Consider the following 72,089-nt stretch of genomic DNA (forward strand, 5'->3'; position numbering starts at 1 on the left):
CTTGAGATCGGATATTTATTAGTGACATCTTAATAATTTCATAAATTTTTAAAGTAATGTCATTTTTGCATCACAAAAATCAGCCTCACATTTTATTAGTGAGTTTTTGGGCAAATGGAGATTGTAAATATTAAGAATGATTAAATTTTAAAGTATGTTTCCTTAAAAAAATCTATATAAAATAGAAAAAAAAAACGAAAAACATGATGATATTATATTGACACTTAATTAAAACCTAATTAATCTTTAAAGTCTTGATTTTTATTTTTTTTAATTATAAATTCTAATTCACTAAAGTCTTACTCTCAATTATCCTCTTTCATTCACTCTCCACCACACTTACATTGAAAATGATTGACAACAAAAACATAGAACCTATAGCAAATTTGTCTGAAGATGAAGATAATTTTTTTCATTTCATGAGTTTTGTTAAAAAGAAATGTGAAGAAGATGTCTCTGACATGAGTAAGAGTACAATTAAGGATGACACTGAAAATGTTAGCCACGAATGGATTGATCCTGATGTAGTTGTTTGGAGTGATTTTTAAAATTTTTTGCAGATTGATAAAAAGTTAGAAGATATAGTTGAGTCTGACATGGTAGGTAAGGAGTTCCTTTCAATAGAACAAGCTGAGAAGTTTTATTTTTTATATGCTAAATTAATAGATTTTAGTGTGAGAAAAAAATTGAAAAGGAAAAACAAGAGTGGTGTTGTAAATTGTAGAAGTTGGCTTTGTTCAAGTGAAAGCTTTAAAGATGAAAAATATAAGCATATTGAAAATCGAAAAAAAAGGAAGAACATGATGTGACAAGAGTGGGTTGTAGGGCTACCTTAAAAATACTTTTGAACAAAAAAAAAAAAGCAATACTTGATTTGTTAAATGTCTTAGGGTTCATCATACTCATGCTCTAGCTAAGTCTCGCAAAAAAACCATTTGTTAGATCAAATAGAAAACTAATTAAACCTGTGAGGCAAGTAGCATTGTTGATGAAAAGGGCTGGAATAAAAACTTCTCATATTTGGCAATATCTAGTAGAGATATATGGAGGTTGGGAGAAGGTGGGTTGTATAAAAGTTGATTTGTATAGAGGTTTGAGAAACAACTTTAGAAATTGGGATGATTGTGATACAACCACTGCCATGGGTTATCTTGAATCAAAGAAAGGTCCAGATCCAGGCTTCTTTTATAGCCATGATGTCGATGAAAAAAATAGGTTAACTTACTTATTTTGGGCTGATGGATCAATGAAAGTGGATTATAAATTGTTTGGGGATTGTCTATGTTTTGATGCTACCTACAAAACAAACAGGCATTGTACATATATATTTTTAACAACATTACATTAGTATTTTTAAATTATTTTAGTTTTAATTATTAATAACTCGTTCCAAAAGTGAAAATTTTGTTTTTATGTGGTAACAGACATGAAAAACCATTAGTAATTCTACTTAGGTACAATAACCACAACAGAACATGTGTATTTAGATTCTCTCTTCTTCAAAATGAGAAATGGGAAAATTATAAATGGCTTCTTAAGACATTCTTAGAGTGTATGGAGGGAAAGATGCCAAAAACAGTGTTGACCAATGGATGTCTCTTTATGAAAAAAGCACTGAATAAGGTGATGCCTGAAACAGTTCATCGAATATGCTCATGGCATTTACTAAAAAATACAGTTTTTTATATATATAAAATTGGATTCACCAAAGAATTTAAGAAATTGATCTTCAGGTATGATATATTTTAAATTTTTTTATTTATTGTTTAGCTATGTTATATTTAAAATTATTGTCGATTTAATTTTAACAATATTACTTACTTAATTTCACGTTCATTAAGGTATTATTCAGATAGTGAATGGAAAGATAATTGGAAGAAATAGAAAGATGCTTACAACGTATCCAACAATACTTGGTTTAATGAACAATATGCTACGAGGCATAAGTGGGCAGATACATTTTTGCGGGGTCATTTTTTAGGTGGGGCCAGGGCAACTGGAATATGCGAGTCTATGATTCGTCAAAAAATATTTAGGAAAAAGGCTACGATTGTATGGATGTTCTTGAGGCATTGTGACAATGGCGTAGCTGCCTTACGTTATAATGAAATGGCAGAAAATTACAAGACAAATATGAGTGATCCATGTCCAAAACTGACAAGCATGCCAAACATTGAAGAACAAGCAGCTTCAATCTTTACAAGGAAAGTATTCAACCTAGTCAAAGGTGAGATAAAAATGGAAGATAGGTATTCTTGCTCAAAGTCTGAGATTGTACCTAATTATGATTTATTTCTAATATCAAAGTATATGAGTAATCATCCTAAGTGTAAGGTTTTCATTTCTCATGATGAGGAAGACATCAAATGTGATTGCTATTGGTTTGAGACTAGAGGAATACCATGTAGACACATTTTTGCATCCATGAAGCACTCAAACAAAGGTAATTTTCCACCTTGCCTTATCAATTCTCGTTGGGTGAAAGATGTAAAAGACATTGATCCTAAATCAGTTGGTAAAGAGAGAAGATGTCCACATCCCAATGCAATACAAAATACTAGGTATGGTAGAATCAACACCCAAGCGAGTTTGGTATCATACTATGCTACCAAATCTCAAAGAGCATTCACAAAGGCTATGACTGTGATGTCAACATTGGTAGAAGACCTACAAATTATGACAAACAATGAAGATGATGATGATGGAATGAAGATTTTCGGTTTACAATTCAAATTGACGATCCAAAAGTATAAGCAAATAAGGGTAGGCCAACGAAATTGCAATCCTCCCAAAGATTGTTTGTTGAAAGTGGTAGTAAAATAAAGGAGCTAAGTAAGCCTAGATTATGGAAAACATGCAAATGTACTGGACATAACTCAAGAAGTTGCCCACATAAGCAGGACGATGTAGAAAAAAGCTCAAAGCGACAAAAAAGTTGAAAGAGCTTCTTAAATTTAGACTTGTTCTTAAGTTTTATATGATTATAATCATATTGTTTGAAGTGTTTTTTTTTTTCTTGATATTATAATTTTGACGGATATTATTGTTCAAAATATTTTACCAGGATCTAGATTTACTAACAAGTATGTTTCATTAACATCCTAATATGAATTCTAAAACAATGTAATAAACATATATAAAGTTTAGGAAACCTTACATTGGGTGCAGCGGAATATAATGACTCCTTCCTTCAGATCTCTAGCCCTTGATTCCTTTCTGTAGCAGAGCATCACCAAGATCTGAACCTGGATCTCTTTCTCTCCTTCTTTGATGCTGATTCTCCTTCTTGTTGATTGGATTCTTCACTATCTTTCACACTATGATTGAGATACCACTTGATGTGTGTGGGCACTCACTCAAACACTCAAGGTTCAAAAATTTAAAAGAAGAAAAGAGAAAGGAAGTGGTTCGACCTATAGAGAAAAGAAAAGGAGGCTCAACTTTCCTCTGACAGAGTTCAGTGTGAATGTGAGCCATCACTATCTATTTATAGGTAACCACCTAGATTTAGGTTAGAATTATTTCGCATTAAAATAATAGAAAAATAAATGATAATTGTTTAGTGTGCCCAGCCATAGGATGTTATTGGGCCCCACTATGCAATTTTGCCATTTTGTCATTTTTCCATCCCATTTTCTCAAAAACGTCAATTTTCTAATTTAACCACTTAAATGTCAATTCCAATTATTTAATAACTAAAAATTAATTATTAAATAATATTGTCATTTAATATATTTATTAATTAGATATATAAAGTCTCTTAATTAACAAATAAAACCTAAAATCTCTTTTCTTACAATTTTGCCCTTGCTTAGTGAAAATTCATAAACTAGACATAGTCTAATTTTAGAATTATAATGGATTAATTAAAATCAATTAACTGAGTCTTACAAGCATTATGGTCTCAGCTAGTATAGGGACCATGGGCCTATATAACCGAGCTTCCAATAACCCGAACTGAATTTACCAAGTAAATTCCCTAACTTATTAATTTCTTGTTGAATCCACTCTTAGAACTTGGAATTGCACTCTCAGTTATATAGAACGCTCTATATGTTCCACGATATAGATACACTATTAATTTTCCATTGTTATAATCCTAATTTGATCAATGATCCTCTAATAGATGATCTACATTGAATAGGGACTAAATTACCGTTACACCCTTCAATGTATTTTATCCTTAAAACACTTAGCTCCGTATAAATGATATTTCAGCGAAGTGAAATGAGTACTCAATCATTTATCTCTGTTTAGCGAAGCTCGAAGGATATCATCGCTTCACTTCTATATACCTACAAAAGTTATAGATTCCATATTTATGTTAGCGCTCCCACTAAATTATACTATCATGTTCCCAAAATGTACGTATCACCCTGACCGAAAAGTAGGCTTAACTAACAAATCAAAGAACATGTATAATACTCTTGAGATCGAACCTAATCATATCAGGATTAAGATCATTTGATCTAGGATCAACTAGGTGATATTGAATTGAATAGATATTACGGTAAATTTTAATATATATAATCAAAGTTCAATATCGGTCCCTTCCGATGTATACTCCATACATCCGATACTGGTAAACTTTGCCAATGTCCTGGAAAAGGACATACCACTTATCCAAGGTGTAAGCATATCTATCGTTGATTACCATGCCAGTCTAATTCCAGTGAACTGACAAATCAGGGAATGAAACTTCTGAACATATAATCAAGATTATATTCCACTGTGCTGACAACACTATAATCATTAACAAATGCATATGTTCTGGACTTAATAGAATTTATACATTATATATATAATCATAAAATAAATCATGTGAACCATGCAACATAAAATGTTATTTCTGATCTTTATTAACTAATAAATCTAATTATATTGAAATGGGTTTTATTTAGGGCACAAAACCCAACAATTATATTACATTATAAGATTGATTATTGTTTTAAATATAACAGTATTATTTTCTTTTATTCAAACTAAAAAAAGATTATATTTTTTATAAATTTCAGTATAATTCCAAATTATATTAAAAAAAGTTGGAATCACGATATCAACTCCAAAGTTTTTTTTTTAAAAAAAATAAGGATTGTTTTAATTTATACTAATTAATCAATCCATTTAATTTAAATTCTATAATTAAAAAAAAGTAAACTAAAATCTTATAATTATGAATTAAATCAATTATAATAGTGTAACTAGTAAATTTTCTTAATATTTGATTGTTGTTAGTATTTTTTTTTTAATATATAAATTTTCAAAATAAGTGTATTATTTTGTATTTTCTATTTATTTTATATATAAGTGGCCAACTAAACAAATAATTTTTAAACTTTACAAGAAAAATAAGTTATGGTAAAATTAACTAAAGTTTGTATTCATTTATATTTTTTAAAAAATATTATCCACTTATACAAAAAGACTAAACATCAAAAAATATAAAAGTTGAACTAAAAATATTAACAAGTCGTAACTTTTAAGGTGCATGATCATGAAGTGTCATAAGTTTAGAGCTAAAAATGCAAATTATTTATTTGTTTGTATAGGTAAGTGCTCACATAAAGTAAAAGACAAAGAACTTGGTGGCATGATTTGGTGTGCTTAAGTTCTTATTAATATAACAAAGAAGATGTCGCTCCATTACCATCGCCACATGCAGGGTAGGCCTTGAAATTTTGTGAGCCATAGAAAAAATAATACTTTGGGCCCTTTATTTTGAAAAAAAAAATGTGTTAATTTTTAAAATCAATTAAAAAAAATGTGTAATTTTAAAAGAAAAATAAATTTTTAGGACCCTGGGCTAGGTAACCCATAGGCACAAGTCTAAGCCGCCTATAAATGTTAGTGCATTTTGACTTCTGGTTTAATTTTTTATAACCATTATCTTAGTTCAATCTAATTTATTTTATAATTTTCTTAGTCTGGTTGTAAGGATGGCAATCATACCTGCGGGTACCCGCCCTTAATGGGGCGAGGGCGGGTGTCGACTTTTGGGGGCAGAGGAATATGTATCTGCCCCAAACCCATCCCGATATGATATATGTATATATTTAATTTTTAAAATCATAACTACTATAATAAAAATAACTTCATGTTTTAAGCTTTTAATTGATTATAGTAATGAGACATTTCAGTTTTTATGAAAATGTCTACGGTGATACATATTAACAATCACACTTAACTATTTTAAAAAAATAACACTTAACATTTTACTTTCGATTAATAATTTTGTATTTACTAACTACATTTACTATACACACTATTCTACTCATGTTCATTGTATTAATGAGTTTTTATGATTATTTTTTTAAAATTCTCTTTGAGACATCATTTTTCTGTGGAATATGCCCCTATTTATAGGAATATAGGTTTTTTGTTATTTGTTGGGATCGGTTTAATATGTAACTGTTCATGAAACATGGACAATTCCCACGTTTTATTTAATTGCATGTGGAATAATATTTGATAACTGCTTAACTTTAGCTGCCTTTTCTTCTTATTCTTTTCGTTGGTTGCTGATTTTGATAAGTGTATCTCGCTTAACATAAGTTGTCCACCTTATCCATCTTCATGTAGAAAAAATGCTAAATGTTAGCAAGTGGTTCGTCTCGCTACATCTCTTCATTTGAGTGAATATTGCGAGCTGACTGTCTTGCTATATGTAATCCGAGATTGCAGTATATGATTACATTTATTCTACTTGAACGAATATATATCTTCTTTTTGACTATGTATTCTGAGACAGACATACGTCTCGTCAATATCAGTTCAATAGTTTTTATTCTTATCTCGCTTAAGACTATAAAGTCAACGAGTTTTGAATTTAAAATTTTAATATATTTTTTTTTTACATCTAAATTGATTTTTTACTAATGTTGAATATTTCTCATTTTTATTTTGAGGGTGTACGATTTGATAGTTGTCAAATTTTAAGGGGTAAATTTGTTAATTTAAAAAGACCCATGAGCATTTAAACGAAGTAATGAGAGGAAACCTAACATATACTAACCATAAACCATTTAAATATATTGCAAACCAAATAATATCAAATTATTTAATTTGGTCTAATAGTTGTACCAGTAGTTTATTGTTGACGAGATCCGAGTTCGATAACACCTATGTTACTTTTATTTTTATTTTAGAAAATATGATTTCGAAACTAACTTTAGAATAAAACCAAGGATCTGTGAAATAAGTGAAAACCATTGTACTAATTCTCATTTACTATAATTATTTAAGTATCTAATATAATAAATTATTTTATATACTTAATTTATATTTAATTTATAAATTAAGAATGTGTATAATAGTTACCTTTTAAATAATATATTCTTATATTTGGAATATTTTAATTGGCTATTTAATAATATTTTTATTAATAATAATTATATTTTCGTAATGGAAACATTCCTTTAAAATTAATATATGGTTGCTATACAATTATGATGGCCATATATATTGAATAATAAAAAAATTAAAAAATATTTTATCTCTTATTATTTTAATAGTATAAAGTCTATGAATGATCATGAATAGAGAAATAGCATTGAGCATAAAATTTAAAATTTAGATAAAGAATTGAAGGAAATCAGAGAGTGTCTTACAACAAAAAGGAATGCAGAAATAAATTTACAAGAAAATATTGAAGATAAAAAGATAAAACGGATGAATATTGGTTGGAAGTTTGAGGAAGAATTGTGTGCAATAGCAGAAAATAATTCATCATCAAAAGATAATGTGTCTCCCATAAATACTTTCAAAGGAGATAATGTTTTCTTTGAAGATTTTAAACTACAAAATACACTAAGAAATAAGGACAGAGATATGTTACAGTATATATATTCAAACTCCAATAATACCCAGTAAGTGTTATGATTATTTTGTATTATTAATTAAATTTATTTATTTTCATATATGCCCATTTTTCATGTATAGGCAAGTGATTGTAAGGAATAGTGACATTCATCTTTTATGATTAGATTTTCGATACCTTAGCCCTGGAAAAGAAGTAGAAATAACGGTAATTAATGTAATTATATTATGAATAAGGTGTTTGATGGTTTCATTATTTATATTAATTTTGTTTCATTATATAGTTTCTGACTATGGTCTCTACTTTATTAACCAATGACAAGAGGACCAAAACTTGTGGAAAAGCAAGAAGATGGTATCTTTCAGCTAACATAATTGTGAGTACTAATAGTTATATTGTAACGCCCTAATGCTAAGGCACTCTACAGTGCTTTTTCAATTGTTGTGCAATCTTTGTTAATCAAAGAATTTTCTTGAAAAACGTGTCAAATTAAAAAAATTTCATTAAATATTAAACTTTATAATATAATAAAATATTTACAAGTGCCGAGATCCCGTTTTCAAACTTTGTAAAACTAGTATTCCAAAATACACATTTAGTACAGGTCGCACAGCGACTAACAAAATACAACTCCCAGATGTCTCGAGACCGAACACTCCAGGTCGCGCCGCTTTGACATGTACAATCCCATCTGAGCTCAGATTCACTCCTGTTCAGCCTTCGCCTTTCCTTTACCTACACATGGAAGCAGAACTGTGAGTCGACAGACTCAGTAAGAAATACATATAACATATCATATAATTCCCGACCTGTAAATAGACGCCCATACACCTATTTACAGAGCTTAACAGATGAGCATGAACGTTCTAACTACTTGTGCTATTGACCATGATATCACCCCTATCAGCACTATAATCGTGCTGCAGGACCGGTACTATGTTCATGCCGCTATGATAGCATCAATAGCATCCAAAAGTATAATTGGCCATGATATCACTCTTAACCAGTACGATGCTTGTACTGCTGAACCGACACAATGGTTGTGTCGCTATGATAGTACCAATTCATACTTTCTGGGGTGAATATCACTCTTAACCAGTACGATGCCTGTACTGCTGAACCGACACAATAGTTGTGTCGCTATGATAGTACCCAAACATATACAATGATACACACAGCATGCATATATATCCACATATACATACATTCAGATAATCACATCACACGTTATATTCAGTTCTTACCTGTTTTTCGAATTCAAATGTGCTGGCCGACCTGAACGAAATTCTCGTGCTAGATGGATACCCTAATCACATTTGAAACCGGGTAAGTTACATGATTCAAAACCTATTCCCGGGAAACCCAAAACCAAAACCCTAGGTTCTGCTATATTCCCAATGGGTTATTCTAACTCTGGAAATGGGGAAACACCCAACCGAGGCATCGAAAAGGAAAAAATTGAGAAAATGAAAGGCCCGGGGAACCCTGCCAAAACCGGCTAGCCGGTTTTTGTGGCACTACAAACCGGCTAGCCGGTTTGCACCAGGTTTCCCAAAACCTTTCATTTGTTGCTCAACTCTCCACCAATTTCCATGAAACCTTCCAGAGTACCTAATTAGGGCATAAACAATAATTTTCAGCCAGTAATTCACAGAACAAATCAATAAATCTCAAGTTGCCATTAAAGCCCAAAGCTTTGAACTCAAAGCTCAAAGTTGCATAAAACTTACAATCAATCACCACACCAGCTGCTATGAACCAAAATTAACTCATACTAACCCTAGAATTCGAACTAAACAAACATCCAACCCTAACAGCCCCCCTATTACAAATTCACAAGTTCAAACTAAGCAAAAACTTAAAAACTAGATAAGGGTTTCACTAGGGCTTACCTTAACTTGAATCTCCCAAGATTACTTTGCTGAAAACACCAAAAATCAGCAGCCCTTCCCCTTGTCCTTGCTGGTTTCGGAGAGAGAGAGAGAGAGAGAGAGAGAGAGAGAGAGAGAGAGAGAGAGAGAGAGAGAGAGAGAGAGAGAGAGAGAGAGAGAGAGAGAGAGAGAAGAAAGGAAGCTTTTCCTTTGAATTTTGTATTTTCTTTCTAATTAGCTAAATGGGATAAATCAAATTAGGGAAAATCCATTTCCCTTGGCTGAAAACAAGTGGCCACGTGCCACACTCCTAGGCAGCCACCCAACCCCAAACAAATTACCAATTTGCCCTTTAAGTTAACAACTTAGGTGTTTCAAAAGCTAGGGGTAAAATGGTCAAATTCCATAACCCCGCTCAATCCCGATAATTTATTTTCTCTAAAATGTTTCCCACTAAGAAATAAGGTTCTAAACTTACCCATGTGATCAATCTAGCCATCCATCGCATTTTCCGTTGTCGCCGAGCAAAAATTACAAAATTTGCATATCTCACATATAAGCTAAATAATACCCCTAGAGTTTAATAAAATCTCCGGAATTGAGAAATTATAACTCTAATATTTATTTCTCAATATTGGGGTCCACAATTAAATTAATTTACAAATAATAATAAAATAATAAAAATTAGTGCTAATTGCCTTTACTAATCCAAATTACTAAAGCGGTCATTACAATTATCCCCCCGTTAATAGGATTTTGTCCTCGAAATCTAACCTGAATAGCTCTGGATGTTGAGTCCTCATATCCGACTCCAATTCCCAGGTGGCTTCTTCCACCTTACTGTTCCTCCAGAGCACCTTAACCAGTGCAATAGTCTTATTCCGAAGAACTTTTTCCTTTCTATCCATAATCTGTACAGGTTGTTCTTCATAGGATAAGTCTGTTTGCAGTTCAAGGGCTTCATAACTCAAGATATGAGTTGGCTCTGACACGTATTTCCTCAACATGGAAATATTAAATACGTCATGAACAGCCGACAATGCTGGTGGTAAGGCTAGCCGGTACGCTACCTGCCCGACCTTCTCAAGTATCTGAAATGGCCCAATGAACCTAGGGCCTAACTTACCCTTCTTCCTGAAGCGCCTAATACCCTTCATTGGTGAAACCCACAGAAAAACATGTTCCCCTGCCTGAAACGTAACATCTCTGCGCTTCGGATCAGCATAACTTTTCTGCCTGCTTTGAGCAGTAAGCATCCAAGCCTTGATGTTATCGATAGCCTCATTGGTCCTGCACTAACTCTGGACCCAAGTACTTCCTTTCTCCTGTTTCGTCCCAGTGAATAGGAGAACGACATTTTCTACCATATAACATCTCATAGGGAGCCATCCCTATTGTACTCTGGTAGCTATTGTTGTAGGAGAATTCAATTAAAGGCAAGTACTTACTCCATGAACCTTCAAAGTCCATGACACAGGCTCGCAGTAAGTCTTCCAATATCTGGATTGTTCTTTCTAATTGACCATCAGTCTGAGGGTGAAAGGCTGTGCTAAACTTTAACTTGGTACCCATAGCCTTCTGAAGACTCACCCAAAACTTCGATGTAAACTTTGGATCCCTATCTGACACAATAGATTTAGGGGCTCCATGGAGACGAACTATCTCCTTCACATACAATTCAGCGTATTGATCCACGGAATATGTAACTTTCACTGGTAGAAAGTGGGCTGATTTTGTGAATCTATCCACTATGACCCATACTGAATCATACATTCCCGTAGTTCTAGGCAATCCAGTTACAAAATCCATTGCAATGTCCTCCCACTTCCATTCAGGAAGGATCAAAGGTTGCAGTAACCCTGCCGGCCTCTGATGTTCAACCTTGATTTGCTGACAGGTCAAACATTTGTACACGTAGTCCACCACATCTCTTTTCATCCCATACCACCAGAAGTAGGATTTTAAATCCTGATACGTTTTGGTGGTTCCCGGATGCAATGAATAAGGTGTGGTATGAGCTTCATCAAGTATCTCTTTCTTAAGCTCATCAACATTAGGAACACAAACTCGAGCTTTGAATAACAACATTCCACTGTTTGAGACTGAAAAGTTTCTAGGCCGACCAGCCATTACTTCGTCTCGAACCTCAACTAGCTCGGGATCTTCTAGTTGTGCCTTTCTGATTCTCTCCAACAGATCAGACTGGAGTGTCAAATTGTGCAATTTCCCAACCACGAACTCAATCCCTGCACTAACAATTTCAGAGGCTAGTTGAGGGGCTATCAAAATCGTGGTACAAACCTGCCCAGGTCCTTTTCTGCTTAAAGCATCGGCCACAACATTGGCTTTCCCGGGGTGATACAAAATTTCACAGTCGTAGTCCTTAACCAATTCCAACCACCTCCTCTGCCTCATATTCAAATCTTTCTGGGTTAAAAAGTATTTGAGACTTTTATGATCAGTATAAATCTCGCACTTAACAAACAGATCTGGTGCTCCCCCTCCCCCCGAATCCAAAACAAGGTATGATGTGAAAATATTAAAAAAAAAAAGTCATGAATAATAGATCTGAGTTATATACAGTTGCATTTTGGTTGATTGTTGGTTCTGAATGTGAAATATATTCTTTCATAAACACAATAAGAGGAGCAAATTCGAATTAAGCTACAACCAATTATGTATAAGTCTATTTATTTTTTGTTTTGGTTGCCTTATAATTGCATTATCATTTTATGATAGTTTATATATTATGCAGGAATTTCGTTTGACGGGGACCAAGAGATAGCAATTATACATGGTAAGTTTTATGGAAATAGTTGCATATTAGTTTTATAATTGTTACAAAGAAGATTTGATTCAAACAGAACTGATGAAAAACACAGGGTTCACAATTGGCAACAACTGAATCAAAATAACGAAAAGATAAGGAGCTCCCAATCAATCCTAATCAGGTATAAACAATACAGATAAGGTATATTCAGTTTCATAGTAGTTTTTTTATGATTTCAAAATAGAATCAAGCTACAACCATGTTAATTGGAGTTAAGTTCCAAGTTTTTTCAAATTTATTTATAGTTGCATCATCATTTCATTATGATTTTATTCAATATTGAAGGAATTTATTTTGACAGAGGAAAAAGAGAAAACACTTGGACAAATGGTTAATTTGTTTAATAAATTTAAAATGTTTCGTAATAGTTGCATTTCAGTTTTTCCATAGTTTCATAAATGTATTAAAAACAAAAAACAAAAAATTGAAAAAAAACAGGGTTCAGGATGTGAAATACAAGACTTGAACAGAAGAAAGGAAATAGAAGTAAGTTTCTTCTCTATTTCATAAAGATCATTTTATTTTTTGTTATAAAAATCAATATCCAAAATGTTCGGAACATTATTAACATTAGCAATAACAGAATCAAAACAGTTTCAAAATAGTTGTCTTACACTAATAATAATTTCAAAATCACAAATATACAAGGACAAAGAAACACTTCAAAGTGTGCTTGGTTTCTATGCAATTAGAAACCAACTTCCAATTCAAAGTGAAAAAGTCTTGCGCAAGAACATACAAATTTGTTGCTTGGATCCAAAATGCAAGTGGGCACTAACGGCATCTAGAAACGGACCAACCAAGTCATTCATAATTCAAAAATATGACAGAAAGGTGATTCACACTTGTGATCTAAACATAGATTTGCAGAAAAAAGATAAGCTACACCGAAGTTGATTAAAAACTACATCAAGCCAAGGTTTGCCAACATAAAAACAACTCAAATGCCACAAGACATCAAAGGAGAAATGAAACATAAGTATGGGGTGAGAATAAACTACATGAAAGCATGGAGAAGCAAAGAGCACGCGCAAGAAGAATTACGAGGAAAAATAAACAAATCATACAAGTTGTTGCCTGTTGGGATTTTATAACCTAAATAAAACTCATTTCAATCTAATCTAATTTGTTATCAATAGAAAATTAGAAGTCATTTATGTTTACATGTAGTTTTCATGTTTATGGTTTAACGTATATAATTTCTATAAATCCAGAACATATAGTTATTCACAATTACAGTGATGTCAACACAATAGAAGGTAATTGTGATTATATGCTTCAAAAGTTAATGTCCCTTGATTCATCAGTGCACTGGATTTACACTGATGTGATAATCAGCGATAAAGCTTACTTACACCTTGGATAAGTGTTATGTTCTTTCTATAACATTGGCAAAGTATGCTAGTATCGGATGTATGGAGTATACATTGGACTGGGATCGATATTGATCTTGGTAAAGATATTATAATCTTACCATAGTATCTTTCTAAGTCAATATCACTTCTTGATCTTAGATCAAAAGATCTTAATCCTGACATGGTTAGGTTCGATCTCAAGAGTGTTATTTATGTTCTTTGATTTGTTAGTTAAAGCCTACCATTTGGTTCGGGTTGAACGTACATTTGGGGAACATGATAGTACAATTGAGTAGGAGCACTACACATAGATATAAAATCTATAGCTTCTATTTGGACATAGAAGTGAAATGATGATTTCCTTCGAGCTTGGCTTACTAGAGATAAATAGAAGAGCTCTTATTTCAATGATTATATTAGTTTACTTAAATATCAATTTATAGGAAGCTAAGTGTTTTAAGGATAAATACATTGAGGGGTAAAATGGTAAATTTGTCCCTACTCGGTGTAAATCATCTCTAGAGTATCTTTGATTATTGGGATTAGAAGGATGGTTAAATTTTCATAGCACGTATCTATATCGTGGAACATATAGAGCATTCTATATAATTGAGAGTGCAATTCCAAATGTATAGTGGTGCAAGGAGGAATTAATAAGTTAGAGAATTTACTTGGTAAATTCTAGATCTGCTTATTGGAAGCTCGGTTATATAAGCATATGGTCCCCATACTAGTTGAGACAATACTGCTTGTAAGACTCAGTTAATTGATTTTAATTAATCAATTATAATTCTAAAATTAGACTGTCTTTTTTATGAATTTTCACAAAGCTAGGGCTTAATTGTGAAGAAAAGAGATTCTAGGGTTTATTTGTTAGTTAAGAGACTTTATTAAGTCTAATTAATAAATATGTTAAATGGCAATTTTATTTGATAATTAATTTTAATTATTAAATAGATAGTTTTGGCATTTAAGTGGTTGAACTGGAAAATATGGCATTTGTAAAAAAAAATAAGATAAATAGTTGAAAAATGGCAAAATTACAAAATTACAAGTGGTGGGCCCACATCCTATGGCCGGCCACTATTGCATGATTTTACCATTTATTTATTAATTTTTAATGCCAAATAATTCAAACCTAAACCTAGAAGTATTCCTATAAATAGATAGTGATGGACTCAAATTGAATGACGATGAAAGCTTAAGCATTCACTTGCCTTCAGTCAAAATTTGAGCCTTCACTCTTCTCTCTCTATTTTCGAATCCTTCCTCTCTCTTTATCTCTTCAATTTGAACCCTTATAGTGATAGAATACATGCCTACGCATAGCAAGTTGGTACTCAATCATAGTATGTAAGACTGTGAAGAATCCATTCAACTGAAGAACAATCGGGCTCAGATCTTGGTGATACTCTGCTACAGAAAGGATACAAGGGTTAGAGATCTAAGCGAAAGGAGTCATTTAATTCCGCTACAACCAATGTAAGGTTTCTTGAACTTTATATGTGTTTAAATTCCATTGTTTTAGAAATTCATATTTAGGATGTTAAATAACATACATGGTAGTAAATCTAGATCTTGGTAAAATAATCCCCAACACTGCCAAGTTTTTTGCACATGCTGCAAAAAACTAATCCCGGAACAATTGTATGTTGGGTTTTATGCCCTCAATAAAACTACATTTCAATGTAATCCATATTATTCAACATCAATAAAGAAACAGAAGTATTTTTCACTCATTTGTGTATGTTTTGGTTCACCTTATCAATTATTTGTCTATTTGATTTATAAATTCATCCAAACCCTTTTCACATATTTGATCCTGTTTATTGTGTTGTCAGCACAGTGGAAAGTAAACATGACTATGTGATTAAAGATTCCTAGATTTATCAGAACACTGGGGTTTTACTGATATGACAATCTACAACAGAGTTTACTTACATTTGGAGAAATGCTATGTTCTTTCCAGAGCATTGGTTAAAGTAAAGCTTGGGTTAGATGCATGGAGTATGCATCGGAAGGGACCGATATTGAACTTTGACATAGATTTATTAAACTTACCGTAATATCTATTCAATTCAATATCCCCTAGTTGATCCTAGATCAAATGATCTTAATCCTGATATGATTAGGTTCAATCTCAAGAGTGTTATTCCTGTTCTTTGATTTGTTAGTTAAGCCTACTTTTGGGTCAGGATGATACGTACATTTTGGGAACACGGTAGTGCAATTGAGTGGGAGCGCTAACATAAATATGGAATCTATAGCTTCTATCTGGCAAATAGAAAGTAAAAGATGATTTCCTTCGAGCTTAACCAAACGAAAATGAATGGTGCAGTACTCATTTCACTTAGCTCAAATATCATTTATACGGGGTTAAGTGTTTTAAGGATAAAATACATTGTAGGGTGTTACGGTAATTTAATCCCTTTACAGTGTAGATCATCTATATAGAGGATCATTGATCAAATTAGGATTATAACAATGGATAATTAATGACGTGTCTATATGGTGGAACATATAGAGCGTTCTATATAGCTGAGAGTGCAATTCTAAGTCTATGCGTAGATTCAACGAAGAATTAATAAGTCAGTGAATTTAAGATATAAATTCTTGATCTGCTTATTGGAAGCTCGGATATATAGACCCATGGTCCCCACACTAGTTGAGACAATACTACTTGTAAGACTCATTTAATTGGTTTTGATTAATCAATTATAATTCTCAAATTAGACTATGTCTATTTGTGAATTTTTCACTAAGCAAGGGCGAAACTGTAAAGAAAGAGTTTCTAGGGTATATTTGTTAATTAAGATACTTTGGTTGGTCTAATTAATAAATATAATAAATGACAATATTATTTAATAATTAATTATAGTTATTAAATAGTTGAAATTGACATTTAAATGGTTGGATTTGAAAGGATACAAGGGTTAGAGATCTGAGTGGAAGGAGACATATTATTCCGCTGCACCCAATGTAAGGTTTCTCATACTTTATATGTGTTTATTTATAATCGTTTTAGAAGTTCATATTTAGGATGTTAATCAACATACTTGTGAGTAGATCTAAGATCTTGGTAAAATAATTTCCAACATTGTACACATGCAAACAGAGGAAGACAACAGCTTCAAGTACTTGTTTGTGGCACTAGATGCTTCAGTAAAAGGATGGAAGAAGTGAAAACCCATTATAGTTGTTGATGGAACTTTCCTTTAATCCACATATGGAGGGACATTGCTCTCTGCTTGTACACAAGATGCAAATGGACACATTTTTCCCCTAGCTTTTTCTGTTGTGGATTCAAAAAACAATAACTCATGGCAATGATTTTTCACAAAACTAAGGGAAACATATGGGATCAGAGAAGAACAGTGCTTGATCTCAGACAGACATGAGAGCATAATTAAGGCAGATGCTCATATATTTCCAGAAATAGTGCATGGCTATTGTGTATATGGCCTGTTAAGCAACCTTCAAGAAAAATGCAAGCAAGCTCGTTAAACCATTCTTCGCAGTAGCAAGAGCATACACAAAGAGGAAATTTGAATACCATATGAGCGAGCTTGACAGCTTGGACATTCGTGTTAGACCATATTTACAACAAGTTGGATACCATAAATGGTCAAGATACCACAGCAGACACAACAGGTATTCAACTATGACTTCTAACATTGCTGAATCTCTAAACGCAGCAAACTTAGCAGCTAGAGAACTAAGAGCTTTGATACAACAATGGACATACACAAACAGGAAAAAAGCATCGAAAACCACAACATTTTTTACACCTACAGCAGAGAAAAAGCTAGTAAACAACTTTGTGGACTCATTGACAAAAAATGTAAAATCTCTTTCAATTATAAGTTGCATTATAGTTTCCTTATAGTTTTTTTTTCAGTTTGCTACACAGTTTGACAATTGATTATATTTACCTAATTTGCAGGTAAAGCCAATAAACGAGAGCATGTTCGAAGTGGTAGAACTAACAAGATCATGGGTGATCAATTTAAAGGAGAAAATATGCAGTTGCAACAGATTCCAAATTGACGAATTACCGTGTGCTCATGCGCTTGTTGTGATAAAAGAGATGAACTTAAATGTTTACAACTAATTTTAACATTATTATACGACAAGAATATGGCTTGAAACATACAGCGGATCAACATATCCGGTACACAATCCCACAACATGGGATGTACCAATCAATCCAAATCAGGTATAAACAATACAGATAAGGTATATTCATTTGCATTGTAGTTTTTTTATGATTTCAAAATATAATCAAGCTACAACCATGTTAATTGGAGTTAAGTTCCAAGTTTTTTCAAGTTGATTTATAGTTCCATCATCATTTCATTATGGGTTATTCAATATTACAGGAATTTATTTTGACAGAGAAAAAAGAGAAAATACTTGGACAAATGGTTAGTTTATTTAATAAATTTCAAATGTTTCGTAATAGATGCATTTAAGTTTATTTATAGTTTCATAACAGTATTAAAAACAAAAAAAGGAAAAAAAAAAAAAAAAAAAAAAAAAACAGGGTTCAGAATTGGAAATACAAAATTTGAACAGAACAAAGGCAATAGAAGTAAGTTTCTTTTCTATTTCATAAAGATCATTTTATTTTTTGTTATAAAAATCAGTATCCAAAATGTTCGAAAACATTATTAACATTAGCAATAACAGAATCAAAACAGTTTCAAAATAGTTGTCTTACACTAATAATAATTTCAAAATCACAGGAAAAAGAAGACATTCCATTCCTAGTCTTTTGCAATGGACAATTTGATGATCGAATGAATTATGAAAATTATGAAGCTAGTGGACAATACATCTCAATCAATTTTCTGAAATGAAAATCAACCAAGAACAACAAAGTTGCCCTTAAAAATGACCCTACTTTTTCTATTTAGAAGCCTTGGCTATTGTGTATTTCCAAAAATAACGCATGGCTATTGTGTATTTCCTTTGACCGTACGAGAACAAGAAGGCAGCAAGTCGAGTGTACTTCAATGTTAAAGTCACCGGGGACATCTTTCCCATGGATGAAGAACTTTGCAAATGCAACCACAAATGTTCTGCAATCATTATTTCCAAAAAAAAGGAAAACAAAACAGTTAAACAACTATTATACAACATAAAAAAACTTAAAAACAACAACTCACTTTTTCTGCTGAGATGGAAGACTAGCAATCTCCACAACTCTTAGAGGAGCTTTAGGGTCAGAACCTAAATCAGGAACATGGGACCTATTCTTCCAAAATCCAAGGAGATCAAAAAACAAAGGGAGTAACAATTGTAAGGCCTAAATCAAAAAACAATATTGAATTCAAATAATTGGCAAAATAAAAAGAAATGCAAATAAAAAAAATAAAGAAAATAATCACCTAGGATATTTTAGCAATCCTTTGCCAATCCAAGCATCAAACTTTGCCTCAATTTCAGGAGAGACGGGATCAGAAAATGTATCGTTAAGAGCGTAAAGGCCCTTCACATACGTAACCATCTTAAAATCCCTCTCATCTCCTCCAGATTGAGAACCTAAGGACATTACCTCCATTGGAGTGCTGCTCACATCAGCCGACCCAAAATCAATAAAAGGTGATTTCAATGTCAGGGTACGCTTTCTTTTATCCAAAAGAGGAGTATAAGTAACAGTGTCATCAGCTTCTTCATCCAAAGCAATGGCATCTGCCTTTTCAACAACAACATTTGGATTGGAATCTAGAACCTGAAATAGAAAATTTGAAAATAAAAAAAAAAAAAAAAAAAAAAAAAAAAAGCAAAAGTTACAAAACTAACATAAAACTGTCAAGCAACTAAAAAATACTAACATGCTTACACAACCTAACAAAGCATATAAACTACACAATGGCTATTGATTTTAGTAACAGCCTCTAAACCATCCAACACAACTTGCTCATCATCAATTTCAAGCTGGCTTGAACCATTGAAAAAATCATCTCCCTTTACACCAGACTCTTTGGCCTTAACATTTTCAACATCTTTAGCCCTCTCTTCACTGCCTGCAATAGCCTCAGTTTGAATCACATCAACAGCAGGAACATCACCAACAACTTATCAACTCCAGAAGCATCACCACCATCTTTACCCAACTCATCACCATCATCAGAATCAGTATCAATATTCTCTGGATCAGGTTATCCTTTGTCATCATCCTCATCAGCATTAGCATCATCATCATCAGAATCTTGGGTGACACATTCATCAGATGACTTAACCTGGTTAAAACAATAGTGCAATTGAAATAAAACATGAAAACAACTAACAATAACAGGAGAAAAAATATGAAACAAAAACTGTGAAAATAAATACCTCATGAGAAGGTCGACCATGAATGATATTAACTTTTTCTTGAATATCCTTAATTACAGTCATGACCAACTTGAATTTAAGGTCAATAAAACACCTCAAAGAAATAAAATCTTTGGCCAAGGATTCTTGATTGGAAATGACCAACTCTAACTTAGATTTCAACATTTCTATGTCCTCTGAATCAGACTTTTTAAAAGATGAACCACTTTCGAATGTTTGCTTAGTGGTACCACGATCATCAATAGATTCATCTAAAAATAAGCCTTCCAATTGCAACTTCTGCTTCTCCTCATCAGATGGACGAATGTTCTTAATCTTCAACTGAAAAATAGAAACAAAAAAACAAAACATGACACAAAAAAATTAAAAAAAAAACAAAGATTAATAAACTGGCACAAAACAAATATAAAATAGTAAAGAAACTAAAAAATCACCTTGTTTAACGGCAAATCAAAAATCATGCCTTTCAAGTCTCTAAAAGTTAGTTTTTTGTCCCAACATCATTGGTCCAATTCAGAATTCTTGAAATCCTGGATGCAACTCTTTTGCAAAAGGTGTTTACCATCTCAAGACAACATTCATAAAACCAAACTATGAACACCCAAGGACAGCCCAACGCTCTATACCAACCATCATAGGACTGACCTCCCTTCTCCTCTTTTTTATTTTTCATTTATTACCATGCTCTATTCTGCCTTTAAAAGAATCAATAGTCAACTCAAACGACTCCCTACCCCAACAATACTCATCCCATCGACCGCTGTCAACAACATCTAAATCAAACCTAGAAACTTCCTTATCTGGAGTATTGCTAAGAAGGAAATATTGGATGAAATACAACACAGAGAGTTTCAAACCTATGGATTCATCCTGTCCCCACCTACTATCCAAGAAAGCATCCTCTATAGCCTTATGATCAATGGTTTTTATGCCAGGGAAACAAACCTCAATTAACTGGTTTGATTCTTGGGAAAACAAAAGTTTATTGCAATCCCCAAAGCAATCAAGACAAGTAATCAAGTAATACTCTTCGGCACTGAACCGTATACAACGGTCAGCAACCTTAGCCCAAAATTCTTTGGGATTGGGCTAGTAAACCTCTCTCAAAAGTAGGCCGTGAACAACTTGGGGTGAAAAATAAAGTCAAAAATATCTAAAAAAATTCCCGAATTGGGTGTCTCAGAACATTGTTAACAAATTCACAGACAAAGTATTCTTAATGTTATTAATAACAGAGAAATTAATCATACATACACACTGTTGGGATTTAATGCCCTAAATAAAACCCATTACAATCTAATCTGATTTGTTATCAATAAGAGAATTAGAAGTGATTTATGTTAACATATAGTTTTCATGCTTATGGTTTAATATATGCACAAAATCAGTTAAGTCCAGAACATATATTCATTCACAATTACAGTGATGGCAACAAAGTGGAATGTGATTGTGATTATATGATTCAAAAGACTAAGTCCCTATTTCATCAGTGTTTTGGATTTACACTGATGTGATAATCAGCGATGAAGTATACTTACACTTTGCACAAGTGTTATGTTCTTTCCAGAACATTGGCAAAGTATACTGGTTTCGAATGTATGGAGTATACATTGGACTGGACCGATATTGATCTTAGTTAAGATATTATAATACTTACCGTTGTATCTTTCCAAGTCAATATCACTAGTTGATCTTAGATCAAAAGATCCAGATCCTGATATACTTGGGCTCAATCTCAGGAGTGTTATTCATGTTCTTTGATTTGTTAGTTAAGCCTACTTTTGGGTCAGGGTGATACGTACATTTTGGGAACATGATAGTATGATTGAGTGGGAGCGCTAAACATAAATATGGAATCTATAGCTTCTATAGGTGTTTAGAAGTCAAGTGATGATTTCCTTCAAGCTTAGTTAAATGGAAGTAAATGGAAGAGCTCTTATTTCAGTGATTATATTTTAGTTCACTAAAACATCATTTATAGGTAGCTAAGTGTTTTAAGGGGCAAAATACATTGAGGGGTGAAACGGTACATTTATCCCTACTCGGTGTAAATCATCTATATGGAGGATCTTTGATCAAATTAAGATTATAACGATGGTTAAATGTGATAGTGTATCTATATGGTGGAACATATAGAGCACTTTATATAACTGAGAGTGCAATTCCAAGTTCTAAAAGTGGATTCAACAAGGAATTAATAAGTTAGGGAATTTACTTAATAAAATCGGTTCAGCTTATTGGAAGCTAAGTAATATGGGTCCATGGTCCCCATTCTAGTTGAGACCATACTGCTTGTAAGACTCAGATAATTGATTATTATTAATCAATTATTATTCGAGAATTAGACTATGTCTAGTTTATGAATTTTCACTAAACAAAGGCAAAATTGTGAAAAAAAGAGATTCTAGGATCTACTTATTAATTAAGAGACTCTATATGTCTAATTAATAATTATGTTAAATGACAATATTATTTAATAATTTATTTTAGTTATTAAATAATTAGTTTTGGCATTTAAATGGTTAGAATTGGAAAATCGACGTTTTTGAGAAAATAGAAATTAAAATTGTTAAAATTGCAAAATTCTAAGTTGGGCCCATTAACACCATGGCCGGCCACTTGGATAGTTTTTTTCCAATTAATATTTTCATTATTTTAATGCCAAATAATTACTAACCTAAACCTAGTGGGTACCTATAAATAGATAGTGATGGCTCACCAAATAATAAGAGTTTTTCAGTTTTTCAAGAGATTGTCTTCAGAAAATTGAGCACCTCACTATCCTTCTATAGCCGACCCCTCTCTCTCTCTTTTCTTCTTCTAATTTCGAATACCTTGAGTGATAGAGTAGTGCCCACACACATCGAGTGGTACCTCAATCATAGTCTGGAAGATCGTGAAGAATCCAAATTGAAGAGAAGGACATTCGGACTCAGATGTTGGTGATACTTTGCGACAGAAAGGATACAAGAGTTAGAAATCTGAGTGGAAGGAGACATATTATTCTGCTGCAACCAATGTAAGGTTCCCTAAACTTTATATGTGTTTATTATCGTTTTAGAAGTTCATATTTAGGATGTTAAACAACATACTTGTGAGTAGATCTAAGATCCTGGTCAAATAAATTCCAACACACACTTCGATCTGTAGAAATCATTGGGACTGTATTTGTTAACCCAATCCTGCATTTTACAAAGAAAGCAAATATTATGAAATAGCATAGGCAAGTAGCAAAACTATAATAAAACTACAAAATAACTGTAAACAAACTAACATATAGGAAAAACTCCTTGAACATCAACATTCATGATAAATTTAATTTTTACCCATTGATGATATAGAAATAGACAGAAAACAACTAGAAAAACACATACAGTAAGGCGTTGAAACTATTAAAAAACTATAAAAACAACAATTAAAAAATGAGAAATGATCAAATGAAGTAACTAAAATGAAAAACAATCACATTTGGAAAAACAAAAACAGGAAAAAAAAATAACAATATGAAACAGAAATTAAAACTAAACAAACGAAAAATGAAAAACCCATAAAAATAACACATAAATCAAATTAATAAAATATAAGCCCTAAAAAGCCAAACAAAATAAAAAAAATGCTAAAATAAATAACCTAAAATAATGAAATCGATTAACACAAAACCCACAAAGGTCGAATACGAAAAATTTTCAAAAATGGGGGAAAAAAAAGAAACCGAGAAACAAACCTGAGATCGAAGACCAGCACCATCTTGATCAATTTTTTGAGCATTATCATGAGGAATTTTTTCCTGGGCAGCAACATTTGATTTCTTCTTTTGAGGAACTCGCTCACGTTTCGACAAGGGAGGAGTAAAATCAGAGTCATCTTCCTGAACAACAAGATGTTTGCCCTTGTTCCTATTAGCTAAGATTTCAACCCTATTTTAGAACTATTCTTTTGCACAGGGGAAGGAGTGGATGAAGAACGAGTAATAGTCATATTTATAAATAGATTAAGAGAAAAGAAAAAGAGGAAAAACGGTTATCGGAATCGGTTAATGTGAGTTGAAAATAAAATTGAAGAACATAAAGAAGAGGGAAAACGAGTTGGGATCGTGGAGGGGGAAGAGTTTAGCTATGGAGGTTATGATTTAAAAAAAAAAAAAAAAAAAAAAAAAAAAAAAAAAAACTGAAAATAAATAGAAAATAATAAAGAAAAAGAAAAGAAAATAATGTAATGAAAGATTGATAGAAGACATCAATCAATAACGTGTAAGCTGCATGTATTGTGTGTGCATGTGGTAAAAATATAATAAAGTAAAGATGAAAAGTATAAATGTTGCTTTAACAGTGTAGTGGTATTTTAGTAATAAAATGTGCATTTTGTACTTTTTGTGTAAAAACTTCTAATATCAGGTTACAGGTCATTTTTTATTTATTTTTATTTAATTTCTAAATTAATCACAACCATTTAATAGTTTTCCAATGGCTAAAAAAATGTAAGATAGTTACAATAAAATCTAACCATTGAAACTTCCTTTATATATATAATATTTAAAAACCCTTTATTTCCTATTTATACATATGGGTTTTGAGATTTTAATATGGGCTTCAGCCCTCCCTCAGCTCGGGTTGAGATGCAAAATGGGCCTCAATGTGGTAACTAAGTTAGTAAATGTCCACTTTTTTAAAAAATTAAAAAAATGGCCAAATCTAATAAATTAGATAATAAAAATTATAAAAATAGATTTATCACATATTTTTTTAAAAAAAATATATATAATAACAAAATTAAGTTACATAATTTTTTTTAGTATTGCATATTATGACATTGTAACAAAAATAAATAAATATATTAGATCATTTAAATATATACAGCAGTATTAGATAAATCGTAATACAGATTATTAATATACCGTAGTAATAAAATTATATACCACAAAAAAATTATAACAATACTAAATTAATACTCAAAAAATATATATATCATGCTAACAAAATTATATATACCACCATTAAAATATGAATACATACCAAAAAATTTATATATAATAAAATAGAAACTAAATATCATATTAAATAAATAATATATTATAGACAACAAAAATCATATACCATACAATAAAACGTATATACCTACAATAAAAAATAAAACAAAATAATATAATATTATTAAAAAAATTATATATATCATATATATTAACAAAATTATATATCACCTTTATGTATACTAAAAGAAAAACTAAACATGCATTATCTAAAATAAAATGATATACTATACAATAAAACGTATATACCATATAACATAAAATATATACCTTACAATAAAAATATATATAATAATAACAACAAATAAAAATAAAAATATATAGGATGCTAATAAAATTATATATCATGTCAGCAAAAGTACAATAGAAATAAAACTTAAATATTATTTAAAAAAAATTATATACCGTATAACAAAAAATACATATATCATACACCAAAACATATATACAAATAATAATAATAATAAAAATATAGATTACTAATACATATATATGTATACTATACTAACTAAATTATATATCATAATTAAAATATATATACCATGACTATTGTATATAATAAAATAAAAACAAATTAAATATTATTTAAATAAATAATCATACAATCAAAAAATATAAAAATAATAATTAAATATAGGTAGCATGGCAATAAAATTATATACATACAATAAAATATTTTTATTATGCTAATAAAATTATATACCACTATTATACATATCATAATAAAAAATAAATATCATCTAAGAATAATAATATACCATACAACAAAATAGAAATATATCGTACAACAAAATCTATATACCAACAACCCAAAACAACTCATAAAAAATTAAAAAAATTGACATAACTTTAAAATAAAAAAGATTTTAACAAAACTAATATAGATATACCATAATGTTTAAATAATTTGCTTCTAATTCTAAAAAAAAAATAATAATAATAATTGAAATGAGGACATTTACTAACATAGTCTTATGATTTAGGGTCATTTGCTATATTTTTTTGAAATGAGGACATAAACTAACATACTCCTATGATTTGGGGCTATTTACTATAATTTTCCCCCTCAGCTCCATGTTGGTCTGACAGTGACTGTGGGCGTCTGAATTTATGAAGACCCCAACAAAAGAGGGAGCAAGAAAGCAGAGATTGAAGGAGTGAAAACTTGAGTAGTCTTAGGGGTGTTCATCCAATCCAATTCGCAATATTTTGCTCATAGTACATCCGATCCGCACTAAGTGCAGATTTTATTTTTGGATCCAATCCAATCCGCACTATAACTCAAATCCAATCCAATCCGTAAAAGCGCGAATTGGATCAGTTATGTTGGATTGATTATATTTTAATATTATATTATTTAATATTTATGAAAAAAAAAATTCACATAACTAGCAACAAAATAAAATAAATTATAGTTATTTTATTTCTCCAACAATACATTAAAATAAATAAAATAACAAATTCAAAGGAAGAAAAAAAATTGTATGTATAAAAAAAATTCTAATTTTATTTTAAATTGTATGTAAAAAAAATATATATAAGAATAATAGAATATACATTTGATCTATTAAATTTTATAATATAATTATATTTTATGTATTAGCCTTTTAAATTACTATTTTCTTTATATTAAAATATTATTTGTATATATAATTTTTTTAATTTTTTTATTATAAATATGTGTGGATTGGATTGAATCGGTTACTTTTACATGTCAATTAACATCTAATCCGCACAAGTGCAGATTTTGAATTTTTCAATTTAATCCAATCCGTACAAGTACGAATATCCGCACTTTACAGATTAGATTGGATTGGATCGAATCGTGCAGATTGAATTGGATCGACTATTTTATGAACACTCCTAAATAGTCTCAAGGGTGCCGTCCGAGCTAACTGCTTCACAAAGATTGTCAAATACTAACACACTTTCACAGTAACTAAATCAATCTCACTTTAAGAAAACGTCGGCCCTTGTTGGACAAATTTTCTAGATCGATATTCGAGAATAAAAAGCCTAAATTCAACAAGTTTCTCATTGGGAACAAGTATTGTTGGGAGAATTTTACTAATCATCACCTGTATTTTAAAATATAATATAATCTAAATTGTATAATTACTTGCTCTAATTTTACTTTGAAAGAAGTTTACTACATTCAATAATTACAGTACTTAGTAATACTCATTCTCAGGGGTCACAAAAAAGTAAGAGTATTGAGACATTTCAGTTACATCCAACTACATAATTTTTTTTTTTTTTTTTTTTTTTGATAGATCCAATTACATAATTATTTTGCTATTACATAACCAAACAAACATATTAAACTCAATAATTACACTCCGAAAATATACTCACTTCCAATGTTACTCCAATTTCAATTATAGGGAAACTTTCCAAACACAACACAATCTAAATGAAGTTGTAAATTCATAAATAATGTAACAAGCAAATCCGAAAAACAACGGACCTTTCAGAATGAAATAAAACAACTAACTCACCACCAATATGGCCTTCGTGGTTGTTTTATCAACCGTAAAGTCCGTTATCACACAAGGTGCATTTTGAAGATAACACTTCGCTGCTGAATATAATCAATAAAGATACACTTGTGTACTTTGCAACCTGCATTATGGCAAAGCCCAAGCACCATCCCTGGAGACCCCTCCACAATCGAGGGGCGACCCCAAAAAAAATGTGAAGAAAATATATCCGAAAAGATTTTTGAGATGCCCAATTGGAAGAGGTAAAAAAAAAAGCGCAATTGGGAAGGGGATTATCGGCTCTGTTATTCTTCTCGGAGCCTAGTGAAAAATATAAATCAGCCTATATTATATGAAAATAATAATAATAACGTAAAGAAAAAGGAAAGGATCAAAAAATAAACCACCCAAATAAATGGGTCGCACAAATCTAGTTGGAAGAAAATTTGAATACCCCAACAAAACACTGGGAATGGCGGGACCCCAATTGCCTTCTAAGCTGCAAACAGCAATTGAATAAATGTAATGCATAATGATTTCCATGTAAGCTTCTAGTTCCAACTAAACAATCATGGCTCAACAGTTGGGTAGAGACCTTGCATGGTAGAGTGTCCACCACCGTTAGAATCTGCAACACCATAAAAGGGAGAGTGAAGCTCCCCAGAGTGTGATGATTTTCTAGACTTTGTGTGTTTCGGAGATGCTGTATAAGAATCATTAGAACTGCTAGCAGCAGAAAACATTGATGAGGTGGGCAGTGCACTCCTTGGCAACCCTGTTGTATCACCACCACCCAAGCTGTAACCCTTCTCAACTGTTTCCGCTTCCAAAGGCAACTCATCCAATGTCTGCCCAAAAACGTAAAACGTTAATATCATGCTATGATGGGAATTCAGTGAGACAGAACATCAGTGTACAGACCAAGTCAGAGAATTCTGGCCAAAACAAAAATGCTAGAGAAAAAGAAACAGTTAAAAAAGCTGTAGAAACATTGAAAATAGTTGAGAAAAAAAAATAGACAAAAAAGGTAGATAAAATATGGCATGCCACAGATTGAATATAGAACATTCAAGGTAGCTGTGATCAAAGAGTTGATGATGGATGCAAAGCAGTATATAAATAGATATTGTAATTAAGTTCCTAATACACTGGAACTGTAGATATAATTAGATCAGAAAACTACCCGAAATGCTTGCTGAAGAGCCCGGAGTGTATCCCTAGTGCGCTTTCTCTTCGATGCTACTTCATCAGGTTCTCGCAACATCTCTTCAAACAGATTCTCTCTGTTCAGGATAAAAAACAATTAAAAGTCGAAAACAGCACAAATTAACGTTAAAGACGTGTTAAGAGTAGTTTCTTTAAAATATAGTAAGATTTGAAATATTGCTTTCTTATTTTAAATGTAAAATGGTACCTGTAAAGCTTCCTAATGAAGACATTGTGCAGCTCACGCTTTGTATGGTTTACCTAGAGATATAAAAATCAAGAAAGTCAATATTAGGGATGTATGGAATTCAGGCAACTTTATTGTATGCAACCCTTGTGAAGACAGTTGTTGAGACTACAACACACACCCACACGATAGAATAAAATAAGTCATGAATTATACACATAAAAAATGCAACATAATTATGTTGAAAATATTCAAGAAATGAAACTACAATGTCCAAAATAGTTTGATACAAACAGCATTTTTTAAAGTCAATAATTACTCGAATCCAATGCATATGCAAGCATGGATCTAAAATTATGGATACAGCAAGAAACACAAGGTTGCATAAGAATGCTTGAAGGATTTAAGCAAAACAAATATCACTATCAAGATACATGGCAAAAACTTCTACACATTAAAAGCTGATTGGAATCCAAGTCATATGATTGACAAAAAAGGAAATCAAATAGCTCTATCTAGACGCATTGCGAAAATACATAAAAATATAATGTTACCAGGAAATGCATGATTGCTTTAGGTACAAAGTCTTCAACATTCTTCCTAACGATGTCATAGTACGACCTCAACAGCAGTTTCGTGACTGTTATTTCTATACTCTCCTGCTCAGAATGGGTTTCTGAAGGCCTCAAGACGGTTGGGGGCTTAACAGGGAAAAAGAAGATGAAATTAACGTTAATAGAGAAAGAAAGAAAAAAAAAATTATAAAAGAATGTTAGAATATTAGCTGTATATTAGGTGTAAAAGAATTAGGGTAACTTGTATTTATTAGTTTCCTATTTTGTTGGTAGTTTCCTATTTCCTAGTCTCCTAGCTTTGTATATAAATATGTACTATTCTATGAAATATATAGACAATTCGAATCACTATTTTCTACATGGTATCAGAGCATTGTGATTCAAAATTCGAAAGTCGAAATTAGGGTTCTGAAAAAAAAAAAAAAAAAAAAAAAAAAAAAATTAGGGTTTGAGTTTAGGGTTGTTTTTTCGAAAATCCTATTTGGAGTGAACATTGTTTCTCACCGCCCACATAGGAGGACTGCCCAGCCGCCGATCTACCAACCCCCGAAGTCCGGTCGCCGGATTCCTCGCGCGTGGGGCTCACGCGCCGCCTGAAGCTTCTGCGCGTGGGGCTCACGCGCCGGCGCGTGGAGGCGCGTGTGACGGCGCCTTCGACGGCGTTCTGTTGCCGATTCTTCACTGGGTTCTTCTAAGCCCACTCGCATCTGTTCTAGGTTGTAATTCGGTATTTGTTTGTCTTCTTCGTGTTTGGGTGTTCATTCTTTGGTGTTCTTTTGTTCTTTTTCTCTGTCTTTGTGTTTGTTTTTGAGATTATGGCAGAGATAAGATCAGATTCAAAATCAGTTGTTGTTTCTGATGTTGTTCCCGTAATGTCTAAAATCACGGATCATAAGTTGATTGGTTCGAATTATTTGGAATGGAGTAAGACGATTCGGCTGTATTTGAGGAGTATTGACAAAGATGATCACTTGATCGACGATCCTCCGAAGAAACAAACGATTCAAGGAAAATATGGCTCCGTGAGGATGCTCGCTTGTTCCTTCAAATTCGAAATTCTATCGATATTGAGGTAATTAGTTTGATTAATCATTGTGAATTGGTTAAAGAACTAATGGGTTACTTGGAGTTTTTGTATTCTGGCAAAGACAACATATCTCGCATATATGATGTTTGCAAAGCTTTTTATCGCGCGGAGAAACAAGATAAGTCTCTTATGAATTATTTTATGGCTTTCAAGAAAACATATGAAGAACTTAATGTGCTATTACCGTTTAGTCCTGATGTAAAAGTTCAACAGCGCCAACGAGAACGGATGGCTATTATGAGTTTTCTTGCGGGACTCTCATCCGAATTTGACTCGCAAAGTCACAAGTTCTCTCCGGTTACGATGTCTCCTCTTTACAAGATGTGTTTACTCGTGTTCTTCGCACGAGACTACCTCTTCAACTCCTCCGAATAGCGCCTTGGTGAGTCGTAATAATTTCCGCACCGAAAGAAACTCTACTCCAAGTGGATTTAAAGGAGGTAATTCACAAGGACCCGATAACCGCACACCAAATTCAGGAGCATCATGTGCAATTATTGTAAGAAACCGAGGCCACACCAAGTTTGAGTGTAGGAAGTTACAATTTAAGAATCGACAACAACACTGCGCCAATATTGCAAGCACTAGTGATGCATCCGACAAATCGGTCCTTATTTCGCCGATGAATTTGCCAAGTTCTCAAGGTATCGGGAAACACTTAAGTCTTCATCTTCTTCTCACATCGCGATTGCCGATTCGGGTAACTCTAATGCCCGCCTTCTTTCCAAATCCTCAAAATGGGTCATTGATTCGGTGCCACGTATCATATGACGGAGTAATTCCGTCTCTTTTCCACTTTTCGGTCTCACGTCCCACTTCGTTGTCACCTTAGCCGATGGGTCAACGGCTTCTGTACTTGGATCTGGCACTATTGTTCCTACACCTATGCTATCTTTGTCATCAGTCTTACATTTACCTGATTTGTCCTTTAATTTGCTTTCTGTTAGTCAACTCACTCGTAATCTAAATTGTTGCATCTCATTCTTTCCTGATCATTGTTTGTTTCAGGATCTTATGACGAAGAAGATTATTGGTAAAGGACATGAATCTGGTGGCTTGTATGTTCTTGACCCACTTCCGCCAACCGCTATTGCTTGTTCGAGTGTTGCTTCCGCTTTTGAGGCTCATTGTCGTTTAGGTCATCCATCCCTTCCTTTGCTCAAGAAACTGTGTCCCCAATATAGTAGTTTATCTTCGTTAGAATGTGAGTCATGTCAGTTTGCCAAACATCATCGTGTTAGTTTGAGTCCACGTGTCAATAAACGTGCTAGTGTTCCTTTTGAGTTAGTTCATTCTGATGTTTGGGGTCCTTCTCCTATTTTGTCTCAACCTCGGATCTCGGGTATTTTGTTACTTTTGTGGATGATCATTCTCGTTTAACTTGGTTATATTTAATGAAAAATCGTTCTGAGTTGTTTTCTATATTCTGTGCTTTTTGTCTTTGAGATTCAAACTCAATTTAATGTATCTATTCGTACTTTGAGAAGTGATAATGCCAAAGAGTACATGTCTGCTCAATTTCAATCTTATATGACCTCTAATGGCATGCTTCATGAAACTTCTTGTGTTGATACGGCACCTCAGAATGGTGTTGCAGAACGTAAAAATAGACATCTTCTTGAAACTGCACGTGCTCTCTTGTTTCAAATGAAAGTCCCTAAACCTTTTTGGGCCGATGCAGTTTCCACGGCATGCTTTCTTATTAATCGCATGCCCTCTTCTGTTCTTAATGGTGAAATTCCATTTAAAATTCTTTTTCCTAATAAGTCATTATTTCCAGTTGCTCCGCGAGTATTTGGTAGTGTTTGTTTTGCTCGCGATGTCCGTCCATCTGTCACCAAATTAGACCCTAAGGCACTAAAGTGTGTCTTTCTTGGTTATTCTCGTCTTCAGAAAGGGTATAGGTGTTATTGTCCTGATCTCAACAAATATCTTGTGTCTATTGATGTTACTTTTGTAGAAAATACACCTTATTTTTCATCTTCCACTACTTCTACTAGTCAGGGGGAGGATGATGATTTGTTGGTTTATTCTGTCACATCCTATGCGCCTGCTCCATGTTCTGGCGGGTCTCTTGTTCCTTCACCTGCCTCGGTCGTCACCCCCACAATGTCTACACCTCCACCACCTCCACCACCTCTACCACCTCCACCACTCCCTCGGCCTCCTATAGTGTACACCAGGCGCCCCCCTCCTCCACCTCCTGTTTCATGTCCTGCACCTGCATCTTCGTCATCAGATCTGGACATCTCAGATGATCTTCCCATTGCACTACGTAAAGGTAAACGTCAATGTACTTTTCCTATTACTTCTTTTGTGTCTTATAATCATCTCTCCTCTTCTTCTTGTTCTTTTATTGCTTCTCTTGATTCTATCACTATTCCTAAAACTGTTCGAGAAGCGATGTCTCATCCTGGTTGGCTTCTTAATGATGATAGAAGAGATGAATGCTTTGGTTGCGAATGGTACTTGGGTCTTGGTTGATTTACCTTCCGGAAAACGGCCATCGGGTGTAAATGGGTGTTCACGGTTAAATTCAATCCAGACGGCACAGTTGCTCGCTTAAAGGCCCGTCTTGTTGCCAAGGGTTATGCTCAAACCTATGGAGTGGACTATTGTGATACTTTTTCTCCTGTTGCTAAACTCACATCTGTTCGACTGTTCATTTCCATGGCAACTACTCATCATTGGCCTTTGCATCAGCTTGATATTAAAAATGCTTTTCTTCATGGAGATCTTGAGGAAGAAGTATATATGGAGCAACCTCCTGGGTTTGTTGCTCAGGGGGAGTTAGGGCGAGTTTGTCATCTTCGCAAATCTTTATATGGATTGAAACAAAGCCCTCGTGCTTGGTTTGGTAAATTTAGTCGAGTTTGTTGAGAAGTTTGGTTTGTTGAAAAGTAAGTCGGATCATTACGTGTTTTATAAAAGATCAACTCGTTGGTATCATTTTGTTAGTGGTGTATGTTGATGACATCGTTATTACCGGGAAATGATGCGAAGGCATCTCATCCCTTAAGTCTTTCATTCACACCCAGTTTAACACGAAAGATTTAGGGGAACTCGAAGTATTTCTTGGGGATTGAAGTTACTCGGAGTAAACAAGGTATTTTTCTCGTCTCAAAGAAAGTATGTACTTGATTTGCTAACTGAGACAGGGAAATTGGGATCAAAACCTTGCAATGCTCCAATGAATCCAGCTGTGCATCTTACACGTGATGGGAAACCATTTGAAGATCCTGAGAAATATCGCAGGTTAGTTGGAAAGTTGAATTATTTAACTGTGACTCGTCCAGATATTGCATTTCCAGTTAGTGTTATCAGTCAGTTCATGTCTTCCTCAACAATTCATCATTGGGCAGCATTAGAACAAATTTTATGTTACTTAAAAGGAGCACCAGGACGAGGTATAGTTTACAAGGATCATGGACATACCCGTATTGAGTGTTTTTCGATGCGGATTGGGCGAGGCTCCAAGGTAGATAGACGATCCACTTCGGGATATTGTGTATTTGTTGGGGGCAATGCGGTCTCTTGGAAGAGTAAGAAACAAAATGTTGTATCTAGATCCAAAGGATCTTTGAATCGAATATAGAGCTATGGCCCAGTCCGTGTGTGAGGTAATATGGATTTATCAGCTTTTGACTGAATTCGGGTTTAAGACTTCTATTCCAGCAAAATTATGGTGTGATAATCAAGCTGCTCTTCATATTGCCTCGAATCCCGTATTCCACGAGCGAACTAAGCACATTGAGATCGATTGTCATTTTGTTCGTGAGAAAATTCAACAAGGTCTGATCTCCACAGGATATGTGAAAACCGGAGAACAACTAGGAGATATTTTTACAAAAGCTTTGAATGGGGTGCGGATAGACTATCTTTGTAACAAGCTGGGCATGATTAACATCTATGCTCCAGCTTGAGGGGGAGTGTTAGAATATTAGCTGTATATTAGGTGTAAAAGAATTAGGGTAACTTGTATTTATTAGTTTCCTATTTTGTTGGTAGTTTCCTATTTCCTAGTCTCCTAGCTTTGTATATAAATATGTACTATTCTATGAAATATATAGACAATTCGAATCACTATTTTCTACAAAGAACATTAGTGTAGACAAATTGAAAGCTAATGACAATACCTCTCTCAGGTGGATCATTGATACAGCTTGCTCAATGTTGTGAATAGGCTCATTGAATGGTTTATTTGTTGTGTTCTCTCTAACAAGTGCACTACGGCTTTCACCTCCACCAAAAATGGATGAAATACCCCAAGTTGAACTGCTAGCATTTCCTGAAATATCAATAGAAACATCAGATACTACTAGTCTACTACGATCCCAGTGTCACTGATGTACAATTTATGCGCAAACGAAAGATGAGACAAAACTGCCTATACAATAAAAAAGAAAGAAATTTTTACATAATACACCAAAGATTAAAAAATCACAAAAATACGTTAACACGGACAAATTTTTATTTTTACGGTTAGAACTTTTTTATTTACAAGAATACATTCTTCAGTTAAAACAATAAACTGTTCGATATTCTTTTTTGGTTATTTTATAGTTTATTTATAGTTGTGAGTTGATTTCTCGTTTTTTTAGTTGTTTTCTTACGCATTTTATTTTTTGCTGAGAAAGTCGTATTTTTGTAATTTTGAAAAATTAGCTTCGTAAAACTATAAATAAAAAATTTAGGTAGTAAAACTGTAAATAAAACATAAAAAAATATATATTAAAGAAAAAACCCCAAAAAAGAAATCCATAGAGAGCAAGGATAAATATCCATTACAAGACTGCCAACACTGTTTTTAATATATTCTAATTACAGAAACATGTCAGGTAAACAAAGTAACGGCCACTAAAAAATATCCCATTTGACATTTATCAACATATAATACTACATCTTCGGTAAATCGTTGATAAAAAATAAAAAAGAAATTTAGAGAAATTCTTTTGTACAACAATTGTTGACACTATACTGCTGCTTGACACAATGTAGAGCGTTTAACATTCCCGCCTAAAAGTTACTTTTAAGTTTTAAGTGACTTATTTTCAAAAGTGATTTATATGCAAAACTCTTCTAATGAAAATAAGTGTCTCAAAGAAAGACCTTTCATAAGAACAACAAAAGACACCGTTTCAAGTTACTTTTAACAAAATTTTAATATTTCCTAAAATTTGTTTCTAAACTTTTCATTTCATACTCATTCGAATCAAAGAAATATTTTTGTAATGATCAAAAAATAGACTATCCATATATTAACCCAAAAAGAAACTAAAATCATATACTTCTCTACTTCAACTGCGTAAAGGATAATATACATACATTTAAAAAAAAAATACCAAATCATAATGTAAAATCTTACCGGCTGCAACTTTTTCACTATCAGGTGCTGGTCGAACACCCTGTTAGGCCATCCAAATAGAATAAAACATAAATAAGACTTAGGGGAGACTAATAGCAAATTAATCTGATAACCAACTCGAGATATGTATCATGCTAATTGGGGAGAGAGATACTACAATTCTGTCTACCAACAGAAAAAACTACCTGATCAGACACAATCCCGTTTGCTTGTCTGGCAAGAATTGCTCGAGATTTCAGAGTTCTTTCAGATGCCGGTGCCTTATCAGGTTCCACACCATCCTGATTGATGAAAAGTGCATGAAGAGGTAGAAAAACTCTAAAAAACTGTACATGCAAACACAAATTGCTCATAACTACTATGAATACGGGATGCATATACCTTCGGCCTACCAACAGGCAGTGTTACCCGAGAGGACTTGACTTGTTGTGAGGCAACCTCAACGGCCTTACTCCCACCAATAAAGTTTGGATGTGAAGTATTTATGTAGTCCATCTGCAAATTAGTTACTAATAGCATCAACAGCCAAATTTTTAGCGGTATGGATGAGAATGGAATGCATAAATTTTCTAAAAGCCGTACAACATCAAACAGCATTAATATCAAAACTTTAAGAGTATCTAGGAGATAGCATCAGATCCCTTACAAAGAAGGTTGACTAATATCACAAATGTAACTCTTTTAATACTATAATTGTGAAGCTAATAACCCATAAGAAAAACTGAAAGAAGATCATAACAAACTAATTGCAAAACGAACACACAATTCAAATATAACAAAAAGGTCAGGTCAAGCCAAAGACTGTACAAAACATAAGGAAAGCCATATAAACTAATTGACACTATTCACTAAAACATTTGCAGTAGATTTTAAATATAATATTCTCAAAATCCCATACTTATACAGGTGAAAAATTTATTGCATTCACAAAATCAGGTTTTTTTTCACTAAAAACAACAAAGTTTTAAGTAACTAGAAACCAATAACTAAGAAACTATAGCAGCTGCAACTATAAAGATGGACTATGACAAAGGTCTTGCAGTATGGTAGACATAATACAAGCAACCCCATAATAAAAATGAAAGATGACCAATCCTGTCTGAAATAGTAGGAGTTAGTAAATGATACAATTGCCATTAGAAGGCCAACAAGGATTATATTTTACCTTCCCTTTTCAGAAGAATCCAAATTTAATGCTTAATTTATATATATATATATGTACCATTAGCATGCACCCAACAGGCATGCAGTCAAACAATTCAAAATATGTTTATGTCGCATAAAACTAATAAAAACATACCTCCATCTCAATTATGTGTCCAATCATTGACTCTGAAGGCTCTAGGCCTTCTCGCAAAAAGTTACCTATAACTTCATCCATGTGCTTTCTCAAAATAGGGAATCGTTGCAACTCATTTACTAAGCAACGATGACTAATCTGGAAAAAAGATTGTTAGTTGAGAGTCAAACCAAAGATGTACAGAAGTACAGACTACAGAGACATTTGGGTGGGAGTAGATAACCTTCATCAACTCATCAAATATGAACCTGGCACACTGAAGGCTTGGATCTAATAAACGAGCAATTTGCCTCCTAATCAGTACTTCAAAAGGAACCTAGAAGAAGGCAACATTAACAAAATTTTCAAAACCCAACTAATATCTTAATTTAGAGGAAGGCAAAGAAAATAAAAGAGATTTTAAATTACTAAAGAAGTACAAACAGAAGAGGGACAAAAAGAAGACATACTTCTGGTACAAACAATGCAGATTTGGGGCCAGTTGCATTTTGAATGGCAGTCCGAATGTCATCATCAGTCAAATCCTCACATGGATCCACCTCCTGCAAAAAAGGGCAAATCATGTCAAGAAAATTTGTCATTTGCACATCAGTTTTATACACCCAACAAATTAAAAACCAGAATCCTAGAGTTGTTTTGTTCTGTAAAGCACATGTATTATAAGCAAAGGTAACTAGGTCCTAGCATTAGTTATTCTGCTGAAAGCCCACAAATGAAAGCTCCATGTTGGAACCTCTGATTACGTTTAAAAGTTGTTTAAATAATATCTAGTAAAATAAATACTGTATACAAAAAATTGTTCTAGAAACCCTGTATGATGAACTGCACCATACAATAATGGAAATAAAATCCAATAGAATGCAATCAATTCAACAAACAGTATAATTGTGCAGGAATTGTAGAGTATACTAACCTCTAAACTTCTAACAAATATTGACTGAAAAATATAATGAATTCTTGCTCCACCTGACAGCTCAGATGTTGACATTTCCTCATTTTTACCTTCCACCATTGAAGAAAATGCTGTAGTCAACAGGAAAGAATGAGACATCATTCATGAACTTAAGACGGAGAGCAGACAATACAGAGTCGTGAATAAGATACAGGACTCATTAGGCCGCTAAAAGTAAGAATAAGTAATTAAAGTCAACCTACCTTCAGAATACTTTGAAAGAATGTTCAGGAGAAGAGCTCCCTGACCAGCCTATCAACAACAATAAACTGATAAGTGCAATATAAAGCAAATAATCAAATCTCTTTTCAGCCTATCAACAACAATACAGAGATAAATAAAATATAAGCAAATAATTACATCTCTTTAGATTAGTTAAATAATAAAAACTTTAAACAAAAAAAAAAATTCCAACTTGTAGAAGTAGGAGACAAAAATGAAAACAAGCAAGTAAAGCAACAAAAGCTGAAGCTACTACAACCACATAATACCAAATCAAGACACAGCACCCTAAATCACAGAGGTAAAACTGAATATGGTGGATCATGCAAAGATCTCAACGACATACTCTAGATTCTGTGATTTCTCCATAGCTGGCATGTTCTTTGGCAACTGCAACCAGCGCAGAGCTGATGCGTGACTTGAGTTCAGGGAGTACTTTCTTAATATGTTGCACTAGGATCTGCAAACAAATTATGAAGCTAGTTTAGAGTAAGAGAATGGTGTCGGCAAAGGAACTAAAAAATCTAGAAAATAAGGCTGGTTCATGATTATGAAAATAAGTTATCAATGAAGGTCATGCTTATAATTAAATATAAATAATGGAATTGTTTTGTTAATATAAACTCCTGAAACAACAGCAGCGGCAGGCCATATATGCTACTAATAATTTAGTTGTTCCACAAGACTTAACAATGACTAGCAGCTGCCACGATCTTCTACCTGGTTCAACTTCTTTGCCAACTGAGGGACACCACAACGATCAGCTAGACCATTATATACCTGCATAAGAGCGATATAAAATACCATATGTGAGACTTTTCAAAATATTTATGCAAAGACATTATCATAATTTCAGAAAATTATAGGTATAACCATACAGGACGGCTGCGGAAAAACTTTTCTTCAGCTACAAGTGCATCCTTAATACTCCTGTTAAGCAAAATATCCTGTTTTAAAAAGTAAATTTAAGAACTCAATTCAAATCTTAACAACTTAACAGCTACTAATATAATAGCAACTTTGCAATTAATAAGTAGCAAGATACATTAATAAAATGTATGGGATTCAAAACCTCAGAGAGAAAGGAAGAAAGATCAGCAAAAGTCTTCCTAACAATAAAAAAAATCGAACTCTTTTTTGTTCCGATTTCCAATGAAGATAAAGATTACCTCCTGACTGCGATTCACAACCCCTACATAACCAAGTTTTAGGGGTATCACTTTTCCCAGCAACAGATTCCTGGCATCAGTACCTCTGTCCATGATGTCCAACTGTCATCAAAAAGGAAAGAAAAAAAGAAAGTCAGAACCTTTATAGTTTCCAAACATTAAGAGCACATTACAATTTGAAAAGGAAATACGTGAAAACACACACCTTTGTGATTACTCCTATGGTTCTCAAACCTGCCAAAAGAAAAAGGCAAAATAATAATAATAATGAGATAGCTATCATCAAATATCCATCTACAGTTCTGTCATTTAAATCAACACTTACCATCAGGGTCAGCCATTCCAGCAACCTGAAGAGCATCTGAATTTGCCAAATCTGAATTCGCAGGTGTCACAGCTAAAATTAAACAGGTATCAATTTTGATATAAGACATAATCATTGTTCTGATTCGTGCTTCAATGTCAGTCGGCTGGTCACCAACAGGAACCTTTGTTATACCAGGCAGATCCACCAGTGTAATATCAAGAACATTCGGCGAAAATATTTTCAGGCGAATCTGTTTGTCTGATACACCTTTGTTTCCTCCTGCTTCCCTATCTGTCTCAGCCTGTACCCAAAAATTCATGTTCATACATGAAGAAAAAAAAAGGTAAGCCAACCATTGAGACACTTATATTATGATGACAATAAGATCACTAAACCGTTGTATAAATCAGAAAGTCACTCAGATAGAAATCAAAGACCAGGAATGCTGAAGTTGGTAGCACTGTAGTTTTACTTTGATAAAAGATGAGGGTTTGACTGATTGCTGAATCAAAGAAGTAAAAGTTTCATCTTTTTCCTCAGCTTTTTCTTCTTCCTCTCCAAATTTACAAGCTAAGGAAGTTATTACTTATAAAATACTTCCAGTTTCAGGGTATTGATATCCCACAGTTACACTTCAACTTTATGGATAATCATTTCTATATAAGGAACATTTCAAAGTTTAATACCAAGGCCATCAACAGGCCATGCCAAAGCAAATTTTCAAAAGCAAATTACTTGAAAAAATAAATGACCAGCAGTTTGTTACAATAGGTGTTATTTGTTAGAAGCTTTTTTTTTTTAAGGTAAGCATATCGTTTTTAGTAGTGATTATTATTATAGACAAATATGGTCGTAAAATTCAATAAAAAATGGTAGATGAGAAACAAAGCAAATATATAAATAATATATATACATCAAAATTCTATAGAAGGGCACCATTTTTTGTAAGCAGGTTTGAAAATTCAGTTACACGTATGTCTGTTTGTTTTTTTTCTTCCTCATTCGTAGAGACGCCCAGAAAAGTGACACCCTACTGCAGTTGCACTTATAAATAAATAAAAAGCTTAACTAGGCTATGGTTGTTCGACATATCAAACAAAACATTTATCAATGAATATGTAAATAAACTATGCAAATGAAACTCTACTTGAATATGTAATGAAGTACTAGTACAAATGTCAAATGCACATTAAGTAACTATCACGATGACATTATCTTTAATCCCCAAAGAACATGTTTTTCCATCAGAGAAACTCTGATAACATTTCTACACAAGAATAAACACTGGTTCAAGAAAAAAAAAAAACGATTCCAAACCTGAATTTCCCTCCGAATTTCAGAGAAATCGTGAAAACGTCTCCCAGGCAAGTGAAGGAACTCCCCATACTCGTCATCGGTTCCATCAGCATTCTTCTTTGTCTGCAGAAGCTGAAGCACGAGAGGTCGGCGCGTACATATATCAGACCCCCTGGGAAGAAAGTCCCGGCCAACAAGAGCCTCGAGAACGCTCGACTTTCCACTACTTTGGCTTCCGACAACAGCAACCTGGGGGAGCTGGATGCTGGATTGGCTCCCAAGCTGAGCGAAGATATCCTGAAGCTTGTTCACTATAGGGATCACGGAGTTTCCTAAAGGCGACGACGACGGCTGATGCGATGTCGCGGCTTCGTCCGCCATGGATGGATCACAGAGAAGCTCCTTAGGGTTTTTGAATCGTAGGGAGAAAAACTAGGAGAGATAGAGAAGAGATGAGTTTTGGGGTTCAATTGATCGAATGAGATGACGGACTTGGGTGCGCAGAATGGTTAAAGTACGAACCGGAGCTGAGGAAAAAAGAAAAAGCTTATTTGCACCCAAAAAAAAAAATTTATTTCAATACATATTTTTTAAATAAATGAATTTTTTTTTTTTTTTTTTGAAAGCAAAATACTTTATTCAGCAAACAAAAGAACTACAAATGGCCAGGCTTCTCTACATTTTAAAAGGCAGCAGCAAGAGGGTAACACCTCTGACCAAAAAGAATTACATCTTTGAGTAATAACCCACTTAGTTAAAGAGTGAGCAACCTTATTATAATCTCTATTAACAAACTTTATACCAACACACACATCTAAAAGGTTAGTAGAGAAAATTTCCAACAAAGGCACCCCCAATCTGCCCAAGGAACTCTGTCTGACGGCAACTGATTAATAGCAGTTTGGCTATCAGAGTTAACAAAAAAAAGGTCTAGAATTCATTCGCTGAACTAGATTCAATCCTAATCTGATAGCCAAACACTCAGCCAACATAACTGAAACACAGCCGGTCTAAAAGCAAGCTTTAGCAGCTATCAAACGACCTGTATCATTCTTGATAACAGCAGCCATTCCACTTCCCTTTTGATCGTTACACAGCACAGCATCACAGTTCAACAAATAGGTGCCAGTCGCCATCTTCTAATCCTTTTATCTTTCTTCACTGCTCTACTCTCATTAGACTTTTCCAGAGCATGGTCAATGTAATCAAGAGCCCACGGAGTCCAGCTCTTCAAAGGAGTAATTTTATTTTGGAAAATTCGATTATTCCTTTGATTCCAAACCAGCCAACTCAAACCCAAAAAGGATTCAAACTCCTGTTTAGTGCATTTTTCTCTCATGAACATTAGAAAGTCCAGCAGATCCGTCATCAAACCAAGGCCTTCAGGAAAGAGGTGTGAGAACCCTACTGCTTTCCACACAGTTTTCAACCGAGGGCAGTTCCATAAGGCGTGACCAATAGTCTCAACTTGGCTCCAACTGTTGGAATTTATTTTACCAGGATCTTAGATCTACTCACAAGTATGTTGTTTAACATCCTAAATATGAACTTCTAAAACGATAATAAACACATATAAAGTTTAAGAAACCTTACATTGGTTGCAGCAAAATACTATGTCTCCTTCCACTCAGATCTCTAACCCTTGTATCCTTTCTGTCGCAGAGTATCACCAAGATCTGAGTCTGAATGTCCTTCTCTTTGATTTGGATTCTTCACGATCTTCCAGACTATGATTGAGGTACCACTTGTTGTGTGTGGGCACTACTCTATCACTCAAGGTATTTCGAAATTTGGAAGAAGAAAAGAGAGAATGAGAGGGTCGGCTATCGAGAGAAAGTGGATGGCTCAATTTTCTGAAAGGCAATCTTTTGAATTACTGAATAACTCTTTTTTTGGTGTGAGTCATCACTTTTTATTTATAGGCAACCACTAGGTTTAGGTTAGTAATTATTTGGCATTAAAATAATGAAAATATTAATTGGAAAAACTCTCTTCAAGTGGTCGGCCATGGTGTTAATGGGCCCCACTTGGAATTTTGTAGTTTTAAGAATTTTAATTTCTATTTTCTCAAAAACGCCAATTTTTCAATTCTAACCATTTAAATGTCAAAACTAATTATTTATAACTAAAATAGATTATTAAATAATATTGTCATTTAACATAATTATTAATTAGACATATAGAGTCTCTTAATTAATAAATAAACCTAGAATCTCTTTTCTTTACAATTTCGCCCTTACTTAGTGAAAATTCACAAACTAGACATAGTCTAATTCTAGAATTATAATTGATAAATCATAAATCAATTATTGAGTCTTACAAGCAGTATGGTCTCAACTAGAATGTGGACCATGGACCTATATTACTGAGCTTCCAATAAGCTGAACCGAATTTACCAAGTAAATTCCCTAACTTATTAATTCCTTGTTGAATCCACTCTTAGAACTTGGAATTGCACTCTCATATATATAGAGCGCTCTATATGTTCCATGATATAGATACGCTATCACATTTAACCATCGTTATAATCTTAATTTGATCAAAGATCACTATATAGATGATTTACACCGAGAAGGGATAAATTTATCGTTTCACCCCTCAATGTATTTGGCCCCTTAAAACACTTAGCTACCTGTAAATGATGTTTTAGTGAACTAAGATATAATCACTGAAACAAGAGCTTATCCATTTACTTCTATTTAGCGAAGCTCGAAGGGAATCATCACTTGACTTCTAAACACCTGTAGAAGCTATAGATTCCATATTTATGTTCAACGCTCCCACTCAATCATACTATCATGTTCCCAAAATATACGTATCACCCTGACCCAAAAGTAGGCTTAACTAATAAATCAAAGAACATGAATAGCACTCCTGAGATTGAGCCTAAGCATATCAGGATTTAGATTCTTTTGATCTAAGATCAACTAGTGATATTGACTTGGAAAGACACAACGGTAAGTATTATAATATCTTAACTAAGTTCAATATCAGTCCAGTCCAATGTATACTCCATACATTCGAAACTAGTATACTTTACCAATGTTCTAGAAAGAACATAACACTTACTCCAAGTGTAAGTATACTTCATCGTTGATTCACCATTAGTGTAAATTCAAAAGACTAATGAAACAGGGACTTAGTCTTTTGAATCATATAATCACAATCACATTCCACTATGTTGACATTACTGTAAATTGTGAATAAATATATGTTCTGGACTTAATTGATTTTGTGCATATATTAAACCATAAGAATGAAAAATACATGTTAACATAAATCACTTCAAATCTCTTAAATTGATAACTAATCAGATTAGATTGTAATGGGTTTTATTTAGGGCACAAAACCCAACAAACTCCCACTTGCACTAACATAAAACAAGTTGTGCATTCCAATCAATCTGTTGTCTTGATCTTCAGATCAAGTGTAGTATATTTGACTCTGTTAGAACTATTATTTTCTATAGTGACAAATTATGTCCAGTAGCATTCCAGTTGCGTCTGGGTCTCGTAGTGTTTTGTCTGGGGTTCGTACTGTTAGTGTTAGTCCACGTCAGCAAAGATATTTTAGGTTTTAATTGTTCAGATGGTAACAGCTGTCTATTTCGGGTTTCTTGGTTTAGCTGGGTATAAATACGATTTTTGGGTATTTTGTTGACGAACTTTTTGATCGGAGATTTGGGGATTACGTTCGTTTCTTTTCGTCTTGTTTCTTCTGTATGTTCCATGGCAGGTCAGATCTTGGAGCTTGAGAGTGTTCATCAATGGCGGAATGATCTGAATCTGGAATTGCTGAGTTCAAACTGAAGGGAGTTCAGTGTCATCTTCATCATCAGATCTGAAGGGATTTCAGGTTGAAGACATGTTGAAGAAGAGCTCAATTGCAGCACAAGGGATTGTGCATTAACAATAAGTGTTCTTGATTGTTGTTGGTAATTCATTACTAATTGCTGTTAAGGTTGTATTTGATTCTTTTAGAGAGAATTGGAAATTGTAATATGAACCTTTGAGAATTAGTGGATGAATTTACCCTGGTTCGGGGAACCCAAGCACTAGTCGGCTGAGATGTGTTCTCAGTGCAGATGAAGCTTGTAAAATTCTGGTGTTGAATCTTTGATTTTGTTCTTTTTATATTCAAGCTTAAATCAAGATAAAATCAATCTAAATATGAAAAAGATAGGTTAGACAAGAACTTGGGCTTACATTTGGTATCAGAGCCAGCTATTTCTGTTAGAAATATTGATCCTTAGGGTTCTTGCAAGATTCGTTATTCTGAAATTTATTGTTGCTGCAATTCTTGATTTTTCTGCATTTTTTCTTTCTGCAACACCCAGTTGGAACTAACCCCCTCTCCAGACACGACTCTGGGAGTATATTGCTCTCTATCTTTGTTTTGTTTTTCCTTGTTAGTACAGGAATGGAGATGTTTAGAGAAGGAGGGTCCACATCACGACCCCCAATGCTGGAAGGTGCTAATTACCCATACTGGAAAACCAAAATGCGAGCATTCTTGAGGGCGGAGAATGAAAGAGTTTGGATGGCCATAGAAGATGGTTGGACATGCCCAACGATGATGGATAACGGTGTCACCAAACCAAAACCTACGAGCTTGTGGACTCCAGATGAGATGGAGAGGGCCAATTTTAATTCGAAGGCCATGCATGCTTTGTTCAATGCAGTGTCCACAAATCAATTGAAGGTCATTGCAAACTGTGAGATGGCCAAAGAGGCTTGGGAAAAACTACGAATTAAAAATGAAGGAACGGATGCTGTAAAGAAATCCCGTCTTCGTGCTTTGGCAAAAGCGTTTGAAGATTTATCAATGGAGGAAGAAGAAACGGTGGCTGAGTTCCATGCTAAATTGTGTGACATATCAAATGAATCTTATGCTTTGGGAAAGACTTATTCTAATGCAAAGCTGGTTCGTAAAGTCCTTGGAGCTCTACCTAGGAGATTTATGTCTAAAGTAACCTCCATTGAAGAAATGAGAAACGTGGAGGAACTGGATCTTGATGAACTGATTGGATCCTTGCAGAATTATGAAATGTCATTAACAAGGTGGAAGAAAGAAAAAAAGAAGATGGATGTGAACAAAGAAAAAGGCGACAACAATATTGCGTTCATTCACAAAGAAGAAAATAAGTCTATCCCAGATTTGTCTGCTGGTTTCTCAGATGAAGTTGTAGATTTGTTGACCAAGAACTATGCAAAATTCTTGAAAAAGAAGTACAAGAAACAGTGTTCTGAAGGTAAGGAAAATGCTTCCAAAAGAAATCCTCTTGGGAACTTCTGGCATGGTCAGCAACCCAGTGACAATAAGAGCATGGGCATTCAGTGTAGAGAATGTGATGGGTTCGGACACATTCAGGCCGAGTGTGCTAACACTCTCAAAAAGAAGAAAGCCCTTGTTACCACCTGGAGCGATAATGACGAAGAAAAAGACTCTATTGCAAGCAAAAGTTCTAATGAGGATAAACAGGTAGTGGCTTTCATGGCTCAAAGTCATCAGTCTGTTGAATCTGAGGATGATGGAGTCTCCACTGTGTCTGAAGTCGACAGTAATGGAAGACAAAATGCATATGAAGAGATGTTTGCTCAATGGGAATATATGACCAAGTAGATTATAGGTCTGAATAGTGCCAAGGAGCAAATAGAGTTTGAAAAAGTCAAGCTGGAGGACACTGTTAAGAATCTCAACAAACTTCTTGATGAGAAGGACAATGAGATCTACAAGCTTTCAGCTGAACTCATAAGAGCTAAACAGGCTTTAGAGTTTATCCCTCCAGGAACGGCTGCCATCAATCAAACTCTTCAACTTCAAAAACCTTATGGTGATCGAACCTCTATCGGATACAAGATGTTGTATAAGCAAGGAGATAACTTGGGGGTAGAAGAGTCCATTACACCAGTGATCAACCTAGACAAAAAGGATGACAATCAATCATCATTTTCCTCGACACCTCAGTCCTCAGACCCCACTAGAAAATTCCATGTTCCATCTGGACCTACCAAGGTGAAGTTAGAAGGAAGAAGAATTTCCCCGGAGAATATATCTCAGATGGAGAGATTCATCCCAGTGTGTCACTTCTGTAACAGGAGGGGTCATATTAGACCCAGATGCTATAAGCTGCAGAACTACTTGAAAGCTATGATCAATCGACCTATGAGTTTTCAAAAACCCAATAAAACTCGAAAGGAAGGATCTCAATGTGAGTGGAGATTGAGGGCTGATCGTGAATCGAATGTTGGGTTGGTAGCTCAAGTTTCACTATCTGCATTTCTGGAAGGACAGTGGTACTTGGATAGTGGTTGCTCTCGACACATGACGGGCAACAAGAAATTGTTAGTCAATTACAAAGAAGCAAAGGAGGGAGTTGTCACTTTTGGTGATGGAAATAAGGGCCATATTATTGGAAAAGGCGACTTGGTGATGAGTAGAGCTGCACCTCTTACTGAAGTACTGTATGTGAAAGGACTCAAGGCAAATCTGATAAGCATCGGTCAACTTTGTGATGCAAATTACACTGTAAGTTTTTCTAAAACTCATTGTTTAGTTTCATTTGATGGGTGCTCAGTCTTAACAGGGAAGAGATCTAGTGATGGTAGTTATTTGTTGGACAATGTTGTCCTATGTAATAGTGCATCATTGGATAAATCAGATATTGGAGACTTTACTGCTATTCCAAAAGTTTTAACCAAAAGAAATAAGAGTGTTAAATCATCACCTCGTCTTTCAAGAGCTCATTCACTATTATTAGTGCTATGGTATGGTCTTCTAAACCTTATACTGTTGAATCTTGGGTTTAAACAAAGAAATGATGATGTTTTTGTCCTAGTGTATGCTGGTTTTGATCATGTTGTACATCGTACTCCCTTGCTTCAAAAGAATATGATACACACATGATATGTTGTCTAGTGTTCCTCATTACTTGTTTATGTGTCTTCATGTGTGATGATGAAAGTTCCACAAACATTTCTCAAAATGCACGTTGACTCAAAATATATAGATAACGGATATCATTTTTTAGAATTGGTTGAGTAAAAATACATTGGATAATCACATATTATTCTTGATGCTCTCTTGGATTTTTGTTTAATAAAGCCTTGAATTCTCATATTAATGTGTGCAACTTGGGAAGTTTATTTATGTGTTCTCTCTGATTAATTCGTTGTGGTATATGATCATTATCTTTCTCTGTTTGTTCAGCTAAGCCTTGATTGCTATCATTTTTTTTCTATGAGGCACTTCATGTCCCATCTACAGGTTCTCCAGTTCTATCGAGGAAGCTCTAAATAGGTGAATTTTTCAGGATCTTTTGAACCTTTATTTTTCCCAGCTAAAAAGGCTACCTCTTTTAGATGCAATGGGAAGAGCTTTCTTTAGTCCATTTACTAATAAGTAGTATGCTCCTTCTATATTAGTATTTCTGATTAAAAGAGGACGGCTACATCTCTGAGGGAGAGTGAAAGCCGTAGCTGGTTGCAAAAGAAAGAGCCGGAGTGTCTAAAGATAAAAAAAAACTGGGCAGCTTAATAAAAATTTTGAGAGAGTGAGCCAATGTTCTCACATGAGGTCACTTGCACACACTAAAGAAAAATCCTGGTTCAAAATCCTGTAAAAAATTCCTTGTTTATTGTCTTTCTCAAGTGTGTGTGAATATGTGGATTGGTAGAAGTTGTCTCATCTTTTTATTAAGTATGGCTCATTGTGAAGTTGAATGAATTTGTTCTTTGCTCAAATGACCATTGCTCACTTGTTAATTGAATAGGCCACTCATTGTGTTTCCTCTTTACAAGTTGAACATGTTAATTCTTGAGATATATCATTTGGCATGTTTTTGATTGAAATAAAATTAAATCTCATTTGTAGCATCATTCGTAATATTGTGGTGATCTGATTGTTTTGCTTAGTCAATCTCTCATTTTTTTTATATCTAATATCCATATGTTTTAGGTCATGTTGTGAGATGGTTTGTCTTTCTTCTTTAATGTTGTAATAGATACTTTGGAATTTCTTTGCAATGAGGAGTCTATGTTGCATTTTCTGTCGCCATTCAGGGGGAGCTCGTTGATAAACTTCTTATTTTCTTAGGGGGACAATTTGACATGGATTATGCTCAATGAAGGGGGAGAAATACTTATCCTTTGTGTGTAAAGTGGTAGTGGTGCATTTGTTGTTTGGTTGTTTTAAGTGTTTGATTTTCTGTTTGTTTAGACTCTGTTATATTTTGATGGTTGCTTTGTTTCGCACTGGTATTGTTGTCATTGACCATAATTTGTCAAGGGGGAGATTGTTAGAACTATTATTTTCTATAGTGACAAATTATGTCCAGTAGCATTCCAGTTGCGTCTGGGTCTCGTAGTGTTTTGTACGGGGTTAAATCTTGTTAGTGTTAGTCCACGTCAGTAAAGATAATTTAGGTTTTAATTGTTCAGATGGTAACAGCTGTCTATTTCGGGTTTCTTGGTTTAGCTGGGTATAAATACGATTTCTGGGTATTTTGTTGACGAACTTTTTGATCGGAGATTTGGGGATTACGTTCGTTTCTTTTCGTCTTGTTTCTTCTGTATGTTCCATGGCAGGTCAGATCTTGGAGCTTGAGAGTGTTCATCAATGGCGGAATGATCTGAATCTGGAATTGCTGAGTTCAAACTGAAGGGAGTTCAGTGTCATCTTCATCATCAGATCTGAAGGGATTTCAGGTTGAAGACATGTTGAAGAAGAGCTCAGTTGCAGCACAAGGGATTGTGCATTAACAATCAGTGTTCTTGATTGTTGTTGGTAATTCATTACTAATTCTTTATAAGGTTGTATTTGATTCCTTTAGAGAGAATTGGAAATTGTAATATGAACCTTTGAGAATTAGTGGATGAATTTACCCTGGTTCGGGGAACCCAAGCACTAGTCGGCTGAGATGTGTTCTCAGTGCAGATGAAGCTTGTAAAATTCTGGTGTTGAATCTTTGATTTTGTTCTTTTTATATTCAAGCTTAAATCAAGATAAAATCAATCTAAATATGAAAAAGATAGGTTAGACAAGAACTTGGGCTTACAGACTCCAACAAATTTCTGGAACCAAGTTCATAAAACATTATGAAACATCCTTTACTATATGCTTTACTCATCAAGGGATACTGAAATCCTTACTGCTTATTAAGTACATCTGAATAAACAGAAGACATTTCTCTCATACTTTAAAGGTTGGAATTGAGATAATATAGTGTAGAATTTTCTTCAGTAGAATAACTTTCTGGTAATTTCGAATTTACAAAGTTATATATCTTCACTGATGGAGCTTGAATTATTATAGACGGGTTTTAACATTCTTCTAGAATAACTCCTCCACCCCCAGAGTGACCACCATCTCAAATTCTTAATGAGTTGGTGTAGAGATGAGGATTACTAATATATAGTTCCTTAATATCTAACATATAGGTCACTTTCATAAATCTTTCTTGATTGTACCCTAATGCCCCTTATTTGATTACATCTCAGATGGCTCCCACTCAACAGTAGGTGTCTGGTTAAATTATACTTTTAACCTCTTACTATTGTTTTGAGGGATATCTAGTTGTGACTTATTATCTTAGTCTGAAACTATAAGTTTCTTTAAGACTAAGTCATCAACATATCAATTTAGTGTTTGAAGTGTAAAATACTTGCTAGAGATTAAGCAATCAAATTGAGATACCATAAAATGTTATGAGGATTAAAAAATCTTTGCTCAAGTCATTCGAATAGACTTATGCAAGAATTCTTCTATCTTATTCTCATAATTCTGATAAGTTCTTTCTATCCACATGAATGGTTAGATTTACTTTCTCAGTAGTGTTCTTAAGTTCCTATCACAAGTGTCAACCGAATGAAGATGGGTAAAGGATTTTAAAATTCTCCCACTCAATTAAGGTAGATACATTATCAAAGAACTTTATTGCTATCAATTTCTATTACAATAGTAAATATAAACTGGAACATATAATCAAGATCAAGAATTTATTTTGATAATAGCTAATTCATTATATTACTTCCATGTTTAAAATTATGTGTCATAAACAGTACTGTGGTATATAGTCCACCCCTAAGTATATAGAGATTATGATCCACCCCTAAGGAATATAGAGATCACGGTTCTCTAAGTGTTATAGAGATTATGTGGAGTTTCGAATATAATCCAGAGTTCAATAGATATAAAAGATCGTTGAACTGCATATTATTCTAAACTTTTTCTCCACCCCTATCAGATCAAAAGATCTTTTTATGGAACAAAATCTTAATAATTGTTTTTAGAATTAACAATTATTCGTAAACATAGAAAATAATTTCTAGTGTTTATGTAGTAATAACTCTATGAAAAGTTTAAGATACTATAGAATTTGTATCGATAAAAAACACATACACATACAAACATATAAATATAATTGGTAATTGATGCATAAGATAAAGAAGATGAAGCTCAACTCATAAATTGCAATTTATTTTGAAAATAGAAAACTTTATTATAAAATCTTAAAAAAAATGTTTGCAATAATATGAAAGGAAATAGGGAATAAAATCCCAAATTAATAATTGAAATCCAAATTGTTCTAAAACTGAAACAATTAATTTAAAAAAATAAAAAAATAAAATGAGCTTCATCTTTATCTTGGACGAACTCCACCCCTTGTCCAGCTTTCCGATTCAACTCGCTAACATAGCAACTGAGTTCAAGCAGCTTGGGCTATAATAAGAAGAAAAACAAATAAACATGGTTAGTAGGTCCAGAATTAATAATCCAAATGGATAATAATTCACTAAAACTCATCAGTTTATAATAAAAGAAACACCTTGTTTCTTTGCAAGAAGTTTAGGACATTAAGGTTTCCAATGGCCTTTCTCATTGCAGTAGAAACACTTTCCTTTTAGTGAGTCACCAGAAGTAGCAGCCTTTTCTTTTTAACTGTTTTCACAGCTTGAGCAGGCTTCTTGGTATTTTTCCACTTCTTCTTTGTCTTAGGTCTGGAAGTAGAGGCAACGTGTGCCTCAGCTTTAATCGTCCCATTACCATTTCCAGAATTATGAGGTTTACTCCCTTTCTTCTTGGGTCCTCCAATCAAATTTTCATATGTCTGAAGGTCCCATTGACTAACGTGTGAAAGTCTTGTTCCTTCTTATTCATGACATAATTTGATGTATAGGGCAGAAAAGCTGGAGTCAGACTATTCAAGATAAGACTCACTTGAGTTGTCTGATCCATTTCAGCACCATGATTCTGGGCTTCTTGGAAATAACTTGTCATTTGGAGAAGGTGATCACGCACATTCTGATGGGGTTCCATCCGTGCATTAAATTTCTTAGTCGCGTCAAAACGAGACTGAATTGATGCCATTCTGAATAGCTCAGTTAACTTTGTCATTATTTCTGCAGCCGTGACAGTGTTTGCAAACCTTGTTTTCAAGGTGTCAACCATGCTGGAAAGCATGAAGTATCGAGCTTTGTTGTTAGCATTCTGCCAACGCTCGAACTTCTCTTTAACAACTTTAGTTGCATTGTCACCCGGTTGTTCAGGAGACGGCTCAGTTAACACAAACAGGGCACTTTCACCTATGAGAGCCATATTAATGTTCTCTTTCCGTTTAGGAAAGTTAGATCCATTTAGCTTATTTTCAGTCAACAGTGATAAAATGGGATTTGACATGGTTATACAGGATACTACAAAATAATAAATAGAAATCAATTATGGTTTAACACAAAATCTTATTCAGAAATTTTTAGCACATAGCAAGTAGGAATGACAAGAGAAAATACTAAAACATACAATCCTAAATAATTTCCAAGGTTTTCAACAAAGTGATATCGGTGTCCCGTTTAGGCGAGAGTCAAAGCTACCATCCATTGAATAGAGTTGTAAGCTCATCTAAAATGTTAAACATTCTAGCAACCTTTTATTTGATCGAAAAGAGAATCCGACGTTGTCCCGTTTAGGCGAGAGTCAATGTAACACCCTAACTAGCATAGGCGTATTACGTGGTTTTTAAACGTACTGTGCAACTCGTTGCTAATCAACGAGGTTTATGGAAATCGTGATTAATTAAAAAATTTTCCTTTTAAGTAAACTTATAAAATATTTTATACAAAAATACTTGGGATCCCGATTACAAAACACTTTACAAAAGTTTACTGTCTAATACAAAATACTTGTCGCCTAGCGACTAATTACAAAAAAGCACTGCTGTCCCGAGGATCGTACGCTCCAAGCCTAAACGCCCCGACATGTACAATCTTCACCGGCTCGTCCTCACGGTTCCTCAGCCTTGGCCTTGCCCTTACCTACACATAAACATAGCACTGTGAGTCCACAGACTCAGTAAGAAAAGCATAAACATAATCATACATAAATCCCGGGTCATGATCAGACGCCCATACCCCTGACCATAACCCTGTTGGAAATTATTTTACCAGGATCTATTTACTATCATGTATGTTGGATTAACAACCTAATATGAATTCTAAAACAATGAAAATAAACAAATATAAAGTTAGAAAACCTTACAGTGGGTGCAGCAGAATATTATGACTCCTTCCGTTCAGATCTCTAGCCCTTGATTCCTTTCTGTAGCAGAGCATCACCAAGATCTGAACCTGGATCTTCTTTTCTCCTTCTTTGATGCAGAATTTCCATAGTCTTACATACTATGATTGAGGTACCACTTGATGTGTGTGGGCACTACTCATCACTCAAGAGAATTCGAAAAACAGAGAAGAAAGAAAGAGAGAGAGTGGCGGTTTCATAGTGTTTGAGAGAATAAACTGTAAAGTGTGTGTGTCTCAAACCTGAAGCCTTTATCTTCTATTTATAGAATACCACATAGGGTTAAAGTTAAATTATTTGGCATTTAAAAATTGAAAAATAAAATGAGAAATAGGGGTAAAGGTGGCCGGCCATGTATTGAGGTAACACAAATCCTTCAACTTTTCCAACTTTCCTATTTCATCATTTCTAGTTTCTCATTTTCTCAAAATTGCCAATTCTCTCTTTCAACTTCATAAATATCAAATCTAATTATTTAATAACTATAATTAATTATTAAATAATATATTGTCATTTATTTTATTTATTAATAAAAACTAATCAAAGTTTCCCAATTAATAAATATACCCTTTAAACTCTCTATTTACTGTTTTACCCTTGCTTAGTGAAAATTCATAAAGTAGACATAGTCTAACTTTTAGAATTTTAATTGATTAATTAAAATCAATTAACTGAGTCTTACAAGCAGTATGGTTTCAACTAGTATGGGGACCATGGGTCTATATAACCGAGCGTCCAATAAGTCGAACCGAATTTACCAAGTAAATTCCCTAACTTATTAATTCCTCATTGAATCCACACTTAGAACTTGGAATTGCACTCTCAGTCATATAGAACGCTCTATATGTTCCACGATATAGACACGTCATTAGTTATCCATTGTTATAACCCTAATGTGATCAATGATCCTCTATATAGATGATCTACATTGAAAAGGCACTACTGTTACCGCTACACCTTCAATGTATTTTATCCTTAAAACACTTAACCCTGTATAAATGATATTTCACCTAAGTGACATGAGATCTCCACCATTTATCTTCGTTTGGTTAAGCTCGAAGGAAATCATCCTTTACTTCTATTTGCCAGATAGAAGCTATAGATTCCATATTTATGTTAGCGCTCCCACTCAATTGCATTACCGTGTTCCCAAAATGTACGTATCACCCTGACTGTCAAAAGTAGGCTTAACTAACAAATCAAAGAACACGGATAACACTCTTGAGATTGAACCTAACCATATCAGGATTAAGATCATTTGATCTACGATCAACAGGTGATATTGAATTGAATAGATATTACGGTAAGTTTTAATATATCTAATCAAAGTTCAATATCGGTCCCTTCCGATGTATACTCCATACATCCGATACTGGTAAACTTTGCCAATGTCCTGGAAAGGACATAACACTTTTCCAAGGTGTAAGAATACCTATCGCTGATTATACCATGTCAGTCTAAATCCAGTGTTCTGACAAATCAGGGAATAAACTTTTGAACATATAATAAAGATTATATTCCACTGTGCTGACAACACTATAATCTTTAACAAACTCATATGTTCTGGACTTAAAAAGAATTCATACATTATATACATATAATCACGAAATAAATCATGTGAACCATGCAACATAAAATGTTTATTTCTGATTTTTATTAATAAGTAAATCTAATTATATGAAATGAGTTTTATTTAGGGCATAAAACCCAACAAACCCTAACTGCCGTGTCCCACACGATACTGAGTCCCAAACGTTCGTACGACGGTACTATTGACAAGTAACAGCCTATACTCGGTACATTGGTCATACTCCAGCTGCTAGTCATACTCTAGCCTGTACCGATGTGTTACAGTATCAGCCTATACTCGGTTTGTTGGAAATTATTTTACTAGGATCTTAGATCTACTCACAAGTATGTTTATTAACATCCTAAATAAGAACTTTCTAAAACGATAAATTAAACACATATAAAGTTTAAGAAACCTTACATTGGGTGCAGCGGAATATAAATGACTCCTTCCGTTCAGATATCTAGCCCTTGATTCCTTTCTGTAGCAGAGCATTATCAATATCTGAACCTGGATCTCTTTCTCTGAATCCTTGATGCTGAATCTCCTTTGCTGATGATCTTTCTTCACGATCTTCCTCACTATGATTGAGGTATCACTTGATGTGTGTGGGCACTACTCAAATCACTAAGGATTTCGAAATATTGAAGAAGAGGAGAGAGAGTGGTCAGCTAAAGATAGGGAGAGAGAAGGCTCAGTTTTTCTGAATAGAAAAAGTCTGAAAAAAAGTGTTATTTTCCTGAAGCCTTCACTATCTATTTATAGCATTCCACTAGGGTTAGATTTGAATTATATGGCATTAAAATAATGAAAAAATCAATTTAAAAAAGCTACAAAGGTGGTCGGCCATGCCTTTAATGGATTGGGCCTTGGGCTTTGCAATTTTGCAATTTTAACACCTTTTGTATCTGATTTTCTCAAAAATGCCAATTTCCTAATTCAACCATTTAAATGCCAATTCTAACTATTTAATAACTATAAATAATTATTAAATAATATTGTCATTTATCATATTTATTAATTGAACCATACAAAGTATCATAATTAACAAATATGCCCCTATAAACTCTTTCTTTACAATTTCGCCCTTACTTAGTGAAAAATTCACAAATAGACATAGTCTAATTTGAGAATTATAATTGATTAATCAAAACCAATTACATGAGTCTTACAAGCAATATTATCTCAACTAGTGGGGGGACCATGGGTCTATATAACCGAGCTTCCAATAAGTAGATCAAGAATTTAGCACTAAAATTCACTAACTTATTAATTCTTCGTTGAATCCACGCATAGAACTTAGAATTGCACTCTCAGTATATAGAATGCTCTATATGTTCCACCATATAGACACATCATTAGTTATCCATTGTTATAATCCTAATGTGATCAATGATCCTCTATATGAATGATCTACACTGTAAAGGGATTACATTACCGTTACACCCTACAATGTATTTATTCCTTAAAACACTTGACCCCGTATAAATGATATTTCAGCTTATGTGAAATGAGTACTCCACCATTTATGTTCGTTTGGTCAAGCTCGAAGGAGATCATCCTTTGCTTACTATTCGCCAGATAGAAGCTATAGATTCCATGTTTATGATAGCGCTCCCACTCAATTACACTACCGTGTTCCCAAAAAGTACGTATCACCCTGACCAAAAGGTAGGCTTAACTAACAATTCAAGGAACATGAATAGCCTTTCAAGATTGAGCCTAATCATAACAGGATTAAGATCATTTGATCTAGGATCAACTAGGCGATATTAACTTGAATAGATTTTACGGTAAGTTTAATTAAATCTAAGTCAAAGTTCAATATCGGTCCCTTCCGATGCATACTCCATGCATCCAACACGAGCTTTACTTTAACCAATGTTGGAAAGAACATAGTATTTCTCCAAATACAAGTAAACTCTTGTTGTAGATTATCATATCAGTAAAACCCCGTGTCTGATAAATCTAGGAAACTTTATTCACATAGTCATGTTTACTTTCCAATGTGTTGACGGCACAATAAACAGGATCAAGTATGTGAAAAGGGTTTCAGATGAATTTATACATTATGTACATATAATCATGAAATAAATCAAGTGAACCATGCAACATTAAATGTTATTTCTGATCTATATTAATAAGTAAATCTGATTATATTGAAATGAGTTTTATTTAGGGCATAAAACCCAACAAACTCCCACTTGCACTAATATAAAACAAAAAGTGCGTTTCAAATAATCTCAACACCTTGATATACAAATCAAGTGTAGTAGTAGTAAACTCCTCGTAATAGGATCTGAAAGGTTGAATTAAACACAACCTTTTCTCCACCATTACTCTTCCTTTAATCACAAAATCATTGATAATGTGAAATTCCTCTCTATATGTCTACTCTCTTGGGATACTGGATTCTATACCTTTGGCAACTACTTTTGGTTAATCAGGAAATTAACACTAGTAGTTTAAGGCAATTTGGAATGGTGCCAAAGATGTATAGAACTTTCCTTAGACTGAATAAGTACCTTTCCCTGACTTAAACATTCAGTATCTCTCTGGTAGACCTAGAGACTTCAGATAGGTTTTTACACTTCTCCAAAATCACTATTCCACCCCCAGAGTAACCACCATCTTATCAGAAATATTTACTAGCACATAGGCAAATTTCGAAATCTGATATGGTGTAGTCTAAGAGTTTTAAACACACCCTTATAGACTAACATATAGTTCCTCTTCTTAATCTTAAAATTTACTTGATTGTCTTCCAATGTTCTTCTCCTGGATTAATCTGATACCTACTCATTACTCCCACTCAACAGCAGGTGTCTGGTCTAAGGCATACAAAAGCATATCTAAGACCTCTCACTGTTGATATAAGAAATTCTTTCATGGCTTTATCTTTTCTGGAATAGTTGAAACTTTTCCTTAGATAAATAAAATCTATACCTTAGAAGTTGTGAAGCTTCTATAGATTGCCATTAGAAAGAAAATGCTTCAGCATCTTACTAAAGTAAGTTGCTTGCATTAGAGTAAGTAATTACCAGGTATACCACAAGCCATAGGTTTAGATAAACTCAAACCTATAATACTAGGAACAGGAAGTTTTGTTAAGTCCATTGAATAGACTTATAAACGAAATTTCCTTTTATGTCCTTGTAATAGAAAACTTTAGGTTATTCCATGTGAATGGATTAAACCATAGTTCTATTGGCTTTTCTTCTTAGTTTCTTATCTTGACAATCCATTACTTGTTTAAACTCACAATGGATTTTAATCACTAGTGTCTCCCAAGTCATAAGAAGGTGAATTCCTAGAAACTCTCCCACTACGACAAGGCACCGTGAATTATGTCTAAGAAAACTAAATGGTATTAACCTCTTTGGTTGTGACAAGACAACAGAGGCAGTGGGATCATCATACGTTATATAAGATGATAGAACACTTTTGGAATCAAGAATTAAATATCTCCTTTATTTGCTACTTGTTTTTCAGACTTAGTCATTTTCTTAGAAAAGTAGTATTTGTTTGAACAAACACTTTCTTATCTATTGACTATGGGATGGTCCACCCCTAATCACTTAGAATAGCTAACAAACCATGGTTAACAGTTCTAGCCTTTGTTAAGATTTTGATTAGGTCATCCATGAATCTAGTAATGATTTACACGAAGTATACAACCATTACATCATTCTGAAATTGTATTACCATAGAAGGATTTAGGCAACGACTAGTAACTAATCATCAACATGCAACTCGAAATTTCTGGGGAGGTAAGTTTGGATATAATTCAAAAATCAATTTAATGATCTTTGAACTGCATATCTACTAACTATTTCTCCACCCCTATCAGTTCGCAAGATCTTTAACCACTTACCTTAATGGTTTTAACCATTGCTAGAAATTAATGAAATTTTTCAAACATTTCAAATTTCTTTGCTAAAAGGTATAATCTAGAGTGATCGTTTTAAGAATACAACGAAAAACTCATATCCACCCCTGAATGTACATCCATCTGCGAATGAGATGAACTACTTTCAGTGGATATAGGCATATTAACTCTTTGCAGAGATTGATCTTGTCAAATCCACTATGAACAAGATACAAATGCCATAGATTAAGAAAAATGTGGTTGTGTCGTTTTGATGACTTAGGTATAGTTACATCAAAGAGTTCTTAGAATACTGCAAGTGGATCCCGGTCACGAATACCTAACTCATATTCCATACGGTTTAATCCATTAATAAAAGATGGATATTAAACACTTGAGAAAGTGTAACTGTATTGTATTCTGGAATTAGAAATATAATAAAATTTCTGTTTGGATTCTAAAATTAAAGTCAAAGACTTAAATTTATACCAAATATTATGAGTAATTCTATCTTGGACCACCACTACTAATACAAACTCTAAGTCAGATTTGCCCATACAAGTAGGAGATTTTAAGATTGAGGATTTCTATCAATTGGGAATAGAATTTCGGGATTATAATCATAAGCGTCATTTAATTTCTTAAGAGAAAATATAATGACATGAAATGATTTATAGACCATTCATCCAATGATATATTATGGAGCTAATTCGAAATGAATAAGCTAAGAGGAATTAGGATAATTTCGTTTATAAATAAGAATCCAACGATGCTTCGATTAGCGAAAGACAAAGTAATCTTATTTATTTAATCTTCTTGTTTCATATTGTAAAAATACTAGTCTAAGGTGTCATCAATTGATGAACAGCTAGATGTTGCATATAAAATATTTATCTTTCGAGATCTTACACTATTATGTATGTCTAATGGTGAAAATCCATTAGGGATTTATCTCATTAGAAAAACAAACATGTTAGACCAACAATGAAGATTCGAAATTAAACTACAACTTAATAACAGAAAATAACATGGTTCAATATAAATTCATACACAATTCAGAAATTATAAGCATATAGCAAGTAGGAATGACAAGTGAAAATACTAAAACATACAATCCTAAATAATTTCCAAGGTTTTTCAACAAACTGATACAGTGTCCCGTTTAGGCGAGAGTCAAAGCATCATCCATTGAATAGAGTTGTCAGCTCATCTAAAATGATAACCATTCTAGCAACCTTTTATTCGATCAAGATTGGAACTAGCGTTGTCCCGTTTAGGCGAGAGTCAAGGCAATTCTATCTTATGAGCTTCCACCATTGTTTCATAATTTGCAAGTCAAGTATGGTCGCCACCATTAGGGTGATCCATACCATACAAAACACTTACAAACTACTTATCATGCGAGGTTAAACGGTGCGAAATTGCTAATGAACGTTCCTCCATTAGGGAGGATTACTCACTAAAACAAACGCGGTGTAAAACCCACAATGGAGATCGAATATCTTAATAATAATCAAGCTCATTATTTAAAGTGAGTTGTATTTTCTTTGATTCTCTTTATTTATTCTATTTATTTTAAATATATATTTATTTAATTAAAATTTCCAATTTAGAATGAAAAATTCTAAATATAAATTTTAATTTAATATTTATAAATTTTACTTAGATGGATATGAAAATAACATGAATTATTTCCATCTTAGTAATAATTTTCAATAAATATTTAGAAAAAATATTTAAGTTGTTACAAAATTAATTTAAATTAATTTACAACTCAAATTTAATTTTCTATAAATATATATTGCATTTCGAAAAATTAAAGTATTCAAGGATACAATTTTCAAAAATGCATGTTAAAAATAAAAATAAATCCTGGAAAAATTATTCTAATTTAATGTTGGCCCAAAATTAATTAATAAAATTAATTTACAACAAAAAATATAATTTTCCTATTTAATTAAATATATAAGAAAAATATCAAATATTTAAGTATGATGATGAAAATCAACTTAAATATTAATTTTCTATTTAATTAAATACACTAGAAAAATACTTCAAGCAAAAATATCATCTATCTAGATTTTCCTTTGACTAATTAATTCAATTTCTAATAATATACTTTAATTCAATTTATTTTAAATTAATCAATAAATGAAAAAATCATTGATTTAAGTTGATCCAAGAATTAATTAAAATAAATAATTAATTTACAACTTAATCTATTTTTCAAGATAAAATTCGAAATTCTAGCATTTAAGAAATGCAATTTCGAAAATTGATTAATAAAATAAAGAAAAAATAATATATTTTGAAAATTATTTAAATTTAGTTGAAAAAATAAATTTCAACTAAAAATAATTTTCTATTTAATTAAATGTCATGAAAAAGAAATATTTAAGTATCATGATGAAAATCAACTTAGATATTTAATTTTTCAAATTAATTAAATGTATTAAATTCAAGAAATAAATAATTAAGTGTAGAGAAGGCTTAATTATTAATCTCTAGTTTAATACTAGGAAAAATATACTTCAAATAAATTGTACCAAAATTAATTATTTAAATAATTAATTTCACAATGTATAATATTTTCCTATTTAATATTAGAAATAATAAGTAGTCTAGGAATAACTATCTAGAAAATATCTTATTTGACTAAGTATCTTTTCCACAAAATTTGAAAAAATGTCTAATTTAAGTTGTACTAGAAAAAAAAAACTAGAACTTAAATATTTTCAAATTTAAATTTAATTAAATATCAAAAATTAAGTTGTAACCACTTAATTCAAAAATATTCGATTTTAAGTTAATATTTGAAAAGATATTAACTTAAAAAATATCTAAAGAATCTTAATAACCAATGCCTAAAATTCCTCAACTTAATTTTGAAATTTGAAATTCAAAAGATATTCAGATTTAAGTTGGTTAGTTGTAGATAACTAAATATCAACTTAAATAGGAATATTTAATGAAAAATTTAAATTAAGCTCCAGAAAGAATCTAGATGGTTATAATTCTATATTTAATTAAAATACAAGAAAATACATATAGTTTAGCTTAGAATAAAAAATTCTTTAAACTATATTTTTCTTAAATTAATTTCAAAATAAATGAAATTAATTATGTTGCTAATCAATTTTATTAGGTTAAACTAGTGTAATTAACCTAGTACACTCATTCAAATCAGGCAAATGGGCCTTCACAATTGGGGTGGTTTGTGTGAGGGAGTCTTTGAGTTCGGTATGTCGTACCCACTTCTATGGCTCCCAACTCTCACACAAGGCCCAAAAGAGAGGAATTTAACCTTAATAAGAACAACTGTTATTAATTGAATAAGCCCAATAACTAAATGGGCCTAAATAAATTCTATCAAGAACTATGATAATTTATTTTAGCAACAACAACCTATATGTATCTATAATCAAATTAAACACATAGGCTCGCACAGGCACACTTTGGATGGGTCCTATCATGTTGCTAGGTCATCCACAGATGAAAGAAGATTGTAAATATACCTGTTACAAATTATTATCTTGACCAAGGGAGCCATCAGATCATTAGATCTGGCAAAAAGTAACCATGGCTATTTGCAATCAAGTAATAATAGGTTTTGAAAACTTACACATAAGCTAAAACACATACTCCTGCAACAAGGTTAGTTGGATAGTTGGATGTAGGATTTATTTAATTTTAAATTAAATATTTAATTTCGAAAATATTTAATTAAATAATAATAATAAAAAAATTTCGAAAAATTTAAAAAAAATTGAAAAATTCGAAATTTAAAAAAATAATTTAAAATTAAACCTACAATTTTTGAAAAATTAGGTTTCAACCAACCTAAATATCATTTCAAAAATTTGCTAACTACTTTTAAATTTTAAATGTTATTTTATAAATAAAAATTAAATAAAAAATTAGAAAAGATAAATAAATATCTTTTTCAAATTTTAAATGTAATTTAAATAAATAAAATAACAAAATTTAAAAAATTAGCAAAATATCTTACATCTATTTAAAATTACATGATTATAAATATCTTATTTTAAATTTAAATAAGGTCAAAATATCTAAAAAGATTTTAAAAAAAAATCTTAAAAGATAAGATATTATTAAAAAAAAATATCTTAAAAGATAAGATATTTTTAAAATATCTTAAAAGATATTATAAATATCTTAAAAGATATTATAAATATCTTATAAAATCTGACCTTAAATTTAAAAAAAATATAATCAAATTTAAAAATAAGATAGATTTTTAAGCAAAAAGATAAATACTAATTCTATTCAAATTCAAATTACACTAATATCTTGAATTAAATTAAAAAAAATTAAATTAATTATAATTAGAATTGAATTAGGAATAGTAATAGTATATATACAAAACCATACAAAAAATTGGAAGTTAATTCCATGAAAAAGTATGAAAAATTGAAGAAAAAAGAAAAAATTCGAAACTGTACGGACAGTTCTGCGATCGCAGGAAAATATCAGCACAGCCCCGATTTTGTCAAATCTTCAAAAAATCATAACTAATTCAAATAAAATCCAAATTGAGTTCTGTAAAAGGCTAACTTGCTTAATTTTTTCCATAATATCCAATAAAAATAATTCCAGAAACGAAATCACAATTATTTTTCACGAAAATTTCACAAACATCAATCAATCATCAAATAACACTCAATACAACATGATACCATCCAAAGAACATACAAACAATCGTTTTAAAGTCCAAATTTCTTGCAAGTAAATCAATTACCATGGCTCTGAGGCCAGTTGTTGGAAATTATTTTACCAGGATCTTAGATTTACTCACAAGTATGTTTATTAACATCCTAAATAAGAACTTTCTCAAACGATAAATTAAACACATATAAAGTTTAAGAAACCTTACATTGGGTGCAGCGGAATATAAATGACTCCTTCCGTTCAGATATCTAGCCCTTGATTCCTTTCTGTAGCAGAGCATTATCAATATCTGAACCTGGATCTCTTTCTCTGAATCCTTGATGCTGAATCTCCTTTGCTGATGATCTTTCTTCACGATCTTCCTCACTATGATTGAGGTATCACTTGATGTGTGTGGGCACTACTCAAATCACTAAGGATTTCGAAATATTGAAGAAGAAGAGAGAGAGTGGTCAGCTAAAGATAGGGAGAGAGAAGGCTCAGTTTTTCTGAATAGAAAAAGTCTGAAAAAAAGTGTTATTTTCCTGAAGCCTTCACTATCTATTTATAGCATTCCACTAGGGTTAGATTTGAATTATATGGCATTAAAATAATGAAAAAATCAATTTAAAAAAGCTACAAAGGTGGTCGGCCATGCCTTTAATGGATTGGGCCTTGGGCTTTGCAATTTTGCAATTTTAACACCTTTTGTATCTGATTTTCTCAAAAATGCCAATTTCCTAATTCAACCATTTAAATGCCAATTCTAACTATTTAATAACTATAAATAATTATTAAATAATATTGTCATTTATCATATTTATTAATTGAACCATACAAAGTATCATAATTAACAAATATGCCCCTATAAACTCTTTCTTTACAATTTCGCCCTTACGTAGTGAAAAATTCACAAATAGACATAGTCTAATTTGAGAATTATAATTGATTAATCAAAACCAATTACATGAGTCTTACAAGCAATATTATCTCAACTAGTGGGGGGACCATGGGTCTATATAACCGAGCTTCCAATAAGTAGATCAAGAATTTAGCACTAAAATTCACTAACTTATTAATTCTTCGTTGAATCCACGCATAGAACTTAGAATTGCACTCTCAGTATATAGAATGCTCTATATGTTCCACCATATAGACACATCATTAGTTATCCATTGTTATAATCCTAATGTGATCAATGATCCTCTATATGAATGATCTACACTGTAAAGGGATTAAATTACCGTTACACCCTACAATGTATTTATTCCTTAAAACACTTGACCCCGTATAAATGATATTTCAGCTTATGTGAAATGAGTACTCCACCATTTATGTTCGTTTGGTCAAGCTCGAAGGAGATCATCCTTTGCTTACTATTCGCCAGATAGAAGCTATAGATTCCATGTTTATGATAGCGCTCCCACTCAATTACACTACCGTGTTCCCAAAAAGTACGTATCACCCTGACCAAAAGGTAGGCTTAACTAACAATTCAAGGAACATGAATAGCCTTTCAAGATTGAGCCTAATCATAACAGGATTAAGATCATTTGATCTAGGATCAACTAGGCGATATTAACTTGAATAGATTTTACGGTAAGTTTAATTAAATCTAAGTCAAAGTTCAATATCGGTCCCTTCCGATGCATACTCCATGCATCCAACCTGAGCTTTACTTTAACCAATGTTCTGGAAAGAACATAGTATTTCTCCAAATACAAGTAAACTCTTGTTGTAGATTATCATATCAGTAAAACCCCGTGTCTGATAAATCTAGGAAACTTTATTCACATAGTCATGTTTACTTTCCAATGTGTTGACGGCACAATAAACAGGATCAAGTATGTGAAAAGGGTTTCAGATGAATTTATACATTATGTACATATAATCATGAAATAAATCATGTGAACCATGCAACATTAAATGTTATTTCTGATCTATATTAATAAGTAAATCTGATTATATTGAAATGAGTTTTATTTAGGGCATAAAACCCAACACGGTTCACTGGTCATACTCCAGCTGCTAGTCATACTCTAGCCTAACCGATGTGATACGGTCAAATAGCACAGTACCACCAACCCTAGAATCAGCCTGTACTCGGTTCACTGGTCATACTCCAGCTGCTAGTCATATTCTAGCCTAACCGATGTGATATGGTCGGATGGTACGAAGCCAACATACATATCTAATGTAATCTAACAGGCTTCCTTACATGCACGCTAAACATGTAATATATATGCATACTGTTAAACTAATCTTAACACAAGGCCCAAAAGAGAGGAATTTAACCTTAAAATGAACAACTGTTATTAATTGAATAGGCCCAAAACTAAATGGGCCTAAATAAAATCTATCAAAAACTATGATATTTTATTTAGCAACAACAACCTATATGCATCTATAATAAAATTAAACACATAGGCTCACACAGGCACACAATTTGGATGGCTCCTATCATGTTGCTAGGTCATACACAGATGAAAGAAGATTGTGAAAATATACCTGTTACAGATTATTTACTTGACCAAGGGAGCCATGAGTTAAAATCAGATCATTGGATCTGTCAACAAGTTAACCATGGCTATTTGCAACTAAGCAATAATAGGTTTTAAAAACTTACAAACAAGCTAAAACACATACTCCTGCAACAAGGTTAGCTGAATAGTTGGATGTAGGATTTATTTAATATTAAATAAATAATTTCGAAAAATTAATTAAAAAAAAATATTTTCGAAAATAATAAAATAAAATAAAATTTAAATATTTTTCGAAATTAATAAAATAATATTTAAAATTAAACCTACAATTTTGAAAAATTAGGTTTCAACCAACCTAAATATCATTTAAAAATTTGCTAACTACTTTTAAAAATTTAATGTTATTTTATAAATAAAAATTAAATAAAAAATTGAAAAAAGATAAATGAATATCTTTTTCAAATTTTAAATGTAATTTAAATAAATAAAATAACAAAATTTAAAAGTTAGCAAAATATCTTACATCTATTTAAAATTACATGATTATAGTTATCTTATTTTAAATTTAAATAAGGTCAATTTTTTTTAAAAAAAGATTTAATTTAAAAATTTAAAATCTGACCTTAAATTTAAAAATAAGATAAGATATAATAAAATTTAAAAATAAGATAGATAATTAAGCAAAAAAGATAGATATTGACTATTTCAAATTCAAATTACACTAATATCATGAATTAAATTTAAAAAATATTAAAAATTTTAATTATGATAATTAGAGTTGAATTAGGAATAGTAAATGTATAAATACAGAACTACACAAAAAATCGGAAGTTAATTCCATGAAAAAGCATGAAAAAACAAAGAAAAACGAAAAAATTGCGAGCTGTACGGACAGTATGCTTGGCATACTGTCCATGGGCGCGCAAGGGGCTGCATGGGCGTGTAACCTCGGCGCAGGGAGCTGCTAGCAGCCTCTTCGCGCGCGCACGTGCCCTGTTGCTCAACCCCGATTTTTTCGAAACTTCAAAAAATCATAACTTGGTTAATTTTTTTCATACTATCCAATAAAAATAATTTCAGAAACAGATATTCAATTATTTTTCACGAAAATTCACAAACATCAATCAATCATCATATAAAACTCAATACAACATGATACCATCCAAAACATCATACAATTGTTTTAAATTCCGAATTTCTTGCAAGCAAATCAATTACCATGGCTTTGAGGCCAGTTGTTGGAAATTATTTTACCAGGATCTTAGATCTACTCACAAGTATGTTGATTAACACCCTAAATATGAACTTTCTAAAACGATGAAATAAACACATATAAAGTTTAGGAAATCTTACATTGGGTGCAGCGGAATATAATGACTCCTTCCGTTCAGATATCTAGCCCTTGATTCCTTTCTGTAGCAGAGCATTATCAATATCTGAACCTGGATCTCTTTCTCTGAATCTTTGATGCTAAAACTCCTTCTTGCTGAAAGTCTTTCTTCACGATCTTTCTCACTATGGTTGAGGTATCACTTGCTGTGTGTGGGCACTATTCTCACACTAAGAATTTCGAAATCTTTAGGAAGAAGAGAGAGAGGGAGTGGTTGGCCAAAGATAGGGAGAGAGAGAGGCTCAATTTTTCTGAATGAAAAAGTAGAAAATTTAAGTGTAAATTTCCTGAAGCCTTCACTATCTATTTATAGCATTCCACTAGGGTTATGTTTGAATTATTTGACATTAAAATAATGAAACTATCATAGGATAATTCCTATAAAAGTGGCCGGCCATACAAAGTGGATTTGGGCCTCACTTTTTGCAATTTTGCAGTTTTATCTTTTCTGCATCTGATTTTCTCAAAAACGCCAATTTTCTAATTTAACAATTTAAATGCCAATTATAACTATTTAATAAATATAAATAATTATTAAATAATATTGTCATTTATCATATTTATTAATTAAACCATACAAAGTATCATAATTAACAAATATGCCCCTAAAACTCTTTCTTTACAATCTTGCCCTTACTTAGTGAAAAATTCACAAATAGACATAGTCTAATTTGAGAATTATAATTGATTAATCAAAACCAATTATATGAGTCTTACAAGCAATATTATCTCAACTAGTAGGGGGACCATGGGTCTATATAACCGAGCTTCCAATAAGCAGATCAAGAATTTATAACCTAAATTCACTTACTTATTAATTCTTCGTTGAATCCACGCATAGAACTTAGAATTGCACTCTCAGTATATAGAATGCTCTATATGTTCCACCATATAGACACATCATTAGTTATCCATTGTTATAATCCTAATTTGATCAATGATCCTCTATATGAATGATCTACACTGTAAAGGGATTAGATTACCGTTACCCCCTACAATGTATTTAATCCTTAAAACACTTAACCCCGTATAAATGATATTTCAGCTTATGTGAAATGAGATCTCCACCATTTATTTTCGTTTAGTCAAGCTTGAAGGAGATCATCCTTTACTTACTATTTGCCAGATAGAAGCTATAGATTCCATGTTTATGTTAGCGCTCCCACTCAATTGCACTACCGTGTTCCCAAAATGTACGTATCACCCTGACCCAAAAGTAGGCTTAACTAACAAATCAAAGAACACGAATAGCCTCTTGAGATTGAGCCTAATCATAACAGGATTAAGATCATTTGATCTAGGATCAACTAGGCGATATTGACTTGAATAGATATTACGGTAAGTTTAATAAATCTAAGTCAAAGTTCAATATCGGTCCCTTCCGATGCATACTCCATGCATCCAACCTGAGCTTTACTTTAACCAATGCTCTGGAAAGAACGTAGCACTTCTCCAAATGCAAGTAAACTCTGTTGTAGATTATCATATTAGTAAAACCCTGTGTCTGATAAATCTAGGAAACTTTATTCACATAGTCATGTTTAGTTTCCAATGTGTTGACAACACAATAAACATGATCAAGTATGTGAAAAGGGTTTCAGAAGAATTCATACATTATGTACATATAATCATGAAATAAATCATGTGAACCATGCAACATTAAATGTTATTTCTGATCTATATTAATAAGTAAATCTGATTATATTGAAATGAGTTTTATTTAGGGCATAAAACCCAACAAACTCCCACTTGCACTAATATAAAACAAAATGTGCATTTCAAATAATCTCAACACCTTGATATACAAATCAAGTGTAGTAGTAGTAAACTCCCGTAATAGGATCTGAAAGGTTGAATTAAACACAACCTTTTCTCCACCATTACTCTTCCTTAATCACAAAATCATTGATAATGTGAAATTCCTCTCTATATGTCTACTCTCTTGGGATACTGGATTCTATACCTTTGGCAACTGCTACTTGGTTATTCAGGAAGTAACACTAGTAGTTAAGGCAATTTGGAATGGTGCCAAAGATATATAGAACTTTCCTTAGACTGAATAAGTACCTTTCCTGCAACTTTAACATTCAGTCCCTTTCTGGTAGACCTAGAGACTTCAGATAGGTTTTTACACTTCTCCAAAATCACTATTCCACCCCCAGAGTAATCACCATCTTATCAGAAAGATTTTCTAGCACAAAGGCAAATTTCGAAATCTGATGTGGTGTAGTCTAAGAGTTTTAAACACACCCTTGTAGACTAACATATATTTCCTCTTCTTTATCTTAAGATTTACTTGATTGTCTTCCAATGTTCTTCTCTTGGATTAATCTGAGACCTACTCATTACTCCCACTCAACAGCAGGTGTCTGGTCTAAGGCATACAAAAGCATATCTAAGACCTCTCATTGTTGATTTAAGAAATTCTTTCATGGCTTTATCTTTTCTGGAATAGTTGAGACTTTTCCTTAGATAAATAAAATCTATGCCTAAGAAGTTGTGAAGCTTCTATAGATTACCATTAGAAAGAAAATGCTTCAGCATCTTACTAAAGTAAGTTGCTTGCATTAGAGTAAGTAATTACCAGGTATACCATAAGCCATAGGTTTAGATAAACTCAAACCTATAATACTAGGAACAGGAAGTTTTGTTAAGTCCATTGAATAGACTTATAAACAAAATTTCCTTTTATGTCCTTGTAATAGAAAACTTTAGGTTACTCCATGTGAATGGATTAAACCTTAGTTCTATTGGCTTTTCTTCTTAGTTTGTTATCTTGACAATCCATTACTTGTTTAAACTTACAATGGATTTTAATCACTAGTGTCTTCCAAGTCATAAGAAGGTGAGTTCCTATAAACTCTCCCACTACGACAAGGTACCGTGAATTATGTCTAAGAAAACTAAATGGTATTAACCTCTTTGGTTGTGACAAGACAACAGAGGCCGTGGGATCATCATTTGTCATATAAGATGATTGAACACTTTTGGAATCAAGAAAAAAAATCTCCTTGTTTTGCTACTTGATTTTTCAGACTTAGTCTTTTTCTTAGAAAAGTAGTATTTGTTTGAACAAACACTTTCTTATCTATTGACAATGGGATGGTCCACCCTTAATCACTTAGAATAGCTAACAAACCATGGTTAACAGTTCTAGCTTTTCTTAAGATTTTGATTAGGTCATCCATGAATCTAGTAATGATTTACATTAAGTATACAACCATTACATCATTCTGAAATTGTATTACCATAGAAGGATTTAGGCAACGACTAATTTAACTCTAAGTCAGATTTGCCCATACAAGTAGGAGATTTCTAAGATTGAGGATTTATATCAATTGGGAATAGAATTTTGGGATTATAATCATATGCGTCATTTAATTTCTTAAGAGAAAATATAGAATAACATGAAATGATTTATAGACCATTCATCCAATGATATGTTATTGAGCTAATTCGCAATGAATAAACTAAGAGGAATTAGGATAATTTCGTTGTTTAAATAAGAATCCAACGATGCTTCGATTAGCGAAAGTCAAAGAAATCTTATTTGTATAATCTTCTTGTTTCATATCGTAAAAATGCTAGTCTAAGGTGTCATCAATTGATGAACAGCTAGATGTCGCATATACAATATTTATCTTTCGAGATCTAACACTATTATGTATGTCTAATGGTGAAAATCCACTAGGGATTTATCTCATTAGATAAACAAACCAAGTTAGACCAACAATGAAGATTTGAATTAAACTACAATTTAATAACAGAAAATAACATGGTTCAATATAAATTCATACACAATTCAGAAATTATTAAACATATAGCAAGTAGGAATGACAAGTGAAAATACTAAAACATACAATCCTAAATAATTTCCAAGGTTTTCAACAAACTGATATCAGTGTCCCGTTTAGTCGAGAGTCAAAGCTACCATCCATTGAATAGAGTTGTCAACTCATCTAAAATGTTAAACATTCTAGCAACCTTTTATTCGATCAAGATTGGAATTCAGCGTTGTCCCGTTTAGGCGAGAGTCAAGGCAATTCTATCTTATGAGCTTCCACCATTGTTTCATAATTTGTAAGTCAAATATGGTCGCCACCATTAGGGTGATCCATACCATATAAAACACTTACAAACTACTTATCTTTCGAGAT

At 32.8% G+C, this 72,089-nt stretch overlaps 3 protein-coding genes across 6 annotated transcripts; 2 read left to right on the forward strand and 1 right to left on the reverse strand.

Moving 5' to 3' along the window:
• The first annotated feature begins 350 nt into the window (after positions 1-350).
• On the forward strand, positions 351-2,823 carry LOC115710811 (protein FAR1-RELATED SEQUENCE 5-like). The gene is made up of 4 exons (XM_061112478.1): positions 351-497; positions 561-603; positions 1,038-1,316; positions 1,982-2,823. Exons 1-4 carry the CDS (start codon positions 351-353, stop codon positions 2,821-2,823), a joined length of 1,311 nt encoding a protein of 436 aa, XP_060968461.1.
• Positions 2,824-17,533: 14,710 nt separating this feature from the next.
• On the forward strand, positions 17,534-17,983 carry LOC133036012 (uncharacterized). The gene is made up of 2 exons (XM_061112479.1): positions 17,534-17,713; positions 17,816-17,983. Exons 1-2 carry the CDS (start codon positions 17,534-17,536, stop codon positions 17,981-17,983), a joined length of 348 nt encoding a protein of 115 aa, XP_060968462.1.
• A 9,481-nt stretch (positions 17,984-27,464) lies between these two features.
• LOC115709594 (dynamin-related protein 3A) lies at positions 27,465-42,145 on the reverse strand. Of its 4 annotated transcripts, XM_061111819.1 has the most exons (22): positions 41,405-42,145; positions 40,106-40,388; positions 39,986-40,014; positions 39,781-39,882; positions 39,490-39,558; positions 39,332-39,391; positions 38,958-39,071; positions 38,593-38,641; positions 38,351-38,460; positions 37,887-37,979; positions 37,661-37,753; positions 37,438-37,575; positions 36,519-36,632; positions 36,323-36,418; positions 36,138-36,177; positions 34,909-35,060; positions 29,665-29,811; positions 29,132-29,184; positions 28,901-29,000; positions 28,313-28,565; positions 28,172-28,216; positions 27,465-28,038 (listed from the first exon to the last, which is right to left on the reverse strand). In XM_061111819.1, the coding sequence occupies exons 1-21, from the start codon at positions 41,762-41,764 to the stop codon at positions 28,212-28,214; spliced, it is 2,460 nt and encodes an 819-aa protein (XP_060967802.1). In that variant the 5' UTR covers positions 41,765-42,145; the 3' UTR covers positions 27,465-28,038; positions 28,172-28,211. The 4 variants fall into 4 exon arrangements, 3 of the variants coding, with proteins under 3 accessions (XP_060967802.1, XP_030493585.2, XP_060967803.1); XR_004010245.2 differs by having other exon boundaries at positions 28,172-28,565; XM_061111820.1 differs by lacking the exon at positions 27,465-28,038 and having other exon boundaries at positions 28,041-28,216.
• Positions 42,146-72,089: the final 29,944 nt, after the last annotated feature.

Source organism: Cannabis sativa, chromosome 3, assembly GCF_029168945.1.
Source record: "Cannabis sativa cultivar Pink pepper isolate KNU-18-1 chromosome 3, ASM2916894v1, whole genome shotgun sequence".
Classification (NCBI taxonomy): domain Eukaryota; kingdom Viridiplantae; phylum Streptophyta; class Magnoliopsida; order Rosales; family Cannabaceae; genus Cannabis; species Cannabis sativa.

Coding starts and splice junctions, on each gene's coding strand:
- LOC115709594 (XM_030637725.2), bottom strand. CDS start 41,764: ATGGCGGACGAAGCCGCGACATCGCATCAGCCGTCGTCGTCGCCTTTA. Junction 39,072..39,331: donor TGGCAAAGAAGTTGAACCAG/GTAGAAGATCGT, acceptor ATTTGTTTGCAG/ATCCTAGTGCAACATATTAA. Junction 29,185..29,664: donor AAGCAATCATGCATTTCCTG/GTAACATTATAT, acceptor TTATATCTCTAG/GTAAACCATACAAAGCGTGA.
- LOC133036012 (XM_061112479.1), top strand. CDS start 17,534: ATGACTTCTAACATTGCTGAATCTCTAAACGCAGCAAACTTAGCAGCT. Junction 17,714..17,815: donor TGGACTCATTGACAAAAAAT/GTAAAATCTCTT, acceptor CCTAATTTGCAG/GTAAAGCCAATAAACGAGAG.
- LOC115710811 (XM_061112478.1), top strand. CDS start 351: ATGATTGACAACAAAAACATAGAACCTATAGCAAATTTGTCTGAAGAT. Junction 604..1,037: donor AGTTGAGTCTGACATGGTAG/GTAAGGAGTTCC, acceptor AATATCTAGTAG/AGATATATGGAGGTTGGGAG. Junction 1,317..1,981: donor CTACAAAACAAACAGGCATT/GTACATATATAT, acceptor GTCATTTTTTAG/GTGGGGCCAGGGCAACTGGA.